Below are 71511 nucleotides of genomic sequence, written 5' to 3' on the forward strand. Positions count from 1 at the left end.
CGAAAGTGAATGGTCTTATTCTGGCGTAATTGGTTGAAAAAGTCCCTGTGGGGATGGGTTTGCCTGAGGGGTGGCTGGCTGGGAGCGGAGCCGCAGGGCGGTGGGAAGCAAAGGTACCGGGAAAGGCTTCAGCGACTCGAGGTGCGAAACTTCGCCTGGTAGGTGCCTCCCTGCCGGCACCTCTGCCCGAGGGCTCGCCGGGCGAGCGTCCCAGCGGCAGCGGAGGCTGGCGGGTGCGGGTCCCGCCGGGCAGGGCTGCGGGGCCGGCGGCGCCGAGCGGGGACCCCCGCCCGCCCCCGCCCGGCGCCGCCCGCCGCCGCCGCGCGGTGGCGCCATCGGCCCGGAGAGCGCCTCAGTGCCCCCGCCGCGCACCGGGCACCCCCGCCCGGCCCCCCCCGCTCCGCCCCGGGCAGGGCGGCGGCACCGCCGGGGAGGGGGCGGCGGGCTCGCCCCGGGACGGGCCGGGACGGGGCCCGGGGGTGAGAGCTGCCGTCGGGGCGGGAGGAGGAGGAGGGGCCCCGGCGGCGGCGGGCAGAGGCGCGCATGGAGCGGCCGGGGAGCAACGGGAGCTGCCCAGGCTGCCGGCTGGAGGGGGGCTCGGCGGCGGGAGCCGCCACCGGCCTGGCGGCCGTGCTTATCTTCACCATCGTGGTGGACGTGCTGGGCAACGCGCTGGTCATCCTTTCTGTGCTGCGGAACAAGAAGCTCCGCAACGCCGGTGAGCGCGAGGCGGGCGCGGGGCGGGCGCGAGGGGCGGGCGGAGCGGAGCGGCCCCGCAGCGCACCGCACCGCGCCCCGGGCTCCGCCGCCCCGGGCTCCGCCGCCCCGGCCCCGCACGGCCCCGCTGTGGCGGGGCAGGAGCCCGCGGGGGGCGGTGAGAGCAGAGGCAGTCCCGCACCGGGGCGGTGAGGGCACCTCCGCTGGGGAGCCCCGGGTCCGGTCTGCCCCGGCCAAGGCTCCGAGCTGCCGGTGTGCCGGAGCAGTGCCCGCCCGTCGCTTCTCTCCGGTGACCGGGCTGCCGCCGGGTTCCCGGCTAGCTCTCTGCCTGTGCCGTCCCGCTGCTGCTGCTGCTGTCCTCCGACTTTTCGAAACTTTTGTCCCCCAGAGGCAGCTGCAGACGGAGGAGCCAACTCAGGTAAAACCCACGTCCCTTCAGCCGACCCGCGCTGGGAGGAGCGGGGCAGAGGTGCAGGTGAGGACGACTCCGAGTGCCGCGTCAGGTCCTGAGCAAGAGTGCTCGGGTTTTTAAGACAAGTCCATTACAACATTGTACACTTGCTTTTGTGTTCCAGCCTTTCAGTGTTTTAGTATTTTTATCATAAATCTGCTATGCTGAAAGCAGAGTCAAGAATTTACGTGTTTTTTTCCACGGGTAACTTGGAAGTCTGCTTTGTAGCCTTATGTATTGACCCCCCTAATGAATTAATCTAGGAAAATTGTTAAACCAGTATTATTCAGTATTTTTAAGAAGGCTGTGTTATTTAAGAAGGCTGTGTAAATTTCTTTCCTTCAAAGTCTTGTTGTTTTAGCAAAGAAATACTGGATATCAGTATTAACAGAGAACTTATCCTGGATATAAGCAAGGAGTTTCAAGTAGTCTATGTAGTGCTGCTTAAATTGCACCATAGAGTATGTTTTACTGAGGACTGTATCACTGTCTGCTTTTATAGAGAGAGACATAAACTGACCTTCAGTTTTATAGCTTGTAAAATGGCTTTAATGAAATATCTGTAGTGTTTATGATGTGCACATTGTAAGTATTTTGGGATGCTGATGTCTCAGTGTCTCTCTCAGTCTTCTGTAAATAAGCAGTAACTCAACAAGGTTCAGTAGAAGTACTGGATGGATAAGGCTGACAGGACAATTTCACTCCAGTGCCTCTAACATCTGATTGATTTATTAATGATAGAAAGCACAGAAATGGCCATTGGCTTGGCCAGGCGCTGGATGCAGTGACCTCGAATAGTGAGTTGCTTTTTAACTGGTGCATAAAACGCTGCCCAGAGCACCCACAGTACACAGGCTGTACTGGGTTTATGAGAAACTGCAGTATAGCTGGAAATGGTATTTGCTCTTCTCTTCAGCTTTGCTTTAAAATGTGGTGCTGCAAGCCTGTAATCAGTGGTTCTGAGGAAGAAAAGCACCCTCCCCTTCTCCCAAGATAACTAGCTGTTTATGTTATCTGTCTGCAAGCCGATTTGAAGCTATTAACGGCTTTTATTACCTTTCAAATCGTTGATCACTTGAATGCATATAATGTTTTAAGACTGCCTCCACTATGAGTTGAGTTAAAGCTCCCGTGAAAGTGAAAAAGAACAGCTTTGTGCTGAAGTGATCACGTAGATATTTTCCAGATCTTAGTCCTTGTCAGTAGCCTGTTGTCTGCTCTCTGTACAAGCTGTCTGTGTGTACAAATAAAGTCAACACAAGTGCAAACAGTGCTAACCTTCCTGATTTGAGGGGACGTGGCTCTTGTTGCACACAGAACTTGAGTGTGACTAGTGGGGAATTCAGCGTAACAGACTTTGAAGCAGTCGTAAGTCCCAAGACCCATCCTGTTTTGTTCACCCAAGCACTTGTTCCTCCTTCAGTCACAGCCTAAACTGGGAATGCCTGTGCTAAATCACAAAGGGGTTCAGCTGCAGGAGGATGCTGGTGGTGGTCTGATTCAGTAAAGTGTCTAATCTGCATCTAAGTGTTGTCATCTTGTGTTGCTAAAAAGATCATATGTGCTTAGGGAGTTCAGACAATACTGCATCTCTCTGTGTTGGGAAGTAAGCAATCTGTCAGCCTCCCTGGGTGCAGGACAAAAAGTCAGGGATCTCAGCTCAGTTCATGCTCCTCCTGACATGTGAACAGCCACGTGAATGAGAGGGGCTCATCTGGAACCCAGCAGCCAGATTGAAGTCCTTTGGACAAAGAGTTTATCTGCTCATGTGCAAATATACCCTAAGCCAGTTCAATAAATGAAAAGGGCACCTGTGATGGCCGTGTCAGCTCTTGCCAAATCCTGGAAGGACCAAGTCTTCCATTTCTGGAGCAAGCTCATGCAAGGTCATCCAGCTGGAGCTAAAACTGTATTGTCAGTATAAGCTGGATTCAAGCTGGGATGTGTAACTGGCACTACTTCAGTAGCTGTGGGGGTGATCACTCTTGTGAGGGTGGGGGTTTTTGGTCTCTTACCCTGGACATTTTTGAAGAACTTGTCACTTGTCACTTCAGCACTGCCCACAGCTGCAATGGCACATAGCTACAAGAGTGTGACTGTTGGGCAGCATCTCACATCAGCATTTGCCTGGAACTGAACGAAGAGAAGGAGGTGAGTGGTGTCTGTGGGCAGAGGAAACTGGGATTCACTGAAAGCCCCAGGTGCCCTTTGTGGTAGACAGTTCACATCCAGAGCTGACTGTTCAGCCAGTCATGCTGTAGAATGTCTGGTGTTAGGCTTTCCTGCATCCAGTGTTACCTGGACACTTGGAGGTATTTGTGTGGTCAAAGAGGTTCAAAAAAAGCTCCAGGCTTTGGTCTGTATGTCCAAACATACAGACAGGGCAGGGCAGTGACATGATTGAGGGTGAAGGGTGCGAGGAATAACCCTGCTTCTCTCACAGGAAAGATGTCTATATGTCTTTTTGGAAGGGGTGAAATTTTTTGGCAGCTGAAAACTCTGACAAACCTGACCATCATTCTAGTGCACTGGGCACTGGGGGAGTTGGGAAAAACTTGCTCTTTCAAGAGAAATCACACTTCTCTTTCCATCTGGGAAGGTGATGTGTCCCGTCTTGTTACTGGAAGGTGCTCGGAGTGCTGAGCACAGCTTAGGACCCCAGTAAGAAACAATGATAGTGAGCCGTGTATAATGGGGCACGTGTGGGATCAGGACCAGCCGAAGGCTGCTGGCGTGGCTGAGTTTACAGCTTTCCATTCTGCCTCTGGCCAGCTTTACAAGTGTGAAAATCAGCTCTAAAACCAGCCAATATTTTTAAATGAGTTAGCCTGCTCCCTAGGCAGAGGCTGGCAATACCCTTCTCTAGTTCTTCTGAGCTCACTGCAAACTCAGGCACACAGCCCAAACATGCATTCCCTGGAAACCTGTGTCTCCCAGCAGTGCTGCCTGGAGCTTTGTGTGCAGAGAGCAATTTCTGCTGCCTCACAGGCCCTTTTCGCTCTTGAGAATGTAATTTCTGGGGATCCACAACCTCTCTTGGGGCAGGCAGTGCAGGTACAACTCTAATGAGGTCACTGGGCTCAACTGGCTTTTAATCCTCTGGATATACACTATACATGGCTGTTTGCATAGCGAGGAGGATTTTGTTCTTGAACTGTCACCCCAGCCAAAGTCGGGCGTCACACAGAAGTCTGTATGTATTATGTCAACACGGTTACCTTTGTCAGCCAAATGCAAACTCTAAGAAGAAATCCTAGATCTGTTTGACAAGCCCTCCAGCCAGAAAACTCTGTTGACTAACAGGAGTTGAGTTTCCATCCCTGAGTGCTGGATGCTGAGTGCTGTTGAGGGCACAGGCAGGGTGACCAGCCTGCACTTCCCGGGTCAGCCGTTGGCCCTCTGGAAATACTGGCACTGTGCTAAGTTTTTGTTTGCTTGAGCAGGGTTTTTTATTTATTATCCCAAGACCTCTGGAACTTCCTGGCTGGCCTGGGATAGGCTTCTGGTTTGTTTTTTTTTTTTTTAAAGTCAATGTTAGGAATTTGGGTGAGCTCCTTCATAGGCTCTGAGTCCAGGTTTTCTCGTTACAGATGTGAAGGATGGTTAGCAGATGGTGTTGGGGATCTTCCCAACTCGCTTCTCAGAGAATTTTGCTATAGCTGAGGTTTAAGTCATCCTTATTTGCAAAGATAAAAGTAATGCTTATACTTTCTGCATTATCTATATTAGGATACTTTCACTGTACTTTTTTAGCATCAAGCCTAATGTATTGATAAATTGTTGCTTTTTTCCTGATAGACCTATTGCCTCTAGGTTTTTTTAATATCTTTTAGCTTTCTTTATAAAATGTGTTGAATTCTATAAAATTGGCTCTAATTTAATAGTAGATTTAAAATTTTATTTTACTCTTTTTTTTTTTTTAAATTGGCTCGTGTCTTAAAAACTTCTATTTTAAACCAAATAATTTTTTAAAAATACACTGTTGCTTTTCTTGGTGGGAAAGAGGGCTCTACTAAGGCATCTTTAAAAATCCTCCAATAAGCATTGTCACACTTACTTATATTTAGATGTTTTCTCTGTTATTTTTGTGTCTGGTTCTTTCTAGTTTTGTGAAACTGACCTTTAGGAGATGTTGTTTTGGACCATGTTCTGTTTCGTTACCTCAAATGCAGTTGGGAACTGTGATTGGTTTTCTTCCAGCTACTGCAGGATTTCCTTGTCCTAGAAAGCTATCTATTATATGTAGGTGTTGAGATTTTTTTTATTTTTATTTTTTTTTTAGCACCACAAACTCTCCAGCATCTGCCATAGGCCTGAAATTACATCTCTTCTTGCTGTACATTGTGGGTAGATGCTTCAGGAGCTGCTCATCTGTTCCACTGATTCACTTGTCTACAGCAAACTCCTACCAGTGCTGCTGATGGAGCCAGCCCATGGTCCCCTGAAATGAGGGCGGCCCTGCTGCAGGTGGCTGGGTTTCTGGGGGGGTTCTGCTGAGGGGAGCAGGCTGTGTGTTGGTTAAACAGTAAGAAGGCTGCTGGCACTCCAGGGTGCCCTCTGATGTGGAAGGGTGGCACCCAGCAGCCCTTGCCCTTCAGCAGGGATGGGCACCTGTGACATCAGAGGGGTGAGCTGCTGACAAATGTCAGCTTTTAGCTTTGTTACTGATGCACCAGCTGCTGGGTGATGAGTTTGCTGTATCCAGCTGACTGCCAGTGCTCCCCGGTGCCCCAGCCATGGGAACGGTACCTGCAGCGTTAGGGCTGCTCCGGAGAAGCCAGGCTGGGGCTGGGGCTCAGCTCAGCGAGGGCATGGGCTGTGGGGCTGCTGCAGAGAAGTTGTTGAAAGTGGTCTCTCGTGGGGGTGTGGTGGGCTCTGGGAGCAGCGGAGCAGGAGTGCAGGGGGGATGGATCTGCCCTCTGCTGCAGCCCCTGCTCCCATGGCTCTGCAGGTGGGTGCTGGAGTGGGACTGCTGCCTGTGGGAGCTGGGAGAAGTGGGAGTGACTGGGATGAAACCTGTGAGAAAATCAATTTGGATTAAGGTGAAGTGCGAACTTTAAGTGTAGTAGGAGCATAAAGTGGAGACCTGTCTTTTCCTAGAAGATGTCATGCACAGTGAGACACAGAGACAGGGCATTTGTTTGGGCTGTGTTGGAGCCACAGGCACAGCCCCATGGCCAAACTGACTGGGAGAGGTCTCTGATGGCATCACCTTCACATTCACCTGCTCCTGCATTGGTGAGGGTTCAGGCTGGATTCCCATCCAGGCCCTGGCACATCCCTCCTTCCAGCAGTGCTGCTCTGAGCTCCTCCTGGGCTGTGTCCAGAGTGCCAAGGAGGAGACTCAGCCACGGTCTTGTCTTACTCCAAGTGGCATTTGTGGTCCCATGCTGTGCTGCTCCCATGCTGTGCTCCCAGAGCTCCGGAGGAAGCGGCAGCTCACTCAGGCATGAGCAGCTCCTAAGTTGCTTTCTAGCACAGTAGCTTCAGAAATATTTCTAAATTGGTCCTTCATGCAGCTCCACTGGGGTTCCCAAGGGGATTCCATCCCATCAGCTCTGTGAGGTCAAAGCTTCCAATATTTGGGTTTGGGTTTTTTTTTGTTTTTTCTATTTTTTTTTTCAGGGAAAAAAAGTCTTTATGTAGATGTGAGTATTTTTAGGAGCACTGGATCTCAGGAGCCCCTTTGTGAAACTGTGTAACTCCCAGCAGAAATTTTTGCTCCTCCCACTCCCAAACTCCGAGTTGGAGCAAGACTTGAACACAACACTGTAAGTCATGGATGTGTGGCTGGGGAATGGAGTTGAAGCACTGTTAGTCACTCAGTAAGTCAGCAGTGCTCAGCATGCTCTTCAGGTGTACCAGTGGTTTGGGAGCCAGATGGTATGTGGTCAAGTGATATATATGTGATTTTAGAGGAGTTGTTGTTGGCCCAATGCCAGGCACCCACGAGAGTCTTTTGCTCACCCTCCCCTGCTGCAGCTGGGCAGTGGAGAGGGAAAAAAAAAAAAAAGAATGCTTCATGAGTGAGATAAGGACCAGGAAAAACACTTAAAGGACAAAACAGGCTCAACTTATGGTTGGAAAGTGAATTTATTACTAACAGGACCAGAGGAGGATAATGAGAAGTAAAATAAGCCCTTAAAACACTGTTTCCCCCCAGCTTTCCAACCGACAGTGCAGGGACACAGGGCATGGGGGTTTGGTCAGCTCATCACTGAGATTTTCTTCCGCTCCTCTGGGAGAGGAGTCCTTCCCCTGTGAGACCGTGAGGTCCCTCCCACGGGAGACAGTTCTCCATGAACTTCTCTGGCCACTTGGGTCCTCTTTCATGAGCAGCAGCCTTACCACACCTGCTGCAACGTGAACTCCCGCTATGGGCACACAGTCCTCCCAGAACTGCTCTGATGTGGGTCTCTCTTCCCATGGGGTGCCATCCTCCAAGGACAGGCTGCTCCAGCCTGGAAGAAGGGTCCCTCTTTCTCCACTGGGTCTCCCACTGGGTCACAGCCTCATCCAGGCATCCCCTGCTCTGGCCTGGGCACCTCCCCCACAGGCTGTGGGTGAATCTCTGCATCCCCCGTGGATCCCCATGAGCTGTGGGTGAATCTCTGCATCCCCCCTGGATCCCCAGGGGCTGTGGGTGGATTCCCCATGGATCCCCCCAGGGGCTGTGGGTGGATCTCTGCATCCCCCCTGGATCCCCAGGGGCTGTGGGTGGATTCCCCATGGATCCCCCCAGGGGCTGTGGGTGGATCTCTGCATCCCCCATGGATCCCCAGGGGCTGTGGGTGAATCTCTGCATCCCCCATGGATCCCCAGGGGCTGTGGGTGAATCTCTGCATCCCCCATGGATCCCCAGGGGCTGTGGGTGGATCTCTGCACCTCCATGGGCTGCTTCACGGTGGTGTTCACCATGGTCTTCACCACAGCCTGCAGAGAAATCTCGGCTCTGGCGCCTGAAGCACCTTCTTCCCCTCCTTCTCCACTGACCTTGGTGTCTCCATGTTGTTTTCCCTCACATGTTCTCACCTCCTCCTCTGACTAGAAGCAAAACCTGTGACTTTGTTTTGATTTCCTTCTTAAATATGTCATCACAGAGGCATTGCCAGCCTCTCTATTGGCCCAGCCTTGGCCAGCAGCATGTACATCTTCAAAGCCATCAGAGATTGGCTCTGCTGGACAAGGTGGAAGCTTTCAGGAACTTCTCATAGGAGTCATCTTTGTGGCTCCCCTGCTACCAAAAACCAGGCTGTGCAAAACCAGTACACCAATGAATCAGGTTTCCACTAGAAACAGTAATTCTGGCATTTCTGAACTGAAGATGATTTGTCTTTGCAGTATTTGACAAAAGTTCTGTTACACATGTAGGTCTCTATACAGTTACCCACAAATTAGTTGAAACAAAAATCCTATTATTAGGCAGATTTGTGTCTTGTATAATGTAAAATAACACCCTGCCTCCCCAGATGGCCACCCTATGGACAAGAGAGCAAGCCATGTTCAGCACAGTGCTGAGCTCCCCTTCTCCCTTTCTCAATCCCTCCAAGCCCTGTGCCCTTCCCTGTCTCTAGCAAAGGCTCTTCTTTTCTTTTCAGCCCCAAAGAGGATTGCTGCCCGAGGACTTGATGTTCCTAAAAAATCTGGAGAGCCAAGTACTGTCGTAGATAATGGTAAATAATTAATTACCTTGCAGACAGTCCTTCAATAGGAGCTGGAGCATGTTTCAGGAAGAGGGAAGGTGGGCATACGTGCTCAAGGTAACTGTTCCCTGTGATTAATTAAAAGGCTTAGAAAGACAACTGTCATGTCGTGGCCTATAAATAAAATGGAAATTAATTCAGATATGGGTTTTGTATACTTTTCTCTTTTTTGCATTTTGTTTGCATTTTGTTGTTTGCATTTTGTTTGCTTTTGCATCCTGTGGAGGATGTTTAATTCCTTCCAAGTCTGTCCCTCAGCAGAGAGCAGGGGTGGAGGAGGACAGGACAGTCCTTAGGAGAAGGCTGTGCTACAATCCCAGGACAGTCATGTCTGCAACAGCCCCAGTCTGATGGGATTACTTTTTCTGGAAGATGTTAAAGGAAACCTGTGGTGTAGCTTTCTCATGTTTAACTCTCCTCATTTCTGAAAATTGGGATGAGGACCAGTGAGTCTCTTCTGAGACCATCCCTGTGATGCCTTGTGTTGAGAGCTCAGATCTTGCTTTGCTGAACAAACTCCAGCATCACCTTCAGATGTGATGCTGACACATGCTGCAGTGTCTGTAGGGGGCTGGGGTCCAGCAGCCCAGAGTCCCACCTGCCCTGAAGCCCTGCTTGTCCTTTGACATGGATGCAATGCTTCTGGGCCTGGGACAGGAGGATGCACAGAGGGTGAGGGAGGAGGGGGATAAGTGGGAGTGCTAATGGACTGGTGAGAATCTGGCAGCAGCAGGAGTTGTGATGGGATGTACCAAGCACAGCAAAAGCTGTGCCCAGGGTAGGCAGTGGAATACTCAGACTGACTGAGCTGCACCTCTTCCCCATCCCGAGAGGAAAGGTGGGGAGAGCTGGCAGCTCTGCCTGTTGGAGACATTCATGTTTTGCAGTAAGGGTAGGTGGGCTTGAGAGACCCTGGTGTTTTCTAGGAGCAAACCCCAGCCTTGTGGTGCTGAGCAGGCACACAACCTGCAGTTCCCATGGGCTCTATAAGCTATGACTTAAATGGAGTTTAACATATTTCATCTTACTCTTGGCCTGTTGTCTGGCCTTCAGATCTCAGCTGTGAGTTTTATTTCTGCAGATACTGCAGCAGAAAATAGATGAAATTGAATCTTAATGGGATGGGTGAAATCCACAGCAGAGTTGCATTTGGATGCATTAAGAAATGGAGCCCTGGCCTATGCTACCCCAGGGAATGCTGCCTGACAGCCAGGTGGGAGGGCCAGGATGGGGGCACAAGGCTCCTCTGGTGGCTTCAGCTCTATCCTGCTCGTGAGGAGATTCAGAAGGAGTGATTTCGGAAAGGAGATGTTCTCCAGGTGGTACAGGATATTCCAATGACTTGTGCAGAATAACTAACTTTCGTTCCTATGTGCCTAAGGTGAGGAGACTCTATTCCTTTAGGTGATCACTGCAGCTTAAGCTATCCCTGGACTTGCACACAAACATGGCATAGGGGGGGGTTGTGGAGTAAACAGCACATAGAAGGTAAGAGGGAGTAGAAGACTGGAGTCCTGGTGCCTGGGTATGGATTTGGGCTCTGCTTTTAGGGTAGAACTACAGGAGACTGGGAGATGATGATCTGTGCTCAGGGGTGGTTCTTCTGCACCCATCCAATCCACCTGCTTGTCTCCTGCTTGCATTTGCTGTCCAGTTTCAATGGCAAGAGCCATCCAGATCTCACTGTGTCAGTTCTTTGGCCCTCAGTCCCATCTGCAGGTTGCTGAAATACCCCTGCCCAGTCTGTTTAGTGGCTTGCATGGGCCCTCTCAATGCATTTGTCAGCACTCAGCTTTGGGGCTTCCATGGGCCAATGGAGGGTCCCTGGCTCATAGGAGAGCAGGGTCAGGGTCAGCAGGAAAGATCCAGGCTCGCCTGGTGAGGGAAGAGCTGATAGGAACTGTGTTTTTAAGGCACACTGATGGAGGAGGGAGGCGTGTGAGGCTCCTGCTCATGTCCCTGAGGGAACAGTAAGACAGGGATGGCAGCATGGTGGCACTTCCTTGTGCTGCTGTCAGTTTTTCTTGGCTGGTTTCTAGGAAAATGGATTATACCACATTCGAAATACTCAGTACTGGATTTAATAATATTTCAAAAATAACATAAATGTATTTCTTTCAGAAGTGGTACTCCATGGAAATCCTTTCTGTTTATCTGCTGGCATTGCCAAGCACGTACTCCAAAGCTGACATCCACGCAAGTCATTGCTTTTTTAAACAGAACGGGAGGACAATAGCCTGTGTCATTAGCCTGGCCCCATGCTGTCTGAGGACAAGGGCTGTGCGTTGTGTCATTCTCTACCTGCAGCTTTTCCCTGAAGTTGTCTGGGTCATATCTCTATGTTGGCACTGCCAGAGGTGCCTCAGGGAGCACAGCCAGGGCTGAATGGCTGGGCAGTCTCCCCCTACTACTACACCTTTTCCAGCTGAGTTTGTTCTTCAGCCTCAGTACCTCTAGAGACAGTTTTTCAGTCTCTACATGTCAAGGTCTTCCCTCCTCATCTTTGAGATGCTCTGGAACTTTCTGAAGTGTCTCAATTGTGGAGTGCTGGGAAGGTGGTGGAGGTCTCTCACCACTGGCCTGATGGCTTCTTTGCAGAGCTGACATGAGCCAGCGCAAATAACAGCAAACCCCAGGCCCTGTGACTGATTGCCCAGCCAAGTGATGTAGCCCAGCCTTACAGCACCCCCAGGACAGTCCTGTGGCTTCTCTAGGTGTTAAGGGAGGAGGTCAGAGCTGAAACTCAGAAAGAGTTTGGCCAGTGGTGCAATGAAGATGTGGGCATAAGGTGCATTACCTTATTACCTTCAGCTTTACCTCAAGTGTAGTAAACACCCTTTCCAATTCCTGGTACAGAGATTGAAAGCAAGTCATGACAACATAGAATATTCCTGGAAGAGGTTTCCAGTAGCATTTGGAGTAGTCTGGAGTTGCCAAAGTTAGTATTCCTGCTTTTCTCTTAAGCTCCTCTCTCACCTCCGCTCTTCTGACTCCTGGTGGAAGGCAGATCATGCTCACACTGGCAGTAGCTGTTAATATCTGACTGAAAATATCTGTCTCTTCTGAGTTTGGCACCTTTAGCTTATTTACAAGTGGTCAGTATGATCTCAGCACCTCAATAAACAGCAGTAGCAAACATCATAGAATTCACAGAATGGTTTAGATTGAAAGGGACATTTAAAGGTCATCTGGTCCATCCAACCCTCCTTCACAGAGCAAGGACATCTTCAACTACATCAGGTCACTCAGAGCTCTGTCCAACCTGGCCTTGAATGTTGCAGCGATGGGGCACCTACCACCCCTACCAACCCGTACCAGTGGCTCACCATCCTCCTTATAAAAAACTTTTTCCTAATATTTAATCTAAATCTACCCTCTTTTAATTTAAACACATTACCCCTTGGTCCTAGTGCAACAACCCTTGGTAAAATGTCTGTCCCCATCTTTCTTACAGACCTCTTTAGGTTCTAGGAGATGCTGTAAAATCTCCCTGGAACCTTCTCCAGACTGAGCACTCCCAACTCTCTCAGCCTTTCCTTCATAGGAGAGGTGTTCCAAAATGAAAATGAGTTGAAGAGTTAGCTATCCTCTGCTTCCTATTGCTAGTTCTGCCTGTTTTCTTTCTGGCCTTTCCAAAAATATAGGCAGCATCTCTGGAGTTTTCAGTGCTCTGCTTTGCAGGGAGAAATTAAGCTAGACTGAAGTATAGTGGTGCCTCTATGTAGAAGTACATGTTGTCAAGGCAGAGATTATATGTTGGCTTTTTCAAGGGAAGACTAGAAATGATAAAAAATTCTACTGTACCTAAGATGTGAGCATTAAGTCAGTGGTTAGTTCTGCCATTATGGCTTGTGTCTTAAACAGTCTTTCTACTAACCAAAAATGATTAGTCAAAATTAATTGGACTAAGTGGAAAGCTTGCTGACAAAACACTTCAAGAGTAGGTGTAGCTGGTAGGCACCAAAATGGTCAGACATTACAATGTGGATTGCAAACTCTGCCGTGCTCATCCGTGGGAGTTTCTGTAGGGAAGAGAGAAGTGCAGTGTGAGGACTTGCAGAAAAACACAGGTGTGATGGGAGAAGGAGGGGCATGTGTGATGGGAACAGGATGGATACTGGTGGTGAGAGGCTGTTGAGCAAATCCCTGCCTTGGAAGAGGCAGTCCTGTCTGCTGAGAGTTAATACCATGGCCAGCAGTCAGAGCAAGGAGGAGCAGCAGGAGTCACAGCTCTGCTGTCTCTGACAAGGCACAAGTTTGCAGCTCCTGCAGATGATCTGCCTGCATTCCTTGCTGAGATACATTTGGACCCAGAGCAGTTCAACAAACACAGCCTGCTGGAAGGTGCCCAACTTCAGGTCACTCCTCACCTCGGTTAGGAGGATTGAACGTCTCAGCACATGTACTGGTCTTCTGATCCTTCAGGGACAGAATTAGAGAATGCTTTGTTTTGGAAGGGATTTTAAAGATAATCTCATTCCAACCCTGCTGGCACTGGTGTTATCCTCATAGGAAACAGAATTTGTAAGACGATGCACTCTTGTTCCTGACAGATGCTGATGAGCCAGTTCCTAATGACCCAAGACCTTGCTGGGGACTCGAGAGGGCCTTGTTTTCAGAACAGCTGCAGTGAACAAAACATTCCCTGCCTGGTCTAGACTCGCATGGAAAGGTGAGGCAATGCTGTCTGCCAGCACCTTGCTCTAAGTCCTTCCAAAAAGCAAGTGAGGACAGAGAAGCTGGGAACTGACTTGAGGGAAAACCTAGGTGGGAAAACCAGGGTTTCCCATGCAAGGCAACGAGGAAGTAAAACTGACTTGCCTAATTAAGACAATAGACAAATTAGCTAATGAGAGAAGTCTTTCCATTGTGGATGTACCATTGGAAGCCATTAATTAAAAGTCTTGCTAAATCCCAGACTAGACAAAACCTTTGATAATAGGGAAGAGGAAGAAGTAGTTAGCACTGTGTCCCTTAGCACACACAAAGCCTTCTCCATGGACTCTTTAAAATAATGAATTTGCTTTGGAATAAATTATACAGATATGGAAACAGAGGAGTGAGGAAGCAACTAACAGGGCTTACAAGGAGCTGGACTGTTTCAGTCTTGCTGTGGCAGCATCTGTTCTTCCTTACTGGTATTTTGACTCCAGTTCTCTCATTTGTTATTTCCTTTTTGAGACAAATTTCTCCCAGGAGGGGCTGGATTTCTTCTGATTGATCGTTAGCATTACAAAACCAGTTGCTGCTGCTGGGCTGTTCCCATTGCTTTGGCAGACCAGTCTTTTACAGTTTCCTCTTACCTTTAAAAGTGATTCTTTTAATAATTTGTAACAAATATGTAAAGATACCAGGTTTTCCTCCCATGTGGAATGAAGACAAATGATCAAACTCTGACACCTTTTTCCTGGAATATGATCCTGGTTTGTAATCAACTCTTCTATTTTTCTCTTCCCTGTTTTTAAATGAGTTTCAGTTCTCAGTAATCAACAAAACTGTCTATGGCCTGGCCTGCAAGAAAACTTGAGAACAGGAGAAGGCAGAAGGGCTTCATGCTGACAGAAGGCTGGTTTAGATGAGATATTAAGACAAAATTCTTCAGTATGAGGATGGTGAGACACTGGCACAGGTTACCCAGAGAAGCCCCATCCCTGGAAGTGTTCAAGGCCAGTTTGGACTTGGTTTGGAGCAGCCTGGTCTAGTGGAAGATGTCCCTGCCTGGGGAGTTGTGTCAAGCCCTTGGCCACAAGCTTTCCTTAGCTGGGCTAAAATTGTCCCCAAACTGGGAAGGAAGGATACAGCATGTCAATGAAGAGGAAGTGCTGAGCAGCTCTTTGTTGAGTTTAACTTTCTGCCATGGACATGTAAGACAAATTAATTCTAAAATAGAAAGCTGAATGGTTATTCTGCATTGTGTTGTTCTAGAAAAGCATTTCTTTTTTTAAAGAACAGACAGAGAAGCCAATTCCTGCTAAGCATTCATTTTGTATTTGTCCTTGCTTCTCTAATTCTGCTGAGAGTGATCTTTCACCAGGAAATGAGGAAGGTTGGGGAAAGGTGCTGTGTGTGGGGCATCTAAATGCACTTGGTTGCTGACTGCAGGGTGGATGAGGATGCCAGCACAGATAAGCATGTGGCAGTGGCTTGCACTTCAGAAACCAGTGGCACTTTTTGTTCTGAGGGATCTGTTTTAACTCCTGGACTTTTTTGAAAGCAGGGTTCCCAGTGTGTGCTGCATCCTTTTTAAAGTAACTGTGTTGGATTTTAATTGGGAGCCTTCTAAATCCTGTAAGTGGCTGGTGCTACAGCTGTATTTGTAGTGGCATCCTGGCTGCAATGCCATAGCTCTGAGCTGCCACACCAACAGGGACTGCAGGGCTCGGGAGCTCCCTGTTGGGAACAAAGGCATTGGATGCTGTGTGTTGTGTCTCTGTAGGGTGTTGAGTGTCTATCCTGTTCTCCCACTGTGCTGAGTGGTCCTTGGGGGCAGGAGAGTGGGGGAAAACAGAGTGGAATCAGGAGAGAGAATGACTCCAGTCATCCTAGAGCTCAAAGTAGAAGACTCCAGTCATCCTAGAGCTCAAAGTAGAATTGGAAAATCTCCAAGATCATTGAGTCCTACCATTAACCTAACACTGCCAGGTCCGTCATTAATCCTGTCCCTAAGTGTCACATCTACACATTTTTTTAACATTCCCACAAGCCTCCTTGTCCTTCTTTGGACACAAATCACTTGAACATTACTTGAACAAATACTTGAACAGCTCTGCTCTAATAGGAAGATAGATATTTTGCAATCATGCTAAAATGAGACTTTATAAAAGTCTTCTGATTCTGGACCTTTTGTCCTGCCTGGTGCCGACTTTGAGGTGAGGACTCTGCTGAAGTGGCCTTGAAGTGGCACAGGAATAGAACAGGGGAAGCTGTTGTGGAAGTTCCCTGCAGTGTTGTAAAAGGACAGTCTGAAGCTGAAGTGTCCTTCAGTGGCAAAAGAGATGAAAGTACCTTTGGCTTGTATACAGCCCCTTTCATATGCCTCTGCCTGTGATCCCTGTGGCTGTGTGCTTGTCAAACACGGTTTTGTTTCCTTCTGTGGGGGGTGTGAGTGGTTGGAAAGCTCTTGTGCTGGCTTTCTGGGCAGCTGTGAACAAACTCCAATGCTATTGATATCCCTTCCACAAAACTGGGCCTGTTAATGTTTATCTTTCACCCTTGTGAAAGGAAGACAGAAGATGTGATTTCTTTGAGATGATGATGAGCTGTGGACTGTAAAACGTTTCCTTTCCAGGGGACTGCTGCCAGACCAATGCACTTCAGACAGACTATGTGCTGCTTTCTCTGTCCTAGACAAGGAGATTTCTAGAGCTGTGATAACCTGAAAGAAGCTAAGATGTGTTTGTGTCCATCTGTCCTGGTTTCAGCTGGGATGGAGTTAATTGGAGCCCAGTGCAGGGCTTTGGATTTAGGATGAGAATAGTGTTGATAACACATTGGTGTTTTAGTTGTTGCTAAGCCTGTGTTTACACGAACTCAGCCTGAGTTAGTGTTTACACTAACTAACTAAGCCTAACTAAGCCTGAGTTAGTGTTTACACTAACTCAAGGACTTTTCAGCTTCTCATGCTGCCCTGCCAGCAAGGGGGACATAAGAAGCTAGAAGGGACACAGCCAGGACAGCTGACCCCAACTGACCAAAGGGATATCCCAGACTGTATGGTGTCATGCTCAGCCTATAAATTATGGGGAAAGCTGGCCAGGGGCTGCTGCTCAGGGACAGGCTGGGCATCAGTTGTCAGGTGGCGAGCAATTGCATTGTGCATCACTTGTTTTGCATACTCTAATTCTATTATTTTTATTACTTCCCTTCCATTTCTGTGCTATTAGACTGTCTTTTTCTCAACACTGTCTTCCCCCCCACCCCCCCATTCACTCTCCCATTCCACTGGAAGGAGATTAGTGAGCAGCTATGTGGAATTTAGTTACTTTCTGAGGTAAAGCATGACACTATCCCATCATCTGGTTTACTTTATTTCTGTCAGAAGTACTTTATTTCTGTTAGTTTGCATTTTAAGAGCTGCATCAGGGACAATGCTTCTTCCTTGTGAGAAATGCTGGTGGTAGGATGTGAGACCTACAGATCACCTGCCTGTGGAGCTATAGTTTCCCCTCACATTGTATTAGTTTCTTTGTCTCATTCTTTCTCCCTTCATCTAAAATTATTTTAGCTTTTAAGTGCATTTCCAAGCTGTGGAAAGCTACTGACATTCATAAACTCTCAATCGCCACCACCAACAGCACAATTCATCTGCATTTTCTATTAAAAAGTGTATTATAACTCATCAGTCCAGCAACACCTAAGTTTGCAAATGTTTATGGGTTGTTTAAATATATTAAATCTATGAATCCAAAAGGTGGATATCTGCTAATGCATCAGCTCTGTTCCTTACGTCTCTTGTACTTCCCTGCCTTCCTCACAGTCCTGCTGTATTAATTTTTTTTCAGGGGCTAACAGTGTCTGCCTGTAATTGTGTTGTGAGTATCTTGAGAAGTAAGAAGCCAGATAAAATTCAAAGCAGGCCAAGGCAATCTTCATATGGATTTTGAAAGTGCTGCAAGATTGTGCATAAAAGAGATCAAGCACCTCTGCTTTTGCCCTTTCCCTTCTGTCTGGGTAGTAAATGACCTGCATTAAAACAATTTAGCAGAGCAACAAAACACAGCTAGTTTTAAGCAGCAAAAAGGCAGAAATAGAGCAAGAAGAGTCCAAAATTAATTTGTGAAGCAGCTTGTTGCCTTCTGACTTAAGGTCTGTGTTCTGAATCAATGTTCAGAAACATAAGCCATTGTCCATGTGAATGGATTTATATAGGGTTTAAAAGGAAAGGGTGAGATCAAGTCTGATGTTTAGGTTTGCCTGCATGAGTCTTCATCTCAGCTTCCCTCTCCTGTGACACTCCCATGGAAGTAGGCCAAGACAGTTTCACTCTGGGAAGCAATGTAAAGCCAATGAGCTGGGTTTCACAGCATGGAAAATATTTGCTCTCTTCTGCCAGTCTTCTTCCTTAATCTCTGAATATCTCCTGCACAGTCTTGTCTGTAATTACAGCTGCATTGGAATCTGAGAGTGTCATACCTATTCATTACTTACTTAATATTTATTTATTCATATAACTTTTATTGTCTTTTAACTATGTTGAAAACCAGATTTTTATTTTCAATTGTTCCAAGTCAAGTGTTTAAAAAAACACACAAAACTGATCCTGTTGGCCCAGGCACTCATATACAAACATGAATGTATCATGTGTCTTGTCATCTACCAAAAGCTGCAACTTCTAAAAAAAAGTAAATTGTTTCATCAGTGATTCTGGCAGCTCAGGCAGGGGTTTTGTATGTGCAGATGCTTTAAAGGCTAAAGGAACCAAACAAGGGCGTTTGTTTCAGTGTTGTTCTGAGACAATGGAGATACTGCCAGCCACGCTGTTTGAGCTAAACAATGGACTTTTTGCATACTAATTGATAGCATGATGTTTTCTTGAAATGTGCTGGTTAACAAAAATAATGATTGCATCACTAGGATATCAATACATCAGAGAATCATAGAATTATTTAGGTTGGAAAAGACCTGCAAGATTCAACCATTAACCCAGCACTGCCATGTTCACTACTAAAACATGTCCTAAATGCCACATCTTCAAGTCTTTTAAATCCCTGACAGGATAATGACTTTACTCTGTCCCTGAGCAGTGTGTTCCAAAGGTTGGCCACCCTTTTGGTAAAGAAATTTTTCATAATATTCAATCTAAACCTACCCTGGAGCAACTTGAGGCCACTTCCTCTTGTCCACTGCTTCTTACCTGGGAGAAGAGCCTGGCTCCCACCTGGGTACAACCTCTTTTCAGCCAGCTGTACAAAGTGATAAGGTTCCCCCTCACCCTCCTTTTCTCCAGAATAAACATCCCCAGCTCCCTCAGCTGCTCCTCATCAGACTTGTGCTCCAGACCCTTCTCCAGCTCTGTTGTCCTTCTCTGGACACACTGCAGCCCCTCAATGTCCTTCTTTTGAAGGGCACAAAACTGAACTCAGCATTCAGAGTGTGGCCTGACCAGTGCCCAGCACTGGGACAATCACTGCCCCATCATTCTAACTTGTGGCTTTATCTAATTCATGTTTGATTTAGACTCTGATTTTTTGCACCATTCAGAAAAAAGCTTTTAAACAAGCAATGCCTCTTAACATAGATGTAACTTCATCTCCTGCTCTGAGCAGAGGAAAAGCATATAATAGGGAACAGGTGTTGCTTCTCCCAGGTTTATGCATACTTGACTGTGATGCTGCTTTTAGAAATGTTTCCTTCTCCAAAGAGCCAAGTAAAAACTGTCATCCTGAAAATGATGACCAGTTAAGAAACTGCAACATGGAAATTTCAGGAGAGGGAACAGCATATGACCCTTATAAAGTGATGTAAGCACTGTGGAGAGCAAACAACTGTATTTGGTTCCTGGCAATATCTTTAAAAATTAGAATATGAAGTAGCCCAAGAGGAGCTGGCTGTAAAGCTCTGTACATCATTAGTGGTGTAGTCTGGTTTTTCTCCAACACCTTCAAGACAGAACTTTGGAAGAATTTCAGTAAAAAAAAGTACATTTTAATTTCACAGTGGTTAAAATATATAATTTTTTGACAAAAGTGTATCTGGACAAATTTAAAAGACTTTTTTTCTCTTCTTCCATGGCTAGTTTTGATTAAGACCTGCTTTACAACAACACCAGTAAAGCCAAAGCTTTTATACTTCAGAACATGGAGAAAGGTACTGCAGATTTATTGGTGAGGCTGGATGTATTTTATTAACACCACGATGGGGAAGTCTGATTCTGATTTATTTGCAGAAACTTCACAATTTGGCAGTGCTGTCTGGCAGACTTCCTTTTGATCTTTAATTGACTGAATATTAGGATTGGCCTGAATAGAAAGCTTTGTTTGAATGGGAACTTCAGCTAGAACCTTTGAACATTTTTGAGAACCTGAGGCACACAGGTAAATGTTAAAACATTCAGAAGAAACCATTAGTTCGTGATCAATGCAGTTAGTGTTCTAATTCACATATCTGTTAGAAATAGAACTTTTCCAAAAGTTTCTGTCTAAATTTAAATGGCCTGTTTATAGCAACCAGCCAGTAATACAATACACTGAGCAAAATGTGCTAAGAACGTGAAGCAAACAGGGTTATTAGACCATGAATAAATCATTGGTTCAAATCAACTTGCACTAACGATGGTGCCCATTTAAAGAAAATGTACCTCATAATTCAAAGTGTTTCAGAATTTATAATAATAATTACAGTCTTAATCACCAGGAGGCAATGTTTCTTTCCCTTGGTGGCAGAGGAAACCTTAGTAATGTAGGATTTCTCCTTCTCTAGATATAAGACTCTAATTTCCCCATGACAGTCATATCAGACATGTGCCATTGTATGGAATTATTCCCCTCTGCCAAATGGGGAAAGGCAGTGAAATATTATGAATTTGGCCTTGTATATTGTTTTAGGAAGTGAATGTCTTTGACTCTTAATTTCTGTACTATGGGGAATTGTCATGTCCAGATTTGGATTTTGGTGTTTAAGATTGGAACAAAAAGTCAAAATTCACTGCAGACTGGAGGTCGATTGCAGCTTGTCAAAACACTCTATTAGTGCTGAAAAATGTAAATGTGCATATAAGGTAAAATGGAACTTTTCCATGAGGCAGCTCCTTCTGGCAGGGGTGGTACAGGGCACGGGACCAGATGACCCTCAGGTCTGCTTTGATGTGGCTGTTCTCAGGCTCAGAGCGTTCATCAACCCTTTGGTCTCCATGGGGTATGAGACAACACTACCTTAACAGACCTCTGTGGATTAATTCAATGTGGCAAATACTGACCTTATTTACCTGGCTTTCTGAAAACATTTTGCTTCCAGTGGCACTCAGAAAGTCCAAGCCATCTTTTATAGATAGACCTGAAAATGCAGGGTACTGAACCAAAAGGAAAACAATCAAAATGTAAGCTTTCTACAGCTCCATGTATTGCAACCCCTTGCATTAGTGCTCTATATGATTTCTGGGGAAGCCTTTTATTTATTATATCAGACATAACTATGTGAATTCATACACTTCAGATGTATACAAGTATATTCCCAATCAAGAGGAAGAATTTAAAGTTACTTTATGAGTGGGTACTTTCTGCAGTTTTTATTTTTTATGGTGCTTGATGCTCTTTATCCTCCTAAAACTTGAAAACAGGACAGTTAATGCTGTGGGATGGGATGAAATGGAGTTTGAAGAATAGAAAAGCACCAGAAACAATTTCTTATAAGGTTACCTATAATACTCTGCTAAATCCATCCTTCAAAAACATCTTGGAAGGGATGGTGCTGATGCTGTTGTCACAGAAGCAGTGTGAGTGTTCATGCTTCCTTCGGTACACCAGGATCAGCCCTGTTGGGAATGTCCCTTCCCATAAAAGGAGAAGGAAGGAATTTACCCTTGAGACTTGTCAGTAGTGGGAAGGGAAGTACCAAGTGGGTTAGTTTTCCTGCCACATCAGGTTTCCCAATGCACTTATTTTTCCTGTTTTTCACTGAAAAATAGAAGAAAGCACCAAAGGAGTGGGGTAGAAATGAGGAAGAGAGGAATGGTAAGGATTCCCTTGTCTGTGGAATGTGGATTTATAAGTCTCATAAAATGCTTTTCTGCTTTTCCTAGTGAGAAATAATAATCCAGTTCTGTTATCTTTAAGAGTATGATGATTTATGCTCTCAGAATGAGTGCTCTTTCCAGTTTTCCACATCTTTTCAGTGCCTCAACAATGTCTTGGGGAGATTTCTTTTTCCCAAGAAAGGCTGGACCAGATGATTCTTGGGAACCCTTTCCAGCCTGGTTTTCTATGATTCTATGATTAAGTGTGTTTGATTCTTATTATTTTTTCCATATGTAGTTGTGTGGTGTTCTCCATTAAGGCCTCTGTGATTGTGTCTCTGGGAAATGTGTGTACACAGATAATCATTCACATGATACTCTGTGCCAGAGTCAAAATCTGTGTAATTATCTAAACAACTGCATACCCTAAGTGCTACAGAGTTGAAGACATTTGTGGCTTCCAACCTGGGCTTTATGAAATGTCTAGTTTTCTGTTTGATATTTCGAGGGTAATTCATATTATGTCATTCAAGTTTGCAAAATACATCTCCAGAGTATTGGTTCTGGGATGATTAGTAATGAACATTAATCATAATTAAAGGAATGCCATTATTTGAACTTTTGAATTTGTGTCCTTTCAATGTTTATGTGACCGTTGCAGCAGCTGCAAATATTGTTGTAAACATATGACCACATCCATGGAAAGAAATCTGTAAATGATCAGAAGACTACTAAAGTAAGGCTTTCTTTTTCTGGACTTTAAATGGTGTCAGCAGCATAGTAACCTTCCCAAAGTGTTTTCCCTTTTCTTCCTAATACAGAGAGGAGCCAGCTTTGCCTTCTTTTACAAACCCCTGTACATGGATAACAATCCAAATTAATCCTGATACCATCTTTATACACCATTGGCAAATTGCAGGAGAATGCATAAGTAAGGGAGGGTAAATATTTAGAGAAGGTACTGTCATAGCGTGTAGCTAGTGGGTGTGTGCTGTGGACACGTCACCCCAAAACATGTTCTAGGATGCACTGTGGTGAGGTAAGGCACAAAGCATCTTTCTCATCATGTGCCCAAAGAGGCTGGACTCAACACATCCAGGAAATAGCAAAGTTGGGTTTGTTTCCAGAGGGCTTGTTCCCATGCAGTCTCCAGCACGCTCGCCCTGGCTCAGGCTGCACGTACTGGACAGAGCATTTCAATTTCCAGCTCTGCCTGTAGGGAAATGAAGGAACATTTTAAGACCTACTGCTTCTCCTTGCAGAGGTCACACTAGTTCAGTGAGAACTGGGTTTGGCTTCCCATGACACAGCAATCTGAGGGGAAAAAAATATGTGAATCCTGGCATAAATGGATAATGTGAAATGCAGATGTGTCATTATGCTTTGCCCTGCTATCTGCAGGGACAGGGCTGAGCCTTGTGCTTCTGCTGACGGGGGTCTTGCATGATTCCCAAAGTGTCAAAAGTTGAAGACAACTGTACTTTTTGGGTCTCTAGAGAGAGTGTGCAGTGCCCCCACCCCCTGACTTCCCCAGCATTCCATCCATCCTCGTCCCCTTCCTCCCTCACAACCTGTCTCCTGGGTTTTGTTTCAGCCCAATCCTCTATGAAAACAACAGAGGGAATTGGGAGGGGCTGTCATTTTCCTCCTGCTGTCACATGCGTCCCAGAATGAATCTGAGGGTCACTTAAAGTGAACTAGCAGCAGTTTTAAGCATTGCCCTGCATGTACTGCTCTTACTCCTGATTTTTCTCTACTCATTGAATGCAACCTCACGTTAGAGAGGGAACTGTCCTGCTGACTGCAGCAAGCAGGCAGGGCAGAAGGAGGGGACACTTTACTCATCAGCTCCCATTGCTTTCATTGGTGATGCCAGGCCTTGTAGTCACATCTGTGAGTTTTGCAGGAGGGTGGGAATTCCACTCAGTTGTATTGATGTAGGCATGTAGTGCAACCTATGTGTTTTCCTCAGCCTTTTTCTCACCTAAAAGCCTTTTAAGTGAATCCTTTTTGTTTTTCTTGAGCGTGTTTCCTCCTGCCCTACTTTATGTCTCAAGTTAAAAATCACCGTTAAAGGTTTTACAGATAATTGCATTTTTATTGCATCCTGCAGGCAGAGCTCAAAGGTTGAGAGGAAAGATGTGCCAAGCTGGGGTTTCCCTGAGATGATTTCCTTTGTGGTGGAGCATTCTGGCTCCAGCCAATTCTTTAGCCACATTTTCTTTGTCAACCTTCATTATAGAATGTGACCAGTTAATACTAGAAGAAAATATGGCCTTTAATTCTCACTCTTAGGTTTTTTTCCCTGTTTGCTTTCAAACCAGTGATGTTTCTGAAATGTTGAGATGCAGATGTGTTTCTGCGTTTTCTTCCAGGGAGTGAGCAATGGCAACACTGCAGGTCCTCAATGAGTTCAAGGTGATAATGTTTTACAGAAGAAACCTTTGTTGGTGAAAAATTATGTAATCAATTTCCTAGATTCTTTTTTGCAGAAAACAATTTTTTTTTGTGTTGTGAGGAAGAACAAAATAGTGGTTTTGTCATTTTCAGAAATTAAGGTTTTTATGTAAAACTTTCTTGAAAGAAACCCCAACCCAACACTTTAGTTTTATAATGAGAGTAAAAGAGCTTGAAGTCACAGTGAAATATTCTGCTCCCAAATTTCTTCTTGTTTGATGCACTGGAAATTACATTTTCCGAAATAATGAAGAACAAATTGTGTTGTAGCAGGAGCCAAACACTCTTGTTCCAAACAAAAGGTTATTTGTACAACCTGTGAGCCAGGAAGTATGTGAGGAAAGAGCAGTGACACTCCAGATGTCACACTTTACCAATCCTTCAATTTTCAGGTTTTTTGAATTGTGAAGTTTATCTTGTGTTTTGGATGGAAAATATAGATCCAGATCCAAGAAGCAGTCTGTCTTCAGTGGCTTGATAAATTGTTCTTAATTTTCTGGAATAGGTTAATTTCATTTAGGTAAGGAAGGGCAAAAAAGCAGGCTTTTCAGGGCGTTGCCAAAAAGAAGATTAAGTCAGCATCAAATCCATTAGTCAACCGATTTATCTGTGCTGGCTAACACCATTTCAGCCTCTTTGTCTTTCTTTTTTTTTTTTTTTTCCCTTAGGTGACAATTTAGGTAACTCACAATTTCACTGCTGTATTGCAGCATTACATGGTGCTTGCTCTGCATAAAACTAAATTTACTGGCCTCTTAAATTTTTTTTGTAAGCAGATTTCACTTAGTTTTTTTTTGTTTTTTTTTTTTTTTTCATGGCAACTTTTGCTTCTTCTGTGAATGCACCATTTCTTTGAAAACTGATTTCTGGGACTATGCAATCCTAATCATTGTTGTAGGCTTCTGCAGAACATGCCTGTAGTAGAAGTTGCCTCTATTAACTGCACATTTTTACATGTCCATCATTATTCAGTGCCAGCTCTGAGTTTCCTTTCAGGAAACTGAAACACCTGTTCACTGGAACATGTGTTGCAGGCTCCATGGTCTGCGTGCTTGGGGTTGTCTTGGCAGCCTTTGCTTTCCTCATTTTAGTTTCTTATGACAGAGAATTGGAGATTCCTCATAGACAGAGGTTCTGATGTCAGTTGAAGTCTAACCACTGATGGAGACTTTTTTCACCTTTTTTCACCTTTCCTAACATGTCCATATTTTGAGGATTCTTTGCTAATTCCCTGGTGTTATATTTTTCAAATTCTTCCAAGAAACATGTATGCCAGTTATCCCTACCTTTGCTGGTGTCGCTGATGCAATTAGGGATTTAGGGAAAAGTACTGGTTTAGAGGAGACTTCTGCTAATAACTTCTTGCCCACAATGAGTTTTCATCTTCTAATATGAGAGATTGTAGGTGAGTTAGTTTCACTTAAAGTCAGCAGCAACCTCTCAACAGGAAATGTTCCTCTGGTACCATGGTTGGGAATGACTCCATGGAGTTGGTGGGAAGTTTTGCCTATGGAATTTAAAGTTGCATGTGCTACATTCAGCATTTCTCACCTAAACTCCTCCCAGTGTGGGGGACTGTGGGGAACTCCAGGACTGGTAAACAGGGATGTGCTTCTGTCAGTTATATCCCACTTCTTTTGGTTGTTCTTGCGAGTTCCAGGCCCCTGAGCCCGCTCTGCACAGAGCTGTACGGAGCAAAGTGTTCAGTGTGGGAGGGCTGCCCAAGAGCCAGAAGGTGAGCATGTTGGAAATGTTTCCATTTCTATTCTGCCTTCCAGCCAATGTCATCCTCGTACTTGTAGGTATCAGTGAATCCACTGGAGGCAGATCTTTTGCTGGCAGAGCAGGAAGCCGAAACATGCAGAGGCAGCGGTTTGCTCATGCTGCATGGCAATTAACTGGAAAAGTCCTTGCTTGAAACAAGAATGTGTCTCTCATTTGTCCTTACATTCAGTTCTCCAATATAAGACTAGCGCTTACTAATTAAATGCAGAATTACACAGTGCAATCACCTTTTGTCCTCTAAAGAAATAGAGAAGAAAACCTGTCAGCACCGCACTCTCCTGCTGTGGGATAATCTGGAACTGGCTGCTGGTTATGTACTTAATTTGTTTGGTTTGTCAGTGTTTATTAGGAGTCTGATTGAAGCAAAATCATCCTGCCCCCTCTGGAAATCAGTGTCCTTCCAGCAAAATGTACAGCTTGGCTTGCAGGATACTTTTTAGCCCCAAGTATTTCCCTGTGGTTTCTGTGGTACCTTTACAAAATCAATTCCAGGTGTGACTTGTGTATGCCTTATACAATCCTGTCTCCCCAGCAATCCCAGCTGCTTTCACTGGTCACATGTCACCAGTGGCACAAAGAATTTGGGAGTGCTGGTAGGTGGTGACAGGTATGGCCTTGACCTCTCTAGGAAGAAGGAAATGTGTAGTCTGTTCCAGGATGGCATTGCTGCTACAGGCCCATCAGCACCCTCCATGCTGAATCCTTGCATATTATAATGGAATATTGTACCACCAAGTGAACAGCAGTAAAATTCAGTCTGGTAAGATTTATTACTTTAATATTGGAGGATTTAAGCTGATACCAGATTAACATATTCATAGGGTTTTTAGGAACTGCTTGGGTATTAACTGCTTCCTTTTAAACTGAAAACTTTGCAAGGGTGTCGCATCTCTTCTGCGCTAATGACTCAGTCTGTCTTTGTAAGAGGTTGAATTTCTTTACATGATGTTTTGAGACTAAATATGAGAGGGGAAATGGCCCTTAATTTTAACAAGTTCCCATTTGGTTTAACAGCTGCTCTGAGATCTCTCTTGTCTTTTTGTCTGTGTTTGCCACTTTGGCAGTGTGTTTCTGGTTGTCAGAGTCGTACAGAGTTCTAATGAAGTGCAACACTTTTTTCTTTTCCCTACAGCTGTTATTTGTGATTTGATATAACTCTGCGTTGTGAGAGTTTTATTCCTGAATAGATGATAAAAGGACAGCTAGTATCAGAAGGCAGTGCTGGCATGAGAGTTTCTGCTTTGTTGCTAACATAGAAGAAGCCATCGCTCTCCTTTTAAAGGATGCATTATGAGGCTGAATTTGGGAAAGCCTTTCAACTCCTGAGGGAGCCAAAGCCAGCCTCTTCCCCTGTTCTCCCCCTTGCTGCTGGCCTGTCCTAATTAGCAGTTAAACCCCACGCCCTGTGCTCCCAGTGCCAAGACACTGACTTCTGGCAATCACTCGAGGTTTGTTTTTCGTTGCAGTGCAGTAAACAGTGTGTGTTCCTGCACTGTGCTCCCAGATGAGGGCTGTGAGACCTGCTGAGTCAGCAGACATGGCCCATGCTCCCTGGGGTTCATCTTGTCTGCCCCAGAGCGGGGAGATGTGGCAGCCAGAGCGGGGTGACGTGGTGGCCTGGGCACAGTGTGACCCTGGGGAGGCTCTTGGGTGGTCCAGACTGCAGAGTTTGCTGCAAGAGCTGGACTCTGTTATTTTGTGTAAACCTGTTATTGAATCTGCAAATCCTGGTTCCTTACTCTGATGTTACAAATAACCCCCTGATTCCGTAAAGTACATACAGAACTCAGCTGAGCTATTTCAGTGTTAGACATTTCATGTGGCTGTTGTACAGGGATGGTCCTGCTGGGTTGACAGTGACTCCCATACTCTCAAGATGTTTTTTGAGCTGCCTAAATGAATGTGCAACCAACACTGGTGTGCTCCCTTGCCTGACAGGGAAATACACACCATATCATTGCTGCCAGCTCTGCTTGGGAAGCAGAGACAATTTGCTGGACTCCACTCATTAATATGCAAACCTCTCATCCATTGCCAGCAATGTGCCAAACAAATTTTTGGACGGAATTTCTGCAAAGCTCTTTGTAATGCACACTAACCTTGCCTTATGTCTCCCTGTCCTCTCTGTGTTTCTGTGCTTTTGGGGTTCCCTTTGAAGGAGGAGGTGGGAAACATGCCGTGAGTTTTCATTCCCTACCTGGATATGTCTGTGTTACACTGCGGCTGAGGACTACAAGCCCTCATCCTTTCTAACCTTGCCAAATCAACCCCTCTTAGAAAAGTATCTTTAATGATATGTGATATTCCCACTGCCCTGAAGATTTCACGGTGAATGTATGGCATTGGTATTTGTTACAAATACTTCTCCCTAGAAGACTCTGCATTAAGCCCATGCTTCATTTAATCCTTAAAATTTCTCTTACTTTGGAGTTAGTTCATAAACAAAATTACTTTATTAGGGACAGATAACAACATGGGGTTTCAGCAATTAAATGAAAAGTAGCAGGGAATCCTAAGGAGAGGAAATGGAGGGTCATAAATGGTTCTGAAGAGACTTGAAGGCAGGGATTAATATCTAATGCTTAATGAATGACAGCTCTTCAAAAAATGCTGTTAGATAAAGCAACATAGGAGTGGAGAAGAGGGCTTTTCAGAAATTGCACAGAGTGAGAGAGGCTTTTCTTTTAAAAATTTAGCAAACTTGACCATTTCTCTTGTCTTTGGAGAGGGTGGCAAATGAAAGCATGACCTCTAAAACTGATAGAAATTCCAACACTTAGGAGCAAAAGGCGGTGTGAAAAGCTATAGCTTTTTCCTCTATTTTGCCCCTGCCAGAGGAGAGATCTCACACTGAAGATGCTGAGTTATTCCTTTGTTTCTGAGTTTACTCAACCAGCACATTCCTAAAGGTTTTTTTTTTTTTTAATGGTAGCAGGTAGGGTAGAAGGTAGCTTGGATTTGAGTAAGGTCAATGTAGTTATAGAAATCATAGAATCATAGATTCATTAAGGTTGGAAAAGATCTCTGAGGTCATCAAGTCCAACCATTAGCCCAGCACTGCCATGTTCTCCGCTAAGCTATATCCCTCCAGTGCCACATCCTGTCACTTTTGGAACACTTGAAGGGATGGTGATTCCACCACTTACTTAGGCAGCCTGTTCCAAGTGAAGAAAGGCTCCTCCTTGTCAGCAGTTTTTAAGAGCTGAGGCTGAGGGGGATGATCAGTCACCCTCCCAGAGTCCCTTCAGCTCTGTTGCTGATGGGTTTTATAGTCACACCCTTGGCTGTACAGACATGAAGGTGGGGAGCAGAGTCTCCTTTACCAACCTCCAACTGGCTTGAAAGGTCCTCTCAGGGTTAGCATTAAAGGGCTGCATGCAGCCCTCACCTCCTGGGTTCCTGATGGAAATCGTGAGGCTCAAGTTAACACATTTCCACTTTGAAGTATGGAGCTGTGGATGTGGATGTTAAGTAGCTTCAGAGAGAAGAAATGTCTGTGATTTATTTCTTGCTGAGAAATTTCATTAGGGAGAAAAAGGGAAAGGAGGGGAAGAGTTTTAAGGGGATGCTGAAAGCACCATCAATTGATGGTGGTTATACAACTCTAAAAGTAGGCCTGCCCTTATCACTACAGATTAGAAAGTAGGACTCGGGGGTATTCCAGGATTAGGCAATTTAGCTAACTACGTCAGAGTTTCTTTGGCTTATGTGGATGGCCTTTTTTCAGCAACTTTTATTCTTTCTGGAGCTTTTTTTTCCCTTTTTTTGCTGAGGGCAAAGTATAGTTTGTAAGAGCAGAATCCAGCAATGCTCTTCTATTGGAAGCTGTTGATAGCAAAGTGTCTGCCAGCCTCTTCAAGTATTATCCACAAGTGTGAGATCTGCCCTTGAATGTGTGTATTGCTGCCTGTAAGTCTGACTATTTACTTCCTTCAGTAATTTAGGTGTCACTGTCCCATGGAGTCTTATATGCCTTCAAGCCACTTGGATATTATCCACCACTAGACTCCCGCTGAGATCAGTGTTAGAGCACACCCACTTGAACCATTTGTCACAGAGGCTCATGTTGGAACACATTTACTCTGGACTTTACTGCAAAAACATCTTTTCTCCTTTTATAGACCCACACATTGCACCTCAGTGTTTTGTAAGTCATTAGGAAAAGAACAGTAGCACATGCCATCCAGCAATACATTTGGGACTCCCTAGTCCAAGTTTTTCATATCATTGATCATTTCTTGTTGTTCATCCTGTACCCACGCTTGACATGAGTTCTGTAAACCCTGTGGAATATCTAGAGTGAAACTTCTGCTGATGTTCTGGGAAACAGTGTTTTTGGACTCCTTTCTGGGAAAATGAGGGCATGAGAGTTTTTTTTTTTTTTTTTTTTTTTTCCAGTATCATTATATTCTTACTGAATCAACTTTAACTGTTTGCATTGGACTTTTGCCTGTGTAATTGTATCAGAGTCCCTAAAGTGTTTTCAGGTGAAAGTAACTCTCCATTTCCAGTGGGATTAGTAAATAGTTATGAATGAACCAGGAGGTCCAGAACAGATTTTCTTTTACTTTCTTTTCTCCTACTTGCATGCACTATGTCTCTCACAGTTGACACAGTCTTGATGAAGCCATGACATCTTGGGACTCTTTCTTTGCCTGTTAATTTTGCGAGGAATATTACTTCTCTTCCTAGCAGATTGTGAAAGCTGGATGAACAGTACTTCAGGTATCTCAGCCTTTTTCATTGCCCTAGGTCATGCTGCTTTCCTGTCCCTCATGGCATCATTTCCCTTCCAGCCTCATCTCCACTGCTGGTGCATACTGTGGCTGTACCTGCTGCGTGCCAGGTTCAGCGTGAGGCCACAGGAGAAATAACTGTGGGCTCTAGGGAATTCTATGATCTAAATCTAGCCCATGGAGATTTTTTGTTTGAAAAAAATATATTAAGGTCTTCTGAAGAAAAGCCAATCAATTGGGGCACAGCACTCCCTGTAAGGCATACCAGGACTGTGCTGTAGCTTTCAACTAGGCTATCACCTTGGAGATAATTTGGATCCAAATGATGTTTCTTTTCCCTAAGTCTAGTGGCAAATGCTGTGCAGAAGCACAGGTGATTATCACCCTGCTACTGCCCTAACACCCAAGCCTTCATTTAGGTAACCTAGAATTTGTTCTGAATGAGTTAAACACTAAATGGCCTTCATCAATGGAAACATTTTTGTATGGTGACTGTTTCTTTAGTAGCTTCATCATTTCCCTATGCAATTAAAAAAAAATTGTAGGGAAAAAAAACCACCTCCCATTCTCACCAGCTAAGCAGGAAGAGCTGGGACTGGAGAGAGACTCATCCCTGGTATGTTAAGGCTGGGAGGTCAAGACAAGTTATTAATTGTGGCAGGGTAGCATCTGCTCCTTTGCAGTGGATGTTTGTGGCTGTAGTGACTGGTGCTGGCACTACGGTTTAGTCAACAAAATGCTGGTGAGGCACAAGGAGGAGCAGGACCAGCTCCCAGGCTCAGCTGTGGTGGTTCAGCAGGGCTCTCCAGGGCAGTCAGACAAGATTTTTAACACTAAAATGAGCTGTGTGTTCATATCTGACTGTATGCTCTGCCTGACAGCTGCCTAGGAATTGGTTGCTTGCACACAGCTCCTTTCTGGGAACACACTTTGACCAACACCAATAGCAAAGGAGCGCTATTAAGTCTATTAAGCCTGAGTTGACAGATTTTTTTTTTTCTAGAATAGTAACAGATGGCAAATGGTGGTGGTACAGCTGCTAGGACTGGGAGAGGATGGATGTTGGTTTGTCGTTTCAGTGGATGCTGGCAATAATTCATATTTATGTTTATACAGGGTCTTTCCTCTTTGAGAGCACTTTACAAACCAGGTGATAAATAAAGGGCCTGGAGTTAACATGGGCTGGTAGAGCTCATCCCTGTGCCCATGTGGCCAGTGTGGGAGGGTAAAGGGCATTGGCCTGTGCTTCCTACACAGCCTGGAGGTGGATGAGGCAGCTGCTTTACATAACACAGTGCCACTCAGCAGGGATTTCCGGCAGAAAAGGAGGGTACACAGCTGGAATTCAGGGGGTGACACTGGTATCCAGGGTGTCAGGTGCTACTTTGGGTAATTGGGCTGACCTCTGGCTGTGTGGAGTTTTGTGTAGACTCTTCCCAAAGACATCTGTGTCCCACAAGAAGCTGCCTTAGGGAGTAGGTAGCCACCAGCCATGCTGTCCTTGCAGAGTCAGACACGGCAGCGAGGGCTCTGCAGATCACCTGGCTCTGGCAGAGCTGCTGAGGCTTCCTCTCACTCTGTGCAAGCTGGGGGTGGCTCCAAGGCCCTCTTGACTCTGACGCTCTCCATCAGCCTTGCTGGGATGTGCTGTGAAGGCAGGCAGTGTTTCCAGGCCCATCTTTAGTCCAAGAATTTGGAATTTATATGAAAAGGAATCAAGATTTTTGTGTGGATTGGCTCACGGTCTCACAGTGTTACTGCAGGTGATGAGTTTGGTGGATATAACAGTGAAATGACAGAAATCTGGGGCTCATAAGCTGAAAGGGTACTTTTTAGTGCTTTTTTTGTATTTATTAGGAGCTGGATCAAGACCACCACTTACTCCTCCTCCATTACTAGCAGACTCAGTTGCCATAATTGCATCCAGGAAAAACATCCCACTAGCAAGAGCCAAGTTTAGAAATCCATAAGAATTACAGCACTGTAGTTTTCCCTCATGCAAAGGATCAGAACTTCCAGGAAAACACAGGAAGAAGTCATTAAAAGGCACTTAAATGAACATTAAATGGTATTTTAGAAACTTGAAAAATGTTGAAGGTAGGTAAAATGTCAACTTCATATAATTTTTCCTTTCTTTATACTATATTCAGATCACCTTTTCAGGAAGGAGTGCTTAAGGTGAGCAGGATGTGTTAGGATTAATGGGTAATAACATTTGGAAAATTGCCAAATACTGTTTCCCTAAGATGGTGTAAAAACTTTTTTTTCTTTATAAAGTATTTGACATTTTGAAGATGGGGAAGTTGCTCTGCATTCGTACCAAAAGAAGGCTGACCACTTTTTAAGCATTCAGAAGCCATAATTAAATAATTTTTATTCATTTGAGAATGAATGTCCAGCTACCATTTGTGTAACAGCAAGAGAAAAATCCTCCCCTTTACATTGCTTCCTGTGTAATGGTAAGTGATATAAGGAAAGGTACAAAACAATGCTACTGGGGCCATTCTCTAATTTCTAGCTCATTTCCACAGACTTCTGAGCTCAGCTAAGGCTGTGAATCTGGCTGATCTTAGCCAAATGAAAGTTATGAATCTCTGGGGTGTGAACAGTCCAACTATTGCCCTATTCTGCATTCAGTTAGAGTGGCTGAAGACATGGCTCAGGTATGGTTTGGCAGCAAGACAATTAGAAAGTCATGACTTAAAAGTGTAAATCCGGTACATCCAGTCCTTCACCTGGCAATGTAAGCAATTCTTTAGCCATCAGCCAAGGTAATATATAGTGCATAACAAATGAAATTGAAGCCCTACAGGGCTGGTCCTTTCTTGTCCAGTAAATACTCTGAGGTTTTTCTCCTCCTTTCTCAGAGGTCCAGAGGGAAGGGCAGCTTTCACAGCTCTAGTGATGTACTGATGAGAAGGCTCACGGAGTCAGTGATGCCAAACCTGTGCAAAGTGCCTGGTCACAGCAAGGAGGAGGAGGAAAGTTTGCTTTGTGGACTGCCTTGGCCTTACTCTGTGCATCTGCAGGGCTGGCACAAGGCAGGGAGCAGCTCTAAGTGCCCACAGTTTTCCCACAGGGAATGATGCCAGCAAACCAGATAATAGTTGGTAGCCCATAGCATACTGCTGTTTTCTGGCTTTGTGGTTGTCCTGAGAAATCTCAAAGGACTGTTTTCAGGAGTTAAATTATTCTGGAGTTTCATGCATTTTTTAGGACTTTCATAATGTCCTTAAATTGGATATTTCCACATGTCTAATCATATATCCTAAGAATGCTGTGGGCTGGCAATACCTCCTGCCCTTTTTGTTATTACCCTGTGTATCATTTTATGCAGCACAGTCAGGATTTGAGAGCAGCTGACAGCCCAACTGCACTGTCTGTTTAACTGCAGGAAACCACACTTTATCCCTGTCTGAATGCTAATGGAGTAATGATAACAGATAATTAATTGAATGCCTTTTCCTTTCTTTTATCCCTCTCTTTGAACATACTCCCTAAGTACACAAATAAAATCCTCAATTAAAATTTATGGATTAATGAATTGAACAACAAATCTTTTTTTTTTTTTTTTTTTTTTTTTTTTTTTGGCCTGGATCTCAGTGAGAATTTTGCTGATTTTCACTTGTGCTACCCTGTCAAACATTTTCAGTTGTCAAAATGGGTAAGTATACACTGGGCTGTCATGTGGGTACATCAATGTATCAGTGCTTATCAGAATGATGGAAAGAGATAACAACAGTCTGGGATTCCTCCTGTGTCATTGTGTGTGGTGTTCACACTGCCCTGGAAGCCAGGAGCTTGTAAGGATCAGTGCAATGGGGCACACTCCCCTACAGAAGGATTACTCTTAATGCATTTTGATGGGGTAAATATTATCTACCCAGGAACGACCCTTTATAGTTTGTGACATAAGAAATGCTTGCCAGAGAGAGGGCTGCAGGCTCAGCATCCTCCAACACCACAGCATGGCCATGCACTTAATTACAGCAGTACATGATCAGTATGATTGCACATGCTCAGTGGTATTTTTATGTCATAAAAAGAAGAAAATTGATCTGAAAGCGTTTTCTATGAACTGCCACTTAGTTTGCAGAACTGAGCACACACTTTCCATCTGCAGGCCGGAGGTTAGTGACATACAAGCAATCACACAGCAAGTGGCAGGTAAAAACAAACAGGAAAAAGAGGCTATCACAGCTAATAAAGAGTCTTGTTGCATGCTGAATAAAGCTTTTTATGACTTAATTTTTTTGCTTGAAGCAAATAGTACATTTTGTTTCTGTTTTGCAGTGAGCATAAGCTTTGGAAGGTTAAACAGAGAGTATTAGATTATGGTAAGTGGTCATCAGAGGCTTGCTTTACAGTCATGGCCTGTTAAATTGTTTACTGAACCTCATTATATATATGTCTCTGAGGCTGATGTATGTCTTAAATCCCATTTATCTGAAGACCTGAGTCTGTTGATTTTTTCATAAACTGTGAATGAACAAACATAAAATTTAAGATTCACTTTATTATAAGCTGTGGTTTATAGTATAATTGTAGTAGTAAGAAGTCACTGCAAACATACCAGTTGCATCAATAAACTTTCAGCATTTTGTTTAATATCTTCATTGATGATCTGGATGAGGGGACTGAGTCCACCATCAGTAAATTTGCAGATGACATGAAGCTGAGAGCATGTGTCAATCTCCTGGAGGGCAGGAGGGCTCTGCAAAGGGACCAGGACAGGCTGGATGGATGGGCCAAGTCCAACAACATGAAGTTTAATAAGTCCAAGTGCCAAGTCCTGCACTTTGGCCACAACAACCTCTGCAGTGCTACAGGCAGAGTGGCTGGACAGTGGCCAGGCAGAAAGGGACCCGGGGGTACTGGACCGACTGAACATGAGCCAGCAGTGTGCCCTGGTGGCCAAGAAGGCCAGTGACATCCTGGGGTGCATCAGGAATAGTGTGGCCAGCAGGAGCAGGGAGGTCATTCTTCCCCTGTACTCGGCACTGGTGAGGCCCCACCTCGAGTGCTGTGCCCAGTTCTGGCCCCTCAGTTTGGGAAGGACATTGAGCCGCTTGAGCGCATCCAGAGGAGGCAACGGGGCTGGAGAGGGGCTGGGAACACAAACCCTGTGAGGAATGGCTGAGGGAGCTGGGGTTGTTTAGCCTGGAGAAAAGGAGACTCAGGGGTGACCTTATCACTCTCTACAACTTCTGAAAGGTGGTTGTAGTCAGGTGGGGGCTGATCTCTTTCTCCAGGCAGCAACTGACAGAATGAGAGGACACAGCCTTAAGCTGTGCCAAGGGAAGTTTTGGTTAGATGTTAGAAGGAAATTCTTCACTGAAAGAGTGATTGCGTGCTGGAATCATCTTCCCAGGGAGGTGGTGGAGTCAGCGTCCCTGGAGGTGTTTTTAAAAAGACTAGACATGGCACTCAGTGCCTACTAACACCAGGAGGTATTAAGTCATAGGTTGGACTAGATGATCTTAAAGGTCTTTTCCAACCTAGTTCATTCTGTGATTCTGTAATTCTCTATTGTGTATCTTAGCACAATTTTATCAATACAGGTTTTTAGACCTGCTTTTATACAGCTGTCATTTAATCTGGCAGAAGCTGGACAGACACCAGGGTCTGATCTCACTGCTGGGAAGAGGTTGGAAGAGGAAGGTGGCTAGTCATGCAGTGAGTCCCATGGCACTCATCCATTGTGCTCATGGGTCAGCTTCTCACTTGCTGCCTTTGAAGCTGTTGTGTGTGGTTTTGTTTGCCTCAAAATGCTGTGCTGGGCACTGTCTATTTGGGAGCAACTTGAATCCCTGAACAGAGGAGGGGAGGAAGCAGCAGCCTGGACAGCAGGCTCACTTGGAGTTAGACTGTTCCAGGTGAGCAGAAGTTGATCCACACAACTATGTCTCTCCTTTGGTGCAAATCCTGTCACTCAGGACAATTCAGTTTCAGCATTGGGTGTACAGGTAACAGTGCTAACTTCAGGTTGCATTGAGCATCTCTGTGTTGTTCACCTGAAGGAAACAGTTTTGTAGTTCTGTAATACTTCAGCAAGGGATGCAAAAGAACTTCATACGAATAACAAAGAAACAAGAGGTTTGGGTGTTTGAACATTTTGAGATGTACAAAAAGAGACAACTTTCAGAAAAATGTTTTATCTCCTTCTCCCTTCCCTCACCTTTTAACTCTGGTTCTAGGTTCAGGATATGTAAACCACAGCCTGTAAAGGACAGCCCACAGCTGCTGTGTGGGAAAAATAGGGAGAGGCTGGATCTGTGCAACTGGAGCTTGGACACCAGGGGATTTCCAACAGCCTCTTGAGGCAGGCAGTGCCAGTGACCCTGGTGTTTGTACAGTGATGCTCAGTTAATCTCTGTAGAACGATACCTGCTTGGATGAAAGTCAGGTGCTGTTGGGGCAGCCTGCCAGTGAAGACTTTTACGTATGTGGTTTATTGATTTGCAGAATTCATTGAGATATTTCCAGATTTCCTAGAACCAGGGCATGACAATAAGTCCTCAGATAACCTTTGTTGTTGGATAATCCAGGCAGAATGAGAGGTAGAGCCAGGGAACTGCTGGAGTACAGGAGCGGACTGCTGGAGTGGGCAGAAATAGGTTTATGGGAGCAGAGGGGGAACTCAAAGAAGTGCTAGGGCACGAGATGTTCTGGGATAAATTCCCTTTTGCATCATTTGCACATGCTTATAATCTGTTCTGCAGCTGGGCTTCAGGTTGCTTGGAGTTGTTTTTTTTTCCCTAAGCAATTGTGGATTACACTGTGAACAGTGTGTTGTACCTTTATAATCTGTAGCTTTGTGTTGGACTTCTGTAATGTAAAAGAATTTATAATTTCTCTGAAAATGTGGGTAAGTTTGTATTACCAGTGTTATACTTGCCTTTCTCCACATTCCTGCCTCTTCATGTCTGACTCTCTAACTGGGGATGGAGCACAGTGGCACATGAGCCACTGTGTTTATACTAAGTAGAAATTAAAAAAAGGATGGAAAATGTGAAAGCTAATAAGGAAATATAGTCACATGCCAACAAAGAGAAAAAGATACATCTGAAAATATTGTTGCAGCAGATAAATTTAAATTGGAGATAAAGCCCTACTGGTATTATTTATGGGCCAGACTCTTTTGCTTTATAGTGGGAAAATGTAAAAAAAGCAGTAATGAAGATCATTGGCAGGAGACTGCTCTTTACCTTTTCTAAAAGCCTTATATTAGATGGCTTCCCATTCTGTAGTGTCTTTGGGAAGGAGGGTCCAACCTCATCCTACAGAGGGAAGGACACAAGCTGTTGGTGCAGGGCTCAGCACACGGTGGTCTCATAGCAAACCAGGGACTGCAAGGCTAAAGCAATGTTTAACTCAGATTACTCCTACTTTAATAATTAGCCAATAGCCAGTTCCCACGCTTTGAAGGGCATGTTCTGCTTTGGTGACATGCAATGTGCCCCCTCTTTTCAGTACTCAGCCATTAAAAATGCACTGATTTCCAGGACTGACCTGCAAGCGGCTGTTATATGGGTCTGACTTGACCCTTCATCTCACCAGAAGAAAAGGATGAAGTTGAGCACATTCCCACATAAACTGGGGAAACAGTACTGAGTGAACCCTTCTGCCTGCATTTCCAGGCACCCAGCACCCTGCCTGGGCCATAGGTCTGCTGGTGGGTCGGAGAGGTGAGACTGCACCATGGAAGGTACAGAGCAAGGAAGGGCAGGTTTGCTCCCTGAGTGAAGGAGGAGATTATTCTTTTCTTGATAAAACCATCTCATTTTCTCCCTGCCATGAAGTTGTGTCAAAATAATACACACAATACTGTGCTCTTGGGTTGAATTCATCCTGTGAATATTATTTCTATAGATTTTTTTTCCTTATGTTTTTACTTCCTTTCAAATATTCAAGTTGATTAAGAAAGACTAGCAGAAATGGTTTATTTCTTCCAGCAGCTGGCAGTGAAGTAGGAGTAGTGATTTTCCCTATGATTTTTCTAAGATTTGGATTAAATCCATGGATGTGGTGTTTTAAGTAGGGAATATTCAGCTTTGTTGTGCTCTGCCTGGTTCAGAACTGCACGTTGAATGTGTCTCTTTTATGCTCAGCAAAGGCAGAGACTTGCTTCCTAGCTGCTGGTGTATAAATGTGTATCCACGTAGGACAGGTCTGTTGAAGAGGGAGAGTTGTGGTCCAGATAGTGGAGTCTGTCTCCAGTATCCTCTGGAAGTCTCCTAAACTGAATTGTTGATACTTTTCTGTCTCTGTTTTGCTCTCTTGAAAATTGTTTTAGAAAAGGTTTCCAAAAGGAAATTCTGGTGCTGGGGGCACATTTTCTTTTTGGTGAAGTGCATGTTTTTGATTGAGTGAATAAAAGTTTTGCTGCAGAAGAGCATTCCCTCCGTGGGGTACTTGCAGCCTCACTAAGCCTGGCCACAGTTGGTTCTGCCCTTGACAATGGGCATAAATGGAATTAATTATATGGGGGACCAGGCTCAGTAACTGCATTTTAAAAGGCTCTCAGTAAGTTATTAAATCAGCAAGAAAGCAGCACTGAGGCCCAGCAGATGCAGAAGCTGTGTGCTGTGGTAAACCTGTGTATGTAAAATTTCTCTCTAAAAAGATTTTAGCACTTCACATGACCTCTGCTAATACTTATTTTTAAGTGACAGTCTGTGTCAGCTGCCTCAGCTGCACATTGCCGGGGGCTGTTCTCCAGTCTGGACTGCTTTCCGGTCAGAATGAAGTGGCCTGATATGAGCTGTTGACTTGTCCTGATAGTTTTTGTTGGCACAAACATAGCCATGACCCAACTGCAATGGCAATGCAGCCATGCTTTCCAACAGCCTTTGGGTGTCTTTCCCAAGTGCTAAAGCCTGTGACGTGGTTGAATCAAGATGTAAGGGAGTCTTTTCAGGGATACTACGCAAAAATACCTCGTTTTAGTGTTTTTTTTAAATATGTATCTGCTTCACTAGACAGCAGGATATGAGGTTTTGAAGAGGAGGTGCACGTGTGATCAATTGGATGGGATGTTGCCTGTATCACATAGGGGCACAGGTCTTCACACCTTAAATGTGTTACATATAACTCTATTCTGTATATATACTTTCTCTATGTGTATATTTATCTGCTGTCTAGTAATATTTTCCTTCTCACTGCTGCAGATACACCTGAAAGTTGCATAGTTAAGAAAACCAACTACTTTTTCTAGTGTGCTGTCCTCTAACTGAAGTGTTGAGCTCCTGCTGAAATGACACTATCTGTGGTCATCAAAATGCTGAGTACTGATGGATGTCCTTTTCAACATTACAGCTAGTCCTGTAGTTACACCAGTTTCCACAAGACCTCGGGGTCCTTTTCTTAATGCAATCCTCTATGCTGACTGGCAGACTGAACAGAAAGGCTTTTTGCCTCCCTAAAAATGCTCATTTTCTTAATGCAATCCTCTATGCTGACTAGCAGACTGAACAGAAAGGCTTTTTGCATCCCTAAAAATGCATCAGACTAATGAAATGAGCAGCAAGTAATGTTAGAAGGTCACTGGTCACCCGGGTCATTGGAGGCTGATCCTCACAGTGGAGCTGGCAGGTGTTGTCCCACACAATGCAGCATCTTCAATCCAATAAGGCTTAAATTGTTTTATATTGCAGAGACTCTCAACTCTCTATTGTAGAGCCTAAATGAACAACCTGCAGCACATACTCTGCAGAGATGACTGACTGCAGCTTATTAATCACATTCTCTGCCCAGGACCAGACAGTGAAGAAGTGACTGACCTTCCATATTGAACTGGACAGCTTTAACATTAAAAAGACAGGAAAATATATGAAATGAGATAAGCATATCAAGGCTGCCTGCACCATGGTTCCTTGAAGAGCACACAATCATTAGCATGAACAGTGCAGAAATTCTGGTGAATGCATACCTGCTTACATGCAAAAGAATAAAAGAGACTTTTCCTGTGCAACTGCTGTCAGTGAAATGAATAAAGCACTGAAAACATAACCTGCCTGTCATACTCCTTTGGCCCATGATGGTCAGAGAGAGTCAAGCTGGCTGGTTAACAAGGAGAACAAAATCCTTCTCTCCTACACAACTTAGAGGACCACAGCTGTACTCCCAGTTGTAGCCAAGTTAAGGGTAACACTTCTAGTGTAGATTGTTCCTAAGAAGGAACATGCAGGTCAATCATGCACTCTCCCTTCACTAGTAGAGTGAAGTCTTATTTTCTAGGGTTTCAAATTCCAAGTGGAGAGTAGAGTGAAGCCCATCAGAAGACCTAGGCCTAAAGAGGAGTTTTGAGTTGCAAGTTGTCCATCTGGACCTACACTAACCTCTCACGGTCTCTTCTTTTTTGTAGGCAACATCTTTGTTGTCAGCTTGTCCGTTGCAGACCTTGTGGTTGCAGTTTATCCATACCCTCTGATCTTAAGTGCCATCTTCCACAATGGATGGACCATGGGAAATGTCCACTGCCAGATAAGTGGGTTCCTGATGGGCTTAAGTGTCATTGGCTCCATTTTCAACATCACGGCAATCGCGATCAACCGCTACTGCTACATCTGCCACAGCCTTCGGTACGATAAGCTCTTCAACCTGAAGAACACCTGCTGCTATCTCTGCCTGACCTGGATACTCACGGTGGTGGCAATTGTGCCAAACTTCTTTGTTGGCTCCTTGCAGTACGACCCCCGGATTTACTCCTGCACCTTTGCCCAGACAGTGAGCACATCGTACACCATCACGGTGGTGGTGGTTCACTTCATTGTCCCGCTCTCCGTCGTGACGTTTTGCTACCTACGGATCTGGATTTTGGTGATCCAAGTCAAACACCGGGTGAGACAAGACTGCAAGCAGAAACTCAGGGCAGCTGACATCCGAAACTTCTTGACTATGTTTGTGGTTTTTGTCCTTTTTGCTGTGTGCTGGGGACCATTAAACTTTATTGGCCTTGCTGTTTCAATTAATCCTTCAAAAGTGCAGCCACACATTCCAGAATGGCTTTTTGTCCTGAGCTATTTTATGGCCTATTTTAACAGCTGCCTCAATGCTGTGATCTATGGGCTTCTTAACCAGAATTTTCGGAAGGAATACAAAAGGATATTGCTGACACTGTGGACTCCCAGGCTGCTGTTCATTGATGTGTCCAAGGGCGGGACAGAAGGGATGAAAAGCAAGCATTCTCCAGCCATAACAACCAACAACAACCATGCTGAAATACACCTATGAGTCAGGACAGTACTATTTATTCTGGATTACAGTTGTATATACAATATATAAGAGCCTTTCTAGCTGTGTTCATTGCACAGCTGGTGTTGCCCTCATGCAAGGAAGGAGTCTGCAACCTTTCATGCTTAGCTTATTGCTGTGACATCAAGGCTTTGAATAAGAATTTTCAGAACGGAAATGACTGATCTTTTATATATATATATATATATATATATATATATATATATATATATATATATGTCATCTTTCACTGTGTGCCTAATTAATCGGTTTGGTTGCTTTTGCCACAAGCATGCCAATACCCGAAAAGGGAAGCGTTCAGAGTGCATGGAGGAATGCAGTAATGCTTGAAATGCAGCCTTCAAGAGATAGCAAAATTGCCATTTATTACAGACAAACCTTTCTCCCCTCCTTCTGAATTCTATTTTTCTAGCATTAACTTAACCGGAACTGTATCAAACAAAGTGTGACCTGCATGGCTTTTTACATTTCAGATAAGTAACCATATTAGCCAGCAGGTGTATGTATGGGCATGGTGTATGTTTTCCTTTTTCTTTCTCTTGAGGTTTAGGAGCTAGCCTGGGCTAGATGTGAGGCAGGCAGAAGCCAGATCAGTGTGTGTCTGATGCACTCATTTTAATTGAGTATCTACAGACATTAAGTACCCTTGCACTTTCCTTCCCAGGCCATGAGTAAGTATATGACATATGACATAATCTAATTGCAGTAAGATACTTGGAGCCTGATTCTAATTTAGGCAGTATCCTGTCATGGCCAGCAGTCATTCCAAACATCTTTCAAAAGTCACTGCTATATGAACATCACAATAAAAAAGATGAACATAGCAGAGTCCCATCTGTGTAACGCAGATTGCGACTTTTAAGTTCCCGTAACATTTATGCTTGCAGACAAAGGCAGAAGGGGAAGGCAGTGTTTTTCCAAAAATCCCTCCTTTTGCCCATCACAGAACATGAATTGGCTGATGGGAGAAAAAGTAGAGATTTTTTTCCCATTTTATTCACGTACAGAACTGTAATTAACTCATGGAGTGGGGAGACGAAAGCTACTTAAGCATAATTATGCATCAGTTCTGTTTAAGCCTGGACTGTGCTGTCTATATCAATGTCATGAAGTTCTGGGGAGGCCAGTATCACATTAGACATAAGCACATGGGCAAAGATAAGGCTGTTTCTTTCATGGAGTATGAAAAGGGTGTGTGTGTGTGTGTGTGTTATGGCAGCTGTCTGTAGATATGACTTCTTTGTTTCCTTAGCTTCATTGTGAATTCATCTCTTTATGGCTTTAAATGTGGATCCTGCTTTGAAACAATTACATAAAATCAACAGGTAAGACTCCCCTGGTGCAACCCTACCTTCAGGTTAGCACCCCTGCCTTGATGCAGGTGTGCTGTGGGGCACAGCAGAGAGAGGGCAGGTCTGAGCCCTGGGGGTCTAACGAGGACAGCAGGCAGCCCTGCCCTGGTCTAGGACTGCACTCTTCTCTCTTTGGTTCTAGTCAAGGCAGGACTAGTTCCCAGCACTGAGCCCTGAAAGACCGAGACCAGACTTTGTAGGCGCCTGGAGATGGAGGTATGTAGGATTTCCCCAAAGCCTGAGCAGGCAGTGTGCCTAATCCTTAGTGAAAATAGTAAGCCATTTGTGCACTGCTTTCTGAAACCAGCTTACTGCTGAATGTCCCTTCTGCTGATTTTTTTTGGGGGAAGAGGAATTGAGAGAAATTAAGACACTTTCTGAAGTGGGCCAAGGAACTTTGCATTCTGCATTGCCTCCATGAGGGCTGAGTGTCTCTGCTGCTGCTGCTGCCATGTGGTGAAGGTCACTGCAGTAACAAGGGGGCCCTGCATTTATAGGGTGCCCTGGCACTTAGGAAGTTTCAAACTTGAACATCTCAGCCACTTCAGATGAATGTTGTTTTAAAATGCACTGCAGCCAACCTCCCATAATAGGAATCAAACTGAGTTCTGTTTTGGCCTCTTAATCTGCCTCAGCATGGCCAAATAAAGGTATTTTGACCCTCAGAAATAACTGTTGTCTGTTCGCCTTCCAGAAAAACCACCCTGGATGAATTCACACCATTCCATGCAAGCAAAATCATTTTGAGTTAAACTTGGATAAGAAAAGCACTGAGGGCACATAACTGCAGGCAGTGTTTGTCCCATCATGCCTGGGAGATGTCCCGTGTTCCATGACTAGTCTTCAAAGTCATTTGCAATTAGCCACAACAGTGTTAGTTAGAATCACATTAGCAAATAATTTGAAGCATCTAGTGCCAAGTGAAATATACTGCTTTAAGACAATTGTGAAGACTCTTGTGCAAGTTTGCCAAATATCTCAAATACTCCAAAGCTGGGGTTTCATTTTATGGATTCTTGTCTTTTTAACTGAATGTTCAGTGAAAGTAGTGTGGTATGGTTTTTTTTATTTTATTCTTTAAGCTTGTATTTGCACTATTTCTTATTCAAGCTCCAAAGTTAACAGCCAGCAAGTATTTGACCCAAACAAGGCCAAAGAGGTCCTGAATAGGCAAGCTGTGAGAGTCCCTTCTACACCTGGCAGGAATGGGAGCAGCAGGAGCACGACAGGGCATCTCCCCAGAACTCACAGAGTCACCACTCAACCAAACTATGCAAAATGATCTGCTCGTCTTCTGCCACAGGGTCTGAGCAGCTCCAGATCTCTGCAGGGGACAGGCAAAGTACCTGCTGTGCTGGAGTGGGTCTGAGCAGCTCCCTGCAGTGCAGACCCCGCAGGCTGGGGATGGCTCTGCGGTGGGCACGGGTGGCTCTGGCAGCACAGGGAGCACAGCCCTGGCACAACCTGTTCAGAAGGGCTCTGGGTGTCACAGGGAGGTGCCCAGGGCTGGGCTGATTCAGCCACCATGGCTGGAGGCTTGAGCTCAGTCCTGCTGGAGCTGAGGTTTGCGATATGAACCATGGAAAGCAGGGAATGTAGCCTCAAACAGGAAACACTGTGCCATTTGTTAGCACTTTGAGAGGCAGCACTTAGGATAGGATGGAGTTTTATATTGACTTATTAAACTACCCAAGCAGCTCCTTATTTTTATGTTAGGAAATGGTTAACAGGGTACAGAGAGTTTATTTTTGTTAGCATTTGTTTACAGGAAAAGAGAAGTATGTTTTAGCTGAGAATGCTGAGCAGTGTCACAGTTTCCCTATGAGAATCTAGCTTTAGTCCAAATTTGAGATTTCAGTGTGATCCCACAATTTTAATCACATCCTGCCAATCCCACCTGTTGCATATCTGGCCTTAAGTCTCATTGAGATCTCATATAAACTAGTTTCAAATCACTTGCTCTGGGTTTGATATGGTGTGTCAAATACCTATTCTAATCCCAAGGTCTAAAATTGTTGTTGTGGAAACTTATGGAGAGGCAGTATTGCTGTGAAGAAAGATGAATCTCTTGCCACAAAGAAATATTTTTTGGGTGTTGCTAATGAATGCTGTTTCATCAATTTAAGAAGAATGTAACCAATATATTTATATATAAATGTATATTGCATATGCTGTTTCCATTTTAATGCTAATTGAGAATCCTTCAGTATACTTTCCTATTGCCATTTTTGTTCATAAAATAGATTAATTCCCTTTACCTGTTAAAAATGTAATAAATCTGCCATTGGACTACTTATTGATTTTTTTTCCTCCATTAGCAGTTACTTTTTAATAAATATTTGGAACATCAGCTCGAGTTTTGTTGACTCCCAGAAAGCAGATTGAATTGACAAACATGGTTGAGTTCACACATATCTCAGCAGCACAGCTTGGACCTGGAGGTGAATGACCCTGGGCATCAGAGACATCTCCTTGGATCCACATGTTTTCTTCCACTTGCCTGTGAGCCAGCTGCCTGATGCACTCTGGCCTTCCTCATCAGGGAAGAAACTTTCTCCATACAGCCACTGGTCTTCTCACTGTGTGCTCCTTCGGTGTCCTTTGTCTTTCTTGTCCCTATCCATGCCTATCCATGTGTCTGCTATGGAAGCAGAGTTTGCCATTTCCATTTCCTTGCTCTTTCCTGGGAAGGACAGCACAGCTGAGCTGTGAACAGGAGGCTGTGGGAGGCGGGGTGGTTGCAAGTCAGGGCACAAGGTGGTGTTGGATTGTAGGGAAGGGATGGGACTGAGAGGGTTACCCTGGGCTGGGGGCACAGTGAGGGCTGACACACACTTGGTCTCCATCACAGAGCTTTCTGAGGATGCTGTATCCAAGATGTTCTACTTGTGTTCTGTTCCCCACCTCTGTTTTGGGGCAGGTTTTGCTGTACTCAGTTGTTCAGCCAATAGGTTCTGTCCACAGGTTGCACTGATTATATCCCCATGCTGACTTGACAGGAGCTGTTCTGGGGGCGTCTGTGCTGGTTCTGAAGCAGCGAATATGGGAGTGTGGAGGGTCCAATTGTACCTGCAGCTTGAGCTCCTGTTTCCTAACCAGATGTCACATGTAGCCATGGTGTTAAGGCACTAGAGGCTGAGATTGTCCAGTAAAACAAAGAACATGCGTTAAACCAAAGAATTGCTGAAAGGCCATGGAGCAGACATGTTGAATGAACAAGGACTATTCATTCAATTACACCCCCAAGCAGTATTGTTACTTTTTTCCCTAATCTTTTCCAACAGGCACTGGACTTTCCCTGCTGCTTCTACAGTAAAGCTTGCAATGCTTGGTGATGTGACACAGTGAAAACAGTGTTTATGATAGTGGCAAATCTCAAAATGTCTCTCTGTGCAGAGCTGCCAGAAAACCCTTTCATGGACTTGTACCTGCTGTTTCTACCATGTAGAACAGAATGAATTGAACTGTCAGAAGTAAGGCAGTGTTATTTATTTACTTACTTGTCACAAAGTATAGTAACTGGGAGATAAGACAGATATAAAATGCAAGAGGTGTGGTAATTTAATACCAGGATAAAATCTCTCTCATAGTGGCTATTTAGAAACCAATATTTGTCCTAATGTATTTACCTCCAAGCTTATAATTTATGACATGAAACCAGTCAGTAAAGAGCTACTGCATATGTATTTAAATTTTTATTGAAAAAAATGTAAATCACTGGACCTAATGCAATATTTCTTACCACAAAAACCCTGAGATAAAAAATGCGAAATAGGTTCTGGTAAGAACTCTGTGATGGGATATGTAAATTTTTTTCATTGGTGATAAGAACCATAAAATTCATATCACTCATGAACTACACTTGTGAATGGAAGCTCCATAATATTGTTAACTGAATTTTCATTTTCTAGTGCTTGTTTATAATATCCATTATTCAAGGGCTATAAGTACTGTACAGCAGAGATAGAATTTACAGTACAGGGTTGGTTTCCAGAGCAAACAAGGTGGGTCTGAACCATTAACTGAAATATGTTTCTATGTTTTCTTCCAAGCATGGTCTCCTGATAAGGTTTTTAACTCAAATGATTGCTTCTGAGAGATCAGGGAAACTGTAATGTCTTTTAGATTAGGTGCAATGTCTGTACAGTCACGGTTTGCTTAGATTACCTTTTAAATAGACTTGAGCCATCAAACCATTTTGTCTGTCCAGTTGAAGCACATAATTTATTTCATATGTGGAATATTTTATACATAGCACATTAAATAAACTCTTATGTCCTTCCTTCATCATTGTGCTTTTCCTGCAAGCAAAATTTCTGAATTTCCCTAGAAATAGGATGCAAAATTGTTTTCTCAACTGTAAGCAGGTTGCTTTGCCTTGAGGTAGGTTTCCACTGGTTTTGGTAAGTGTGTAGGATAGAGGTTTAATGTGGCATCAAAATGCAACCATCTTCTGGGTGAAAAGTGACAGCTGTTTTGTAATTTTTAAAAAAAGGGCGTGGAAAAAGCTCCAAAACAATTTGCAGGAAGTAATTGTAATAGACATTTCTGGTTGAAATAAGAGAGAAATATTTGAAGAGATTGTACTAAACTGGGATCTGGAGAGGACAATGAAGTTAAGAAACCCCTTAATATAAAAAATGACCCAAGGATTTTTATGGCACAGGGACACACAGGTGGCAGGGAATGGGTGTCTGGCTGCAGAGAAACAGGCAATACAGTAAGGAAAACTAAAGAAACCTAGAGAAAACCAGTAAGATTTTGCTTTTGGTATTTTTTCTCTTTCCCTCCCCAGCTATGATGTAGTTGTAAATAAAATGAAGTGTCTACTGTCAAGTGCTCCCAAAAGACAATTTTCTTTTGGTTTGTGTCTGGCTCTAGAGAGCCCCAAGCTGTGGGAATGGCAACCTGGGCACAGCTTAGCCAGGCAGGGATAGGATGGGGCTAATGAGCTGCCCCTGGGCAGGGTGGAGCCTCCAAGGGCTTAAATCCCCCTGGGGAGAAGCTCTGCTTTCCCAGGCTGTGTATGGCTGGAAGAGGAGGATGCTGTGTGCTGTGAGACCACATCCAGCTCCAGTGGGGACTGGTGAGACTAAACCGGGAGAGACACCTCACTGATGGTAGGAGGGGGCAGTTCTGCCCCAGGGGCAGGGGCAGAGGGTGGTAGGATTGCTTCCTTGGCACAATGCTCTTTATGGCAAAGTCAAAAGATGTTCCAGAAAGCAGATATCTCCTGTGGGAAACAGAGCTGCTCTGTCCTTGTAGCCTGTGGCTTTCTCTGCCCTGCTGGTAGTGATGGAGGAATTAAAGTGGTGACAAGGGGTGTTTTTCGCACACAGGACCTGTCCTTCTTGCTGCCCTGCCCTGGCTGTGCCCCTCCCAGCCCACCTGTCCTCACAGAGCTGCTGTGCTCCTGACTGAGCTGATGACACCAAGCCCCAGTACACTTAGCTCTGCCTGGGGGTGTGAGAAGGGTTAAATACTTAGGCAATGACACAGGTTAAACCCTGCTTGGGTTAGTCATAACCAAGCCATGCATCAAAGTGGTAGCCGGGCCTTTATCTGCAAACCTTGAGGGCAACTGATTCCACTGTGAGACTCTCCTGATGTCTCCTAGACCAGAAACTTCCCTCCTTCCCAGGCTCATCCCTTCCCTGCAGGCCACCACTGAAAGAGAGGAACAGACAGGTGAAGGAAAAAGAACTGCACTTTGGATTCTAGAGTAGGCCTTATACTGCTTTCCTCATTGTATAGAAATGTGTATAGCTATGATTATTTATTTGTTGACACAGCCTGGGTTTTCCTAGAGGAATCAAGACCAGTCATACATTTCAAATTATTTGTTACACAAAAGTTCTAGGTTTTTTCCTCCTGGGTACTTCAGAACAGATGGAAAACGCAGCAGGTGCTGCTAATGTTTTTCTACCCTTGGGAAAACTTGTCACAGTTACCTGTTTATCTTGTTTATTTTGACATTTTGCTGCCTGAAACTGCTCTGTAACATAAAAGCACATGCAGGATGGTTGGAGGTGAAGTCTTACAGATTCACATATACTTGAACAATTGAAAATCAATAACCTACAAGCAACAAAGAAAAATGTGGGGTTTTGTGCATGTGGAAGATGGCTGGTATTTTTATTTTTACTGAGGAAATGCCATGGAATTATTTGGGTTGGAAGGCGCTATAAAGCTCATTTAATCCCAACTCCCCTGCCATGGGCAGGGACACTTTCCGCTGGACCAGGCTGCTCAAAGCCCGATCCAGCCTGTCCTTGAACACTTCCAGGGATGGGGCAACCACAACCTCTCTGGATAACCTGTAAGGTGAGCCAGGGCCTCACCACCCTCAAAGGGAAGAATTTCTTCCTTATGTCTAACGTAAGCCTGTCCTCCATCAGTTTGGAGCCATTATTTCTTGTCCTGTCATTCTATGCCCTTGTAAAAATCCCTCTCCAGCTCTCTTCTGGCTCCTTTAGGTACTGGAAAGTGCTATAAGGTCTCCCAGGAGACCCTGTATTTCCATCAGGGAATGCAGGGGTTTGCACTTTGTGTATCAGTGACTGAAAAGTGTAAAATGAGCTTTGCTTTAGTTGCCATGCACAAGCTTTTCTTTTGCTTTTTCAACAGGCAATGGAAGGCTCAGTTTATTTTTGCCATGTTCTTAGGACTGTGCAGAAAAAGAATTAGGAGGTTGGTAATACAGACACTGAAGGGTTTCCTGTGCTCAGCATGTTTAAAAAGTGAAGTTTGTAGATGGAAAGCAAGGCCAGTGGTGCTGGCTGTCTGTGTGAGTCCTGCTCTGCAGCGGGACCGGCGCCGCTCAGTGCCTTTGTAAGAGCTCAAAAGTGAGGATGCTTCTCCCCTGCTGATCCAGCTGAGGGCTGGAGAGATTTAGCCAGGCTTTATTCCAAGAAGGAAATAACGACTTTGTTTTTAATTGTGGGTCCTTGGGCTGACAGAAGGTGTCATTTCAGATGCCAGACCTTTCCCTCGCTCTGCTTTCTGATGCTGAAATTTTGGAAAACAATGAATAGTCTTCACTGCTCCCACCCCAAGAGGCGGCACCTTGCGAATGCTTGGAGCTGGCTGCCTGCCTTAGAGTGAGTTTGTGGGTATTGTTGTTTGAGGAATTGCTCTTACATATAAGTGACCTCTTCGAAGGGGCATGGAGCTGGGCTGGAGCTGCACGGAGCTGGGCTGGAGCTGCACAGCTGGTGATAACAGCTGGGATGGCAATTGCACAATCTCTCCATCTTCATGCTTTGTGGAGTATGCTAATAAGGCTTTTGGGTAAGGAACAAATTGCACCTCTCTAACTTCACTGTCCCCCGGGGCTGCATCAGAGAGTACTTATTACAGCCTGAGATGGAGGGGGGATGGCCACTTTGGAGCAATTTCTGTAGGTCTTCTCAATTCTGAGTGTTGGTCTCTTGATTTGCTCCCCTAATGCAGACTTCTTAGTTGTGCAGTTGCATCTGAAATTCACCTCTGAGCCTTTGAAGTAAAATGAATCCTGAACAACTTTCCGAATTCAGAGCTTTCAGCTGAGAGTTATGTCTCAGTATTTAACAGAAATTAATACTAGCCATTAAACATCTCAGCTGCTAATTAAATGGGCTATTTCTATGTTATGTGTAAATCCATCCATATCTTCACTTTGCAGACAAATAGAATTTCATTAAGGTACTTCAGTAACTGCAAAGGGACAGAAACAGCATTTTGGGGTATTTTCTGTTTAGTGAATTATGTCACTGTCTTGTAGTGATTACTAAATACCTTAATGATATGTCTGAAGGAATTTATTCTAGCTTTGGCAGGGCCATTAGGATGATAAAGAGCTCAGCAAGGAAGAGTAAATTACAGCTGAGTTCAGAAATAGTGCTTGAATCTTTTAAGTCCATAGTTGCTGTAAGTTTTTACAAGGATGTAAAAAGAGCTAGATAACTTTGTACACAAAGTTACTATTTGTCAGACATACTGCACAAAAACACTGCCTTAAGCTACGGTTCCTTTATATGATCAATGTGAAAAGGCTCCTTTTCCCAGCCTCTGTTCTCATATTTTTAGTTAGCAGCTGGCACTGACTCTGGTTTCCTGGGTTTTGTGTCAACTTGAAGAGTGGATGCTACCTAGTGGTTGAAGCAGGGGTTTGAGTGGAGGTTGACAAGTCAGGACATCTTGCCTCTATTCTTGCCTCTTTCTCCTTGATTTGTGACCTTGAACTGAAGCGTGTTTTACCTCTAGTTCTGAGATGTAGTTAATTACACTGCAAAACACTGAGGATGAGACAAGTTATCTAAGGGAATTGCACAATGATTAATCCTTAATTTGCTTTGTGATTTCTTTGTTTCTCATTAAGCCTGCTGAAGCAGGACCTTTGAAGTGAAAATCAAAGGTGAGTATTGGTTTTAGAAGTGTAGAGGACTGAATAAATCAACAGTGACAAAGCTTTGCAGAGCCCATGGTTTTATATTGGCCTGGGGCAAAACCCAGGGCCTGGGTCATGTGAAACAGGTTGTCACACTGATGCAGTCCCCTGATTTTTTTTTTTTTTTTCTTTTTTTTTTTTTTTTTTCCTGTAACAGAACACTGTTGTGAGAACAGTCAAAAGCAGTGGGGGAAAGATCAGATCTACAGGCCGTGCTTGATTTGCTTAGATGTGCAATTATCTGTAATGCATTAGAGTCCAGTCAAGCTCATTTATAATTTCCCTCATGGTATTGTGGAGTTGTTTCAATGCAGACGTAGGACTGAATTTATTTTGGTTTATTTAGTGTTCTTAGTAATGTCTACTGTCTAATTCTAGTGTCTGCAGGTGTTGTGATAACTGAAATGAGCCAGTTTCTTGGTGAAAATAATTAGTGACAATGAAACATTAGATTTGCTGCAATACTCTTTGGCCATACTGAGAAATTCTCCCTCCAGCATTGGGTCATGCATGTGTATTTGTGGACTAAACTCCTCCTGTAAGTGTACTAGGGAGGAAACAGTAGGACCGATTCTTTTTCTTTGTTTCCCAGCAAAGTGAACAAGACTAATTTCACTGAAAGCTGTAGTTATGCTAATGTAGCATTAGTGTAGGAGAACTGTGCCCAATCCAAAATGATTTGGTTTTATCAGTTAGAAATTAGGACTGTTGGAGGTAAAAGTGGCAATAAAAAATGAAAGTGATAAGTGATTTAATAACAGAAGTATAAATAGATCTTTTTAAAAAATTGGAGATTGCTCCAGCAGTTCAAGTGTAGGCAAAATTACCAATATCCATGATGTTTGCAAGGGGGGAAAATGTACCATGTTCAGCTGACATGGGACTAGGGATTTAGTGGGAGTTGGCAGGCAAAAGCCCTTTTAAAAAGCAATGTAGGAGTTATAGTCTGTGAGGCTAGGGGTCACTCTGTCTCACTACACCATTAAAAAATTGTCTATAAAAAATTATATGTATAAAAAATATATCTATATAAATGGTAGCTATGTATATAATGGTATATATATAAAAAGGTATTAAAATTACTTCTATATTCTACAAAACTACATCATGTCTGTATTGAATATTCTTAAATGCAATGAAAGACTGTATTTGGAGAGAGAAACCAGAGATACTACATTAATATATACATACACACATATAAACTCACACAGGTAGTATTGTTACTGCTAGAGTCTCTCAATTTGAGGAAAAATAGCAGTGGCTGTGTGCACTAGTGAGAGATAAATTCATGTAGAAAATGTGTATTTTAAGCTACAGTGAAGGCCTGTCAAAACAGGCATAATTGCTTGTGTTCTCAACAAGAATATCTCATCACTTGGATTAGAGCCCTTTAGCTTGGAAAAGACTTTTAAGAAGACCAAGTTCAACCAAGCTCTGCCAAGTCCAGCACTAATCCATGTCCCCAGGTGCCACATCTGTGTGTCTTTTAAATCCCTCCAGGAATGGTTGTGTTGGAGGTTTTCACAAACAGGACAGGATTGCTGGGATACATTCTTTGAGTTTTATTGTGGTATCAGTCTCATTACATGGTTGAGACAATTGAAAGATGGCAACAGCTCGCTTCTTGCTAAAGATTTCTTTGTTATAGAGTATTTTAAAAACTTTCTAGCCAACAGCATATTGTTAAAGCTTAGGGATGATTGTTCTAACTAGTCACTAAAAGCACACGTACACTTGCTTCAAACAATGCTTGCTTGAATGTTTTCTATTAACAATACACAATACTCTATTATTAAGTTTAAAACCTTCTACTATCTTGTTAGGCATATTTTTCTACAGTCTTAAGGTTTATCTTTGCTAAACCTAAAACTATTGTTTCATGTCCTTGCTTGCTACAATAATACAATAGTATTATTGTAACTTTTCTACTTTCAGACTTTGAAGCTCCAAGTTCTCTGCTCTTTCTCTTTCTGAGGCCTACTTCTACAGCTTTCTGAAAATAATCTTACTTTTACTATGTTTCCCACAATGGTGACTCCACCACTTCCCCGTTGCAGTGCTTGTCAGCCCTTCCAGTGAAGGAATTTCTCTTAACAGCCAATCTAAACATCCCCTGGGGCATCTTGAAGCTATTTCCTCTTGTTGTGTGTTACCTGGAAAAAGAGACTGACACCCACCTGGCTAAAACTTCCTTTCAGGCAGTTGTATAGAGTGATAAAATCCCCCTTGAGCTTCTTTTTCTCCAGGCCAACAACCCTCAGCTGCTCCTCATCAGCCTTTTGCTCCAGACCCTTCCCCAGCTCCATTCCCTTCTCTGGACAAGCTCCAGCCCCTTCTTGTCCTGAGGGGCCCAGAACTGAGCACAGGATTCAAGGTGTGGCCCAGCACGGGTGGGTGGTCACTGCCCTGCTCCTGCTGCCACACTATTGCTGGAACAGGCCAGGTGCCATTGGCCTTCCTGGCCACCTGTGCACATCTGGCTCCTGTTCAGCTGCTCTCTACCAGCACCCCCAGGTCCTTTCCCTCTGGGCACCTTCCAGCCCCTCTGCCCCGACCCTGGAGCACTGCAGGGGGTGTTGTGTGTGTAGGATCCAACCCTGTGCCTTGTTGAGCCTTACACAATTGGTCTTGGCCCATCAATCCACCCTGCCCAGATGCCTCTGCAGAGCCTTCCTGCCATCCCAGCCAGCTTGGTGTCATATGCAAACTGAGTGTGCTCTTGATCCCCTCATCCAGATAACTGATAAAGATAATAAATAGGACTGTCCCAAACAGAACTTGCCAGAATTAGCTGTAAAATTGCATCCACTGCTTTGGTTTGTCAGCTAGACTGAGTTTCTACTGCTTCTAAGTCACTTGGATTGGATTTTATGTAGATGGGATGAGATGCATGAGGAGTAAATGTTTTGCAGACAATTTCACAGCTGCTGTGAAATTAGATATTCAATTATATTATCTGCTGGGTCTCATTATTCAGAAAGATATCCAGAGCTTTTGTAACCATCCTTTTTAAATAATTTAACTGATTTTAGGACTGTTGTTAGCTGTGTGAAATTCCACCTAAATGCTCATCCCTGGTCCAGCTTCAGGTGAGCAGCTTGTGCAGTGACATCTTGACTCTTTGCCAGTGCCTTAGATATCTGTTTCCTGCTCTGTCACTGGAGCACGGGTGACTTCAGTGCTCAATTACAGCCCTAAAATGATATATGGAGTTAGGCAGGAACCCTGAGAAATAGAAGCCTGAATTAAGAGCACCTCAGCACTGGACTAGGCTGGGCATGGGGATCTTTGAGCACCTGCCTGGCTCCCACTGCACTTCCTTTGGCTCTAGGTGAGATATCAGAATATTATTATGTCAGTAAAGAATAATTACTGTGGTGGTATTTCTTTTTGTAAAGGGAAATGCAATCACTTCTTCATTTGACTTATTCCTAAATAGCTGGTTAAATCAGGTGAAATGAAGGTGTTTTAGGCCCCCTGTTCTGTTAACAATGTGGAAGGCATGATCCAGAGGGAAAGGTAACACCAGTAAAGTCTGCAAAGAGGATGGTACACAGTGATTGCTCTGAGGACTCCCTGGTCACGGGATTCATGTGCTCTGTCAGACAGAGCTCTGCAGTCACTTGTGCCAGTAGCACCATCACCACTGGCTTGGCCTGTGGGATGCAATTCTGCCACAGGGTCCTCTACAGTGCCCAGTGGTTCCTGGGAAAGTCTGTGGAAGAGGCTTTGGTAGCCAGCTGAGCCCTCGTCAGCCCCCACCTGATGTTTATTTTTGGGTACTGTTGGAATAAAATGTGCTTGGGAGTCTGGTGATAGGAAATGGGGCTAAGGAGTCCAATAGAAAGACTGAAACATAGCAGAATTACTGCTCCTGTCTTTCCTTGTTTCTACATCTGTCCCAGGCCACTTGCAGATTGAGGGGATGCCTAGAGCATCTGTGACCAGGTGGGTCACTGTTGTAGGACTCCAGCAAAGCTGAGTGCAGGAAAAGCTAAAAACTACCAAGCAGCTGTTTGCAGTGATGAAGTGAAAAAAATGTATTTATTGATTATTTTTTAAGGTGACTCAATCCTAAAAAGAAGAGCCATAAAGACTCTTTTTATTATAATATTATTAAGCTTTAATGTGGGCAAGCTGCCATTATAGCAATTACTGTACTTTGGTATACTTAAGGCTGCCTATGAGACTGGTTTAAGAGGTGAAACCATTTGTTATTTCCTCTACTACCCAAATATAAATTATATGTCCTGTAACATTTGGTAAGGTTAGATTTTCAGAGAAATCAGAAGCTCAATTATTCATGTCCTATATTAACATCAATATTTCAAGGTTATGAAGAGGCATTTATGTGAGCCTGGTGAGATTTTTAAGCCTCCTTTATTTTGTGTTGTATTTACGAAAGACTTTAACTTTGGAAACAGACCAGTAGACTGATGCATGGGCTTAATTCATGTGAAGTTGTTCTGCTCAGCTGGAGCTTTAAAAAAAGATGATGTGGCCATGCTGTGCTTGATCCTCAGCCTGCTGCAGATCCCTCTTGTAGCTATGGCATGGGACATGGAGTTCTTGAGAGATGATGGGAAGTCATCCTGTTAACTTGTTGGGATGCTGGGCAGGTCCCATCCTGGGTGATGTCAACTCAGCACCTCAGTTTTGAGGATTTTGTGCACACAGCTACAAATTATGTAGGTGCCCAGAGAGAAGCTTCAGTGAAGCAGAGGTCACAGAGCCCAGCAGTCTTACTCAGACTTGCTATGTTCATCTTTGGGCTCGAACCTTGGAGAGTCTCAGATTGTCACCTTTGTTCCCATCTGACAAATGAGATGGAGTTTGTTGCTCTGCCCATGTACAAAGATGCTCAGACCCATCTTGGGTCTCCTGTGTTTAAATTTATAACCCTGAATTTAAATTTGAGTACCTCCTGTGAGGAGAGATGTAAATACCTGGAGTAGCCTGAATTCATCTGCGAGTGAGCACCATAATCAAGTTTAGATAAAAGGAAAGAGCATTTCAGAAAACCCAGGGGGAATAAAACCTGGTAATTTCTACAGGGGCAAGGTTCATGGAGGTAGTCAGAGAGCTTTCACTGCAGGATTTTTTTGGTGTTTTATCCCTGCAATGAGCATGTCTTCCCTCTGGCAAGCCTTGGTCCTACCACAGTGACGTGTTGAGGGGAGAGCTTGTGACACAGGGGGATGAACCAAAGCACTTGGTCTCTTCCATTGAAACACTCTAGCATCTCTATTAATGCATTTCCCTTTTTTGAGTTACCTTTCTTGTCTGCACTGTTCTCTGTGTTATATTAAGGAAAAAACCCACCAACTGCTTTTTGGCTAATCTCATTACGAACAGGTCACAGCCATTAAAAAAAGAAAACACAAAAAACCAACAAAAAACAAAACAGCTTCCCTTTGTGGCATGGTACAGCTTTGATTTTGATGTTTTATTAGAGCAGCAGAATTCACACTGCTGTAATCAGAGGCCAATTGCTACTTCAGTACAAAGCTTGATTCCCAAGAGTCTCGTAACTTGTTTGTACAACAAGTAAATAGCTGTTTTCCTGCAAAACTGAGGTATTGTCTTTAAAGTATTTATGCCTTCTCCTCCCTGTTCACCCCACCCCTTCCTACCACCAAGGCTTCCCCAATACCCTTGCTCAAATTCAAGCACACTTCAAGCAAGCAGTTGATGTTGGCACAAGGAATGTACAAGAGGTCACCCTGGTCATGGGTCCTGCCTGTGTCCCCACCACTCACAACTGCATCCAGCTATGTCACACAAACTATCATAGGCAGAACAAAGCTCTATCTTATCCCAGAAAGGGAACTCTAACCCTTTCTAGGTCCTAGAAGGCTGTTCTAGTGACTGTCTTAGTTCTCAGTGAAACTTGCCTGCATGTCAGTGTTTGGGAGTTTTTGCACTGTTCTTCATCTTATCTAGCTTTTCCCCTTCTTCACTGAGGTTGTCTTGCTGCTGAATTCCATTAAAGTTACTGTGTCTATCCTTGCTCATGCCTTGGTTAATGCTGGCAGGTTCTGCTTCCAGGTCAGGTAAGGCCAGAAGTACAAAACAGGAGAAATTAAATTCTTGTGCTCTGCCTCCCTGTGCTGTGGGAAGCCTTGCTTGGAGCAGTGTCTTTTCCTGCCTTTGGGAACAGATGAGGAAACAAAGGGGAATACACACAACTGGAAATGTTTCTGCTGTTTCTGTTTTGTAGATCTGTCCTGTGCACATTTAACTTGGTTTTAAAAGCGTCAGTGGCATCTAAACAATTTGTGGCAAGTGGAAAAAGAATTCAAACTTGAATATTGCTCTAGGACTGATAATGGCTCCTATCTTTTTGGGCCTCTTCCTACTGTAAGAGCTGAAGGCTCCTCAAAGGGTTGGAGAAGAACCTCCCAGTGTGCTCTGACTGACCTCTCAGTGATACTCCTCAGTGCTGTACATCATTCACGCTTCAAACACTCTGCAGTGTCAGAAATGGCACTAATTAAACAGAATCCTTGGAATGTGCATACGAGTTTGCCCTGACTGCACACTTCACCTGTAAGTTTGGTTAGGTTAGATGCTTCAAAAAAAGGAAAAGATTTGTTCAGTCAGTCTGCTTCAGAATCAACTGAAACGTCTAATAAGTCAAATAACTTTTTAAAAATTATCCTTATTTCTGCTGGTGTCCCTGGGGTTATATCTGTATGCAATACTGACTGACTACAGCAGTGCAGTCTAGAGAATCTGCACTTTTTTGTCAATTTTCTATTCATTAGCTGCTGCTGCTAACAACACTTTCTTCACATCCTTGTCTTGAGTCACTACACTCTATTATTTGGAATAGGGATTGATTCTTGATGTGTTTTTGCAGCAATATCCAGTATCATTAGGCTTGAACTTAGCTACAAGTCTTGTTCTGTGTTCCATTGCTAGCACTAATTGATGTCAGTTTTAATTTTGTGAATCCCTGACTATTTGGATGTGTCTGTATATATACAAATATAAAGAATGCCTGTCTAAAACATCATGTTACTGGTGTTTGTGGGAAGCGTTGGGATCTCCTGTGAAGCATCTTAATTAGCTTTGCCTTTCATGTTGACATCCTAAATTCTAGGCTTGATTTATGGATCAGATTTTTTCTCCCTTGTTTGTCAAAACAGAACAACTTCTTTAGAGCAGAACATAATGCAAATACTAATTAAAACTGACAAGTCAAATTGATGTCACCTATTTTTAAGCGGAAGAAAAAACTGACTAAGAAAAATCTATTCTGCCCTTGTTGAATTTGGCTGAAACATGATTACTGAAATCTATGAGCATAGAATGAATGTTCTGCTTTTGCTGTTTCTTGAGGCAGGATCAGCCATCCATGAGTTGAGAGAGCAGAGCTGTTGCCCGTGGGGCAGGACAGTGATCCCAGCTCCCAGCTTCTCTCAAAGCTGCTGTGCTGCACTTGCTGATGGCTGGCTTGGTGCTCTCTGCTGGCAGATGGGCTTTGGCCAGATGTGATCCCACATGTGATCTCTACAGATTGCAGATGTGAGCGTTGAGACTGGTAGTCATCAGCCCTGTCTCTCCAAAGTGCTCTAAAGACTGCTGGGAATGAGCTCCTTAGTTTGAGCCTGGCAGTTTGTGTTGTGCAGGAGGGTGGCCCATGCCAGAGTGGTGAAAGCAGCCTTGTTCAGCTGCTGTTTGGCAGGGGGATAGGACAGGTGCTGCCCACAGAGAACTGGCTCTTGTCACAGATGACAGGAGCGTGGGAGCCCTCTTTGTGTAGCAGGGAGTTTGGATAGCTGATAATTACTTCTTTCCCTCCCTCCCTGGGAGGCAGAAGATGTTACAGGCACCTAATTATCATGAAAACTTAAGGAGTTTTTTGGTTTAGATCTGGTTTTGTTCCAGCACAGAGCACTGCATCATTTCCAGTGCATCCTGGTGATGTGCTGATGGTGTTCTGCTGCTGAATAGCCCAATAAGAACTAAATGCTTGCACTTACTTGGTGAGGTGCATTTTCTTGATGGTGAGACACATAGATGCTAACAACAAAAATATTTCCTGTGTGGATAGACATCCACTAGGGTACAGTGCAACCATAGTATGCATAAAGTTTTATAAAAATGGAGATATGTTAGATATGTTCTCATCATGTGTTAAAATAACATTTGTGGTATGGTGATCCATGCCTTGCCTTCCCTTTCAGTCTGTATGCATCTGCTAATGATAGCTACTATTTATATGCTTTTTTCCCCCCATGTCTTGTGAAGATTCTTCTACTGCTCTCCAAAAGCCTGGGTTCTTTCTGATGGCCTTACTCTTTTAACCACCCCTGGCACCCATCAGTCTGTCAGTGCAGCTTCAGTGCTCAGCAAGTTGCTGAGTGCTGGAACTGTCCTTAGGGCAATGGTTTTCTTATTCTACTCCCATCCCTGTTTGCTTGGGGAAGTATAGGCTACTAGGAAAGAAAGCCATTGCCTTTTACTTCCTCCAAATCAAATTCTGTTTTTTTCACTGGAATGTTGGTGTATTACCCAAGAAATACTCATTTTTCATGTTTGGCTTTTATGGTTTAAAAAAAATCCACCTAAAAACACAACTCCACACACCACCCCTTTTTTCCTTCTGAATCCTTGTAGCTTATTGTGCTGGCTGAAATGGGGTGGCCGTCTGTAGCTTGAGAATGAATTTCAGACAACTATCTGAGTAACTTTTTAACTAGAACTTGTACTTCTTGTCAAACTTTTAGACTAAAACTCCTGTAAACAAGCTTTCCAGAGCTGCTCTTGCTGAGAGCTGGCTTGGTGCTATCTGCTGGCAGATGGGCTTTGGCCAACAAAACACTTGAGAGAGGCTCCATGACGCTCCAGGGAACCAGACTAGTGTAATCCATTTCCATGGATGACACTCAGAGGGCAGTAAGGAGGCAATCTGCTGAAGGCAAATACTGGTTCACTTTTTTTTGATGTCTGGGCTTCTGTGGGGTGAATGGAGTATCTGTGTTTTTTGGATGAGAAATGAAGGCCAGATGCAGGGCTGGGCTGGTGCCAGTTGCAGTTTCTAGAGTTTTGGTCTGGAACATGAAATGAGCTGCAGTGAGGCATGTGGAAACTCAGATGTCTCGAAAGGCAAAGTGGTGATCAGTAACCTGATTAGAGTGAGACCACGAGAGGTGTTGGGGGCACTGAGATCTGCCATCCTCTCTCTGTGGAAGGCAACCACCCATTCTGGAGTTGCAGGAGAAGCTCTGTGCCCGGGACATGAAGCCTGTCTGGCTGTGCAGCAGGCACCACTGCTGCCACCCAACTCAGTTCTAGCACTCAGCTCTTCCCACCACCTAAGCTACCTGAGTGAGACACTGTCAGGGATGTGAAAAAGTAGAGGTGAAGTACCTGATGTCAGCCAGCATGAATCCACATCTTGCCTCTTGAAATGCAGCAGTGAAATTCCGGAAGAGGTAGGTAGGTGTTTGATAACACCTTCTTTAGAGCATGGCAGTGATGCTGCAGCTGAGCTTCGTGGGGTAAGATATGGTGGTAGGAGGCACGGGGGAGCAAATGGCTCTGAGAACTGGAATATACATGAGCAGATTGATGGGTGTGTGAGGACCTTCCCAGTGGTTTGTGTTCATAACAGACAAACTGCTCCAGCAGCAGCAGGAAAATGGAATGCTGAATACAAAGCTAAGAAGAAAAGAAAAAAAAAACATCTACTGCAAATGTAGTCTTTGTGATCCTTGGGGAGCTGATTTGTTCCTAAGTGAAGCCCCACATGAACTGGACCCATCTCCAGGGAATCAATGCAGTACAAGTGTACCAGATTTCATGCTGCTGATCACCAAAGGGTTGATGACATCAGCTGTAATAACTGGTAAAGACCTGATCCCTATTTACTGGAATAAGGTGACAGTGCAGCCATGATTCTTTATGCCTTTGAAATAGGTGAGCACAGAGATGTGGGACTTGTCTGGGCACTTCCAACTTCCCATCCATATTTTCCCAGTTTCAGCAATGGGATGTAAAAGCTTTTCATTGTTTGGTAGCAGTTATCTATAGTAAAAATATGGTGAACCCCGGATTCAGGGAAGAAATGATGATGTCTGGTTCCAGATCAGAAGGCTGAAGGATAGCTTTATTAAAACTATACTATATTACATTGATATACTATTTAAAGAGAGACTATCCTATTCTACATACTTCTTACTTACCTATCTAACTAACCCAAACTTGTGACTCTCTGCTGAGAGTCTGAGCCACAGCTGGATCTGATTGGTCATTGAACCCAAACAACCTTCACCAGAATCCAACCCAGCAATCACTTCAGGTAAACAATCTCCATACCACATTCCACATGGGGAAAACAAAGGAGCAGAGATAAAGATTGTTTTCTCTTCTCTCCATGCAATCCTGAGAGACAGAATTATGTCTCTCTATCCAGAGAATGTGAATGTCACAGTTATCAGTGTGATGTGACCCTGTATTACTCTAACAATTAGTATCACATTAAAACAGGCAAGAAACCTGTTTTAAGTAAGAGTGGAATCTCTGGTGAAAGTTATTGTGACAAAAACTTTGTCCTTTCAGCATCATCTGGGCTGGGGCTGGACAGGGACTGGATGCCCACACATGACACAGGTCTGCACTCTCTGGCCCGACCAAGCAAGTGATGAGTGGAGCTGTTGGCAAGGAGAGTCATAGGATTGATGGAGGGAGATGCTGCTCTGTCAAAAGCAGGGCAGGCTGGGCTCTGCCTGCTTTCCCCACAAGTCCCTTTCCACTCCCCCAGCCCAGCCATAGCCTATGGGGAGCTGAATGCCTTTGCACCACAAACATGTAACGGGAAGCCTGGGTGTTATCACAGCAATGGCTGTGAGCCCCCAGCTCTCCCCAGGGCTGTGGCATTTTCTGGACAATAACTGGGTAAATCACTTGGCAGGGAGAGCGGAGGTCTAGTGCAAAGAGAGCTTCATGGCAGAGTATAGGCTGCCATGGCCCAGGTGCCTTTAGCTCCTCAGGTGCTGGACCTAGTGCCTGTTTTATCCGGAGACATTTTTTCCAGTCTCTTTAGCCCATTGTGGTAGTGCAGTCCAGTTGACAAGTCACACTGGGATGCAGATGGATGGATATGTCTGAAGCTGCATTTACCAAGTGCTCTATTCTGAATGAGTCCTGGCAAGCAGCCCACGTGCTGTAACTTGGCCAGCTAAAAGCATGCTCAGTGTGTGTGAGCTGGCTAGTTTAAGCCTCAACAAAAGTAACTGGAAGATGTTCCTATGACCTACATAGGAGAAACTGTAATTTTTCCATGGAATTGCAGATAAGAGCATTGTTCTTTGGCTCAATTTCCTAAAATATGAAATTCTGAAATGTTGTCATTGCTGATCTCATGATCATTTTTGAGTAGCTCAGCCCACCTATTGTCAGCCCTCCATTTTTGCTGAAGTGGTACCGGCACCTTGGTGAAGATCTTGGTTTGTGACTGGGTGAAGCAGAGAATCCATTTACCAGATGCAGAAAATATTTGTTCCAACATCTGTCCAGCATGCCAGTCACACAAAACAGATGGAAATCACATCGCTTCTTTAACTGCACTGGGTAAAGTACAGTTAAATTGCCAAAATATACGCCCAGCTTTGCACTTCATGCAATTTTTCAAGGTTAATATTTCTGTTGTTGTATTTGATTACTAGAGGTAGTGAAGCAAAGATTGTCAAAGATTATTAAAACAGAAAATGTTGCAGGTTTAGATAATTTGCAAGTAATGCTGGAGATATGAGACTACTGAAATGTTACTTTTTAAAATTGTTTCATAACGAGCTTTGCACATGTAGCCCTACTAACAGCCAAGATACTAAAAATTTTGTATAGTGATGTCTTCTTAGAGGTGGGGGGTGTGTAGTTACACTGTGGGTTGGATGCTGTTATTTTCTAACTACTGTTCAATTACAAATTTTCTGATTCTCTCTTAACACTGCTTGGTGCTTTTCTTGCTCTCTGGTGTTTTACCTGGCAGAAACCTCCTGCTTTCTTTCCTTAACAACTCAAGTAATGTTCACAGTAGAATTCTGTTAATAATGAAACCAGGGATATATCTTTCTGAAAGCAGATATTGAAAATGCAAAACTACAAGACACAAGGAGAAACCAGCAATATTTAAATCTAAACTCTGGCATCAGTTTAGATTATGGCTTTATGGCTGATAATCTCTCAGTATTGTCAAATGGGGAGTCCTTGAGGGTAGTTTTGCCTTCACTCAAGATGAATTAAGGGGCCGGTTTGTCTGGAAATTAAGAGCTTAAATCTTTAATACTGATGCATACATTATTTTTTGAAGTGAGAGGCATTTGATATCTTATTTTTGCTCATGTATACAAGTGCTACGCATGTGAAATCCAACTTCCATCTGCTAAACTAAGAAAGCTTCTTTAGCAATCAGTGTCAGCAGCTGCTGAGGCCCTCAGTGAACTACAGCAGAAGTTGTGGTTGTCTAAGAAACAGCACCTTGGAGCTGTTCAGCACAAGGAGCTCCTTCCACGAAGTTCTCTGGTCATCTGAGAAATCTTAACGACTTGACCTCAGTATGGTTTTTAAAGACTTCTGGCTCAGGATCAAGGGTGGGTGTTGTTCTGCCCTCAAAATGCCTGAATTACGTCAATGAGTTGGATTTAGTTGAAAACTTCGGAAGGAAATAGAGCAGTAGCAAGGGGGAAGGCTGCTGAAAAATATGACATGGCTCAGGGTCAGTGAGATGTAGAACTAATCAAGATAATATTTTTGAGATTACTATTAATGCTAGAAAGCTGTGTCTAAATGAAGACTACATTGGCCCATGATACCTAACCCCTGAAATGAGGGCAATCAGTAAATCAGGACACTGCGTTTGCTGACGTGCTGCACAGCGAGGTCAGGGATCCGTGACTTGGAAGGGGTGGCTTAAAGGCTGCCTCATGCTCAAGTTTGGCTCAGCAGAGGAGTCTCATGCCCTAGTGATTCAAAAATGAGATTAATGTAAATCAACAGTAACATATTTTCTTGTTCTATTGTTTTATTTTTTCCCCTTGGCCCTTCTATGAGGAATTTAAACATCAGGATGTGACTTGGTTTTTCTTATGGAAATTCACAGCACAGACAAACATTACTTTTCCAGAGGACATAATTGTCATTTCAGCCAGCTCTGCCTTTGAATGTCACAAACATCCAGAACCTTTCTTCACTACCTGGAATTTGCAGGATCTCTCTCTGCAGAGTACACATGACCTGTGCCTCAGAGAGGGTTTGTTTTGACTAAACTCTTGTAAAACAATAAAAGGAGCAGAGCTTATGATGTGAATGCCTTGTAGCATACATCCACTGCATGCTTGCAGTTACGTGTCAGACTTGGAAGGAATCACTTGTCTGGTTAATGAGGCTAAAATCATCTTTTAGTCGCAGTTCAAAATTCTGGACAAACTTTCTACAAATTAATTCTCCATAGCTTCTTTACCACAAGGAGTTGGAAGCTTAGAGTGGCCTGGTCTGCCAGTCTGTTCCTTAAAAATTATCGAAGACATACAATCAAACCCTTGATTCAATTTCTTCCCATTTGGCTCTACTGGTTCTATCCCTGGGCTCAACCAGGGACCAGCAGTGATGGAGATGGAGATTAGTGGTGATCAATCTAATTTACTGGTTGGCACATTTCCAGTGAGCTCAAATGGACTATAGTTAATCTAGTTTTCAACTATGCTTGTGTTGTGAGTGCAAGTTAAAATTTGCTTTATATACCTCTTACCAGATGGCCTTACAGCTAAAAGTATCAGAGTGGGAGGAAGGAGATCTGGCATTAGTTTGTAGCTTTTCTACAGCTTTTCTAGATCATCCTGGCATGACTCTGTGAGGAATTCTCCCCAATACAATGACTGAAGAGCTTTTATTTACTTTTTTTTTTCCTTTTTTTTCATAAGAGGAGCACATACCGTTACCACAGCTCATCTTGCATGAAGTCAAAGAGTCACAGAAAGGCTTGGGTTGGAAAAGGCCTCAAAGATCATCTTGTTCCAACCCCTCGCTGCCATGGGCAGGGACACCTTGCCCTAAATCACATTGCTCAAAGCCTCCTCCAACTTGACCTGGAACACCTTCAGGAATGGGGCATCCACAAGTTGTCTGGACAGCCTGTGCCAGTGCCTCAACACCCTCACAGGGGAGATTTTCTTCCAAATATCTTATCTGAGTCTGCCCTCTATTAGTTTGAATCATTTCCTCCTGTACTGTCACTCCTTGCTCTTGTCCAAAGTCCTTCTCCAGCTCTCTTGTAGCTCCTTTAGGTACTGGAAGTTGCTCTAAGGTGTCCCTGGAGCTTTTTATTCTAAGATGTGTGGCATCACTGCACACAGAGTGTGCAGCACAGGGTGTCCCTCTAGTTGCAAGGGGGAGTTTGCACTTTCTTTTGCACTTGATTCTGCATCAGACAAGTTTTCTTGTAGTGCTAGTAGGTGATATTTTTAATTATTTTATTATTATTCCTATTTTTTTCTTATTACATATATTCTCAGATAAACCTAGAATTAACCTAGATCATTGCTGATGATCAGGATGCTGCCAAGTTCTGTGCCTTGCTGACTGTGTAATAGACCACACAAAAGTAATTAAATGCAAATAGCAATGAAGGTTGTACAGGTGAGGAAATGCTGACGTGTGTCACTAGTAGAGGTGGACATATGAAAATTTTCTTGCCTTTCTTTTTTCTCTTCTGCTGCTTACTTTCTGTATTTCCAAAGGCAAACCACCAGAAATGAGGTACTGAAAGGATGTTTCACTTAAATTCATATTTTTTCCCCTAAGCTTTCATGTGGATCTCCAGGTTAAGTCTCTAGAATGTATAAATGGCATTTATAAAAAATTCTTCCCTGTCGAAATGAGGCTAATTCAGATTCTTTGAGTTTTAGGACTCACTTGAATGGAGAAACTCAGGTGTTTTCATTACTTTTTTTAAAAAACCCTTTTAATCCTCAGAAGGAAGTATGTCCAGTAATTACTGTTCTATGCAAAAATATTCCTACTTCTGCTTCACTAGAGTTTATCTTTCCCATTTGCAAAATTCCAGGGCTGTAAACCTCTCTCTCACTTGGACAAAATTTGTAGAATAAATGAAAGTGCAAAAAGGGGAAAGGAGCATCCCAAGGTTGGTGGGGACACACAGGCTTGAGGTGGAGTGTGGCACAACGACATCTGCAGGGTGCAGGTGAGCCCAGGGAATGGCAAAAGTTAGGAAAAGCAGAACTGAAAATAGCAAAACTGAAAATAGGCAAGATAGCAGGAGGCTTCCCAGACAGCATGATTGGTGGTTTGGGCTGCAAGTCCCTTCCCCTTGTAGGTGGTGGGATGGTCAGGTTGCCCAGAGAGGTGGTGGATGCCCCATCCTTATCAACATTCAAGGCTGGGTTGCACGAGGCTCTGAGAAACCTGTTCTAGTTGAAGATGTCCCTGCTTATGGCAGTGAGATTGAACCAGATGACCTTTAAAGATCCCTTTCAATCCAAACCAATCTGTGATTCTGTGTTGCTATGAGTTAGCTCAGTGGAGGGAGGAGTAAATCCTGGAGATGCCAGTACAGTCACCTCTGAAGCCAGTTCTTCCTGAGGCCTTGCAAAACTTGGTCTTTGTGTCTATCTTTCCAAAACTGCCAGATGGGAATAAGAACCATAAGAGGCTCTTCATTCCCTTTGTTAAGCAAGCCCTTGTCAAGGACTGGGATGAGTAAACCACTCCCGTGCATCTATAAAGGTGTTAAAACAACGTGGGGCTTGGCTCCATCTGGTAGCAGATGCCTGCATGTGTATAAGTACTGTGGAAAGAATAATCTCCTTTTAATGCTGAAAATTAAATTCTATATTGGAAACAAAAGTTGTCATGGAAGTTACTCTTCCTCAGTGCAGCTCACTCATTCCTCTGCTCCGTGACTGAAGCAGTGAGTCACACAGCTCCCATGTAGTTCAAGTAGGAGAGCCTGCGTGATGACATGTGATTATTGTTTTGTTTAAACTTTTATCTCCTGCTGGTTTTCAGCAAGCAAAACGAAGGGTTTATTTCGGTGCATGGGTCAAGCATGGTGGTGGGGGCAGTGGGCTTGTTTGCCCTCTAACATTTTTCACTATACAGAAAATACTGTCTTTTCCTGAGAGATGCTTCATGTCATCCTGTTTTTTTTTTTTTTTCTAAGAATCATTTGAGATCCACAAAACAATGGATTTCAGCAGTTTCTGTTTGGAAGGAAGTTCCATCGGGCAGGAGAAACATGGATTTATGAGCTTCTTTGGAGCCTGGTGTGCTGGTTTTGCATTAATTGATTTTTGGTAAGGAGGGAAAAAGTCAGCCATGGAAGTGATTCTCTGTGAAGACCTGCTACAGGCTTCCTCCATGCCCAGCAAAACCAGTTGCTGGCTAGCTCTAAGATAGGCACACTGCCACATCAATTAGAAAAGCTGGAAACACCTCTATGATAACATATTTAAGAACGAAATAACCATGGGAAGCTTTTCTGCTCCCTGTTCTCTAGAGAGGGGTGGGGTGACCAGCCGGGTCCCTTCCCAGCAGGGGCTGCTGGACCCTGTCCCAGCACGGCCACCAGGCCATGCTGCCCGCGAGGAGAACAGCATGGCCACACTCAGGTTGGTGCAAAAGACCAAAGGGAAGGAGGAGGTGCTCCAAGCATTGGAGCTGGGATTCTTCTGCAAGCCATGGTGAGGACTGTAATACAGCAAACTGTTTCCCTGTAATTCATGATGCATGGGGGGGATGAAGCATTCGCCAGCAGCCCATGAGAAAAAGGCACCCGTGCTGGAGCGTGTGGATGCTGACAAGCTGTGATCTGGTGAGAGGCTTGAACAGAGAGAGCTCTTGCTTTCAGAGGTAGAGGAAGGAGATGCTTGCTTTTATACTAGAACAGCTCATCCTAAAAAACTGCACCCCATAAGCTAAATGGCCCACAAAAATCAGTTGTGGGAAGACTGCAAGCAGTGGGAGGTGCAAGTTTTGGGTGGACTGTTACTCGTGAAAATTAAAACCACCTTGGAAAAGTTCACTGCGAACTGTTTCCCATAGGGAAAGACCCCATGGCATAGCAAAAGAGACTCTTCTCCTTAAGTGAACTGAAGAAAGATCTTAAGAAGTGGCAAACTGACTAAAAACCCCATATTTTGTCTGCCTGCACTGTCGGTGGGAAGGAAAGAAGGGCTGGAGTGGGGGAAGAATGTTCTAAAGGTTTATTTTAGTTCTCATTATCCTCTTTTAATTTTGTTAATAATTTTTTTATCTTTATATCTTTTAAAGGTTTGAGCCTGTTTTGCCATTAAAATGTTTTCTCCTAATCCTTATCTCACCCCATGAGTTTTCTTCCCCCCCCTCTGCTTAACTATAGCATAAGATAACGAATAAATGATTTTCGTAGGTGTACTGGTGTTTTGCCAGTGTCAACCCATCACACCTGGTTATACTCAGGACCCACTGTGCTTAGTCCAGTAGCAATGCATGAGTTGTTGTGTTGAAGTTAGTGAAAATCTTTATTCTGTCATACAGCAAGGTGTGTAAAAATGAGAAACAACCAAAGATTTGATCTTGGTTTCTCTTTTTTGTAGAGTCATAGAATAGGTAAAGTTGAAAATGGCTTCTAATGTCACCAAGTCCAACCATTAACCCTGCTCTGCTGTGTTCCCCATTAAATCATGTCCCCAAGTGCCATTTTCTAAACTGTCTGCTTGCATAAACAAAACAAAACAAAACAAAAAAAAAAAAAAAAAAAAAAAAAAAACAAAAACCAAAGCCACAGCTTTTGTTGCTGGAGTACTGTGTAATACCAAACTGTAATTTGTATTAAGTAGTTTATTGCAATTTAAGGTAGATCTTATGGTAGAGTTGTTTTAAAAAGGCCTGGTTTGCTTTAGCTCACACAGAAGAAGCTGCAGAAGCCAATTTTCAAGGCCTTCTAGCCCCATGTTTCAGGCAGGGGGTTTCCAGCCACTGGGATGTCAGACAGAGGCTGCAGAGTGGGATGTTCTCAAGGAGGAGCTGGCACAAGCTCTCTGTGCAGGCATGTGGGGGGACAAGCCTTGCCTGCCCATCCTTTCCAGGTTGCAGGCTGTATTTGTAGGAAAGCCTCCACTCTTCCTCCAGGCTCTGATGAGGTCTTGTGGAGGGGGGCCATGCTTGCAGGCATGTTCATGCAAAAGCATCCTCTTGGGCAATGTGGATGAAGGCTTTGGTACAGGCTCCCCTCCACTTCTGACATATTCTATTCTCTTTCTCAAAGTAACAGTTAAAACACTGAGTAATGGCACTGGGTGTGCACATGGGTTTTCCTCAAGATCACCTAGATGACAATTTGCTTTCAGGTGTTTTGCACATTTTTACCTTGTTCTTAATATTCACTTTTTTTTTATCCGTCAGTTAAAAAAAAAAAACATAAACATGAATTATTCTGCTGTTTTGTTTCAGAGCCAGGTAATGAAAAGCTGGCAATCATGCAACCATAAATTCTGTTGATCCACAGTCAGTATTACTTAAAATATTTAAAAATAAAACTCCACCATATCATTCATATTAACTATATCTCATATGTCATGATTTGGTGCTCATGTCTTCCTTCTCAGCAGTCTCAAGTCTTTACATTTTATTGTTTAGGTCAGAAGGGAGTAATAAAATAAAATCTCTTTTTTCAAAAATAACTGGATTGTATCATAAGACTATCAGCCCTGATTTGTTTTATGGCTAACCTTACTGAAAGTCACTGTTTCAAATGGTGGCATGAATTATAGCAGCACCAAAAAAAAGTATGTCCCGAGGACAGCAAAAAAATGATGGCATGTAAAATGTTTCTTGGAATTAATTTACTAACCTTGTGTCATCTTTCAATAAAATGAAAATCATCTATCTAATATAAAAATAAATTAGGCAAGGCATGCAATTGATTATGAAATCCAAATCTTGTGTATTGATACTGATTTGTTATATGGTTGGAAGGGCCTGGAAAGTTTAACAAAGGTAGTTGATGGTGATGAACTTCAAAGTTTCAACCTTTGCTGAGATTTTCCTTGCGAATTGCATGTGATTCAGAATTTACCACCTTAAAGAGATTTTTCACCTGAAAAATCACTTAAATGTAACTTTTAGGAGGTTCTCTATGCTGAGAAGGCTTCTTTCGGGCCTTTGTTTCTGTGTGTAAACTCTTTGAACTTTTTGATTCATGGAATTGGTATCAATAACCCCAGCATCATCCTTCTTCCCTCTGAATCTCTGTCTCCCACTCAGTGCCCACCTGGGTGGGGGTTGTGTCCCTGGATGAGCTGTGGTGCTTTCTGGGCTTCTCCCAAAGTCACAGTGAAAGCTAGACTTTGAGATTTGAACCTGACCCCGATTTCTCCCCACAGATTTATCATCTCCAGCCTTCAGTTTGGAGATGTGGCTGCCCTGTGAGGGATTTCTCCATGACACAGCACTTGGGTCTGGATGGGCTCTGCATCCAGCTTGTGCTCTCCCGGGGAGCACAAGCCCTTCAGGTTATGGCAAATGTTTCATGTGAACTCAGATGTTTTCCTCTCTGTCTCCCCTTGGGGTCTGCAAATTACTTTCCTTTGATGGATTCCAACATGTTGTACCACATCCATTCTGACATTTTAATTATGTATTATTCACATTGTTGAAGAAGTTAACAATTGGAGCAGTTGAAGCTTTTCAGGATATTTTTCCCCAAATAACAATTTTGTATTTTGAGCACCAGCCAGATTCTCCATATGGCTAAAATGTGCTAGAACAGAAAGACATTAGCATGGCTTAAAAAAATTCATGTATTGTTTGCTATTGCAATATCAGAAAGAAAACAAATATAGCCACTAGTTCTCCTTGGAATAACTCTGTTAAATTACTGATGTTTGAAATTATCTCTTTTATGGCTTATGGCTGATATAATTTGCATTGTGATAAGTAAAGCAGCATTCT

The 71511-nt window shown here is 43.9% G+C and overlaps 1 protein-coding gene across 2 annotated transcripts; it reads left to right on the plus strand.

Moving 5' to 3' along the window:
• The first annotated feature begins 485 nt into the window (after positions 1 to 485).
• GPR50 (G protein-coupled receptor 50) lies at positions 486 to 45477 on the plus strand. 2 transcript variants are annotated; one of them, XM_053956087.1, is made up of 3 exons: positions 486 to 718; positions 1106 to 1192; positions 40886 to 45477. In XM_053956087.1, the coding sequence occupies exons 1-3, from the start codon at positions 544 to 546 to the stop codon at positions 41752 to 41754; spliced, it is 1131 nt and encodes a 376-aa protein (XP_053812062.1). In that variant the 5' UTR covers positions 486 to 543; the 3' UTR covers positions 41755 to 45477. The 2 variants fall into 2 exon arrangements, with proteins under 2 accessions (XP_053812062.1, XP_053812063.1); XM_053956088.1 differs by lacking the exon at positions 1106 to 1192.
• Positions 45478 to 71511: the final 26034 nt, after the last annotated feature.

The sequence above is a fragment of the Vidua chalybeata genome, chromosome 14, assembly GCF_026979565.1.
Source record: "Vidua chalybeata isolate OUT-0048 chromosome 14, bVidCha1 merged haplotype, whole genome shotgun sequence".
Lineage (NCBI taxonomy): Eukaryota > Metazoa > Chordata > Aves > Passeriformes > Viduidae > Vidua > Vidua chalybeata.

Excerpts from the sequence above, each read along its gene's own strand:
- GPR50 (XM_053956087.1), top strand. The coding sequence starts at position 544 with ATGGAGCGGCCGGGGAGCAACGGGAGCTGCCCAGGCTGCCGGCTGGAG. Across the intron at positions 719-1,105 it reads CAAGAAGCTCCGCAACGCCG|AGGCAGCTGCAGACGGAGGA; the intron begins GTGAGCGCGAGG and ends TTTGTCCCCCAG. Across the intron at positions 1,193-40,885 it reads GGAGCGGGGCAGAGGTGCAG|GCAACATCTTTGTTGTCAGC; the intron begins GTGAGGACGACT and ends TCTTTTTTGTAG.